The 66,731-nt window shown below is 32.5% G+C and overlaps 5 protein-coding genes and 1 long non-coding RNA gene across 7 annotated transcripts in view; 2 read left to right on the top strand and 4 right to left on the bottom strand.

Annotated features, from left to right (window-relative positions):
• Window positions 1-8,188: 8,188 nt before the first annotated feature.
• LOC148312051 (uncharacterized) lies at window positions 8,189-12,060 on the bottom strand. The gene is made up of 3 exons (XR_015839285.1): window positions 11,949-12,060; window positions 9,889-10,105; window positions 8,189-9,148 (listed from the first exon to the last, which is right to left on the bottom strand). It is a non-coding gene; the product is annotated as an uncharacterized LOC148312051 (long non-coding RNA).
• A 766-nt stretch (window positions 12,061-12,826) lies between these two features.
• On the top strand, window positions 12,827-27,285 carry LOC148312050 (uncharacterized). The gene is made up of 8 exons (XM_088277834.1): window positions 12,827-14,330; window positions 18,006-18,144; window positions 20,342-20,533; window positions 21,217-21,288; window positions 22,659-22,766; window positions 23,250-23,485; window positions 24,484-24,603; window positions 25,564-27,285. The coding sequence occupies exons 1-8, from the start codon at window positions 13,441-13,443 to the stop codon at window positions 25,790-25,792; spliced, it is 1,986 nt and encodes a 661-aa protein (XP_088133960.1). The 5' UTR covers window positions 12,827-13,440; the 3' UTR covers window positions 25,793-27,285.
• A 7,680-nt stretch (window positions 27,286-34,965) lies between these two features.
• LOC148312049 (kelch-like protein 15) lies at window positions 34,966-42,466 on the bottom strand. Of its 2 annotated transcripts, XM_088277836.1 has the most exons (4): window positions 42,061-42,454; window positions 37,065-38,406; window positions 35,429-35,733; window positions 34,966-35,144 (listed from the first exon to the last, which is right to left on the bottom strand). In XM_088277836.1, the coding sequence occupies exons 1-3, from the start codon at window positions 42,232-42,234 to the stop codon at window positions 35,447-35,449; spliced, it is 1,803 nt and encodes a 600-aa protein (XP_088133962.1). In that variant the 5' UTR covers window positions 42,235-42,454; the 3' UTR covers window positions 34,966-35,144; window positions 35,429-35,446. The 2 variants fall into 2 exon arrangements, with proteins under 2 accessions (XP_088133962.1, XP_088133961.1); XM_088277835.1 differs by having other exon boundaries at window positions 34,966-35,733; window positions 42,061-42,466.
• Window positions 42,467-43,123: 657 nt separating this feature from the next.
• On the top strand, window positions 43,124-46,918 carry LOC148312048 (ribosomal RNA processing protein 36 homolog). The gene is made up of 4 exons (XM_088277842.1): window positions 43,124-43,313; window positions 43,441-43,679; window positions 45,419-45,699; window positions 46,748-46,918. Exons 1-4 carry the CDS (start codon window positions 43,275-43,277, stop codon window positions 46,876-46,878), a joined length of 690 nt encoding a protein of 229 aa, XP_088133968.1. The 5' UTR covers window positions 43,124-43,274; the 3' UTR covers window positions 46,879-46,918.
• On the bottom strand, window positions 46,910-58,793 carry LOC148312047 (uncharacterized). Its single transcript, XM_088277840.1, has 7 exons — window positions 58,609-58,793; window positions 51,864-51,887; window positions 50,747-50,955; window positions 49,565-49,676; window positions 48,604-48,759; window positions 47,869-48,038; window positions 46,910-47,787 (listed from the first exon to the last, which is right to left on the bottom strand). The coding sequence occupies exons 1-7, from the start codon at window positions 58,658-58,660 to the stop codon at window positions 47,575-47,577; spliced, it is 936 nt and encodes a 311-aa protein (XP_088133966.1). The 5' UTR covers window positions 58,661-58,793; the 3' UTR covers window positions 46,910-47,574.
• Window positions 58,794-64,004: 5,211 nt separating this feature from the next.
• LOC148312046 (uncharacterized) overlaps window positions 64,005-66,731 on the bottom strand; it is an 11,911-nt gene continuing 9,184 nt past the window's right edge. The window contains exons 5-7 of the mRNA XM_088277841.1: window positions 66,023-66,178; window positions 65,296-65,465; window positions 64,005-64,646 (exon numbers count right to left, since the gene is read on the bottom strand). Of these exons, the coding sequence (XP_088133967.1) occupies window positions 64,434-64,646; window positions 65,296-65,465; window positions 66,023-66,178 (539 nt within the window). The 3' untranslated portion in view covers window positions 64,005-64,433. The remainder of the gene's footprint in view (window positions 64,647-65,295; window positions 65,466-66,022; window positions 66,179-66,731) is intronic.

Here is a 66,731-nt window from a genome sequence, read left to right as displayed (position 1 = left end):
AGCATTGATGTTTTATGGATTTTTTTTTTAAAAATCATTGCTTCACAGGCATTGTGAAAATATTTACGTATTAAAAATGTGTGCTTTCTATTTTCTTTTTTTTTCATTTAATCAGACTCGGCCACAAATTGCAACGCGTGGTTGGGTACATCTAGTTAGCCATAAAATTAAAATTCCCATGAGATTGATTTAAACGTACATATTTTATCGGGTACTGTAAAAAATATAATAAGTTGCAAAATATTGCAGTTTTTATTAATTGGAATTAAAGGTATTATGAATATGCGTACAACAAAAAAACTAAATATTGACAATTTGTGTCAAAAGTACAGTGATAGTATACGTTAGAGGGATTGTAATATGAATATATTTATATTAATTAGCATATTTATTAAAAGTAATATGTAAATAAAAATACTATTATTTAGGAAGTTAACTCTTATATTTTAACAAACTGTTTATTTTTATTTTAATTCAGTTATAAATAATGCATATTTTCCAAAAAAAATATATATATATTGATATAATAAGAGAATTATGAATCATTCTTTCAAATCCTTTCAATTGCAAAATAAAATAAATATTAATCATGTAATAAAATGATAAATATATTCCATTATGTAACGATGAGGTTTATTATAGATTCTTATATAATTTCATAGCTTAAATATAAAATAACATAAGCCAATAAAAGTGACATCAAAGCATTAAAAAATCGTAAAATTTTAAATATTAAATTCCTGCCTGAATTACTGAATACTGGCAGAATTATTAGGTATACCATAATCAAAATATGAGGATAATATGTTTAAAAGTCCTTAAGGTTTAGATGAAAAAAAATGTATTTAAAAATAGCAAATACCACTTTTTTTATAAACTTACTTAAAAATATTTAAAATTGGTTTTTTGTTCACTATACGAGTACTTTCTAAATGAGAATTGCTCTAAACTATTTAAGGGTATTGAAATTTATATCCTCAGCCCCAAAAATTCCATTATTTGAAAACATTTTGAAACAATTTGACGTTTAATTATCAGTTTGACGTTTCTATTTAATTTTTCATAAATTATGTAACGTCCAAATTAGTTCATGATTATATTTCGTATAATAATATGTATTGTAACCATTGCTTTATTATTTTATTGATATGTTAAAAAAAATTGGAGTGTTCGCTTTTTTGTAGATTTAAAAAAATACTTTTTAGCATTCTTGAGACGAAAATATGATTTTATTTTTCAAATTTTACCAAATTTTAAATGGCTACTAATTAAAAATAAATATTTGAATTGAAATCTACAAAAAAAACGATTGTATCCGTTTTTAAATATTTTATATTACTCCTAGACTACCTTCTCAAATTCTCTATCGTAATTTACTTAGTATGTTTTTTAGATGTAGAAATTAGTTAGCAATGAGATTTAATACATAGAACCATCCAATTGATCGGAAAATTAAGCTGATTCGCTAGTGCGTGGTTAAATTACGATATTACCGATGTACGCACTCGACTTGAATTCGAACATAACTTTAAGAGAAAACTTCAAGATAAATGGATGGTTTCTTACGATTTCCAGAAGTTATCTCAAGTTTGGAGACGACTTCACGAAACCACGGCATTGACGAAACGGTTTAGTTTTCCAAATAATTAATCACGTCTTTTAAAAGTTAAATATGTATTACTTTATTGGATACCTGACAAATTGAATCATAAAATCAGAAGTAAAAACTAATTTCATTCAAAAAAGTTTATTTTACAACCACGATGTCATTAAAAACTCATTTTTAATTTCCATCTATTGTTTTTTAAAACAAAAAAGATTCATTGAAACTTATACCCACGCGATAATTTGGATGGTTTTATAGGTATTTTTCAGTTAAAATAAAATTGTATATAATAATTTAAGAGTTATTCCACTTGTTGAAATTTGTATAAATATCTCAAATAAAATAAATCAAAACAGTTTTACTGTGTTTTATTTATACATATTTTGTAGAAACAAAAAAAAATGTAAATTCATTACCCATACAATATTAAAGAGCCTCTACACACATACAACATCTAAATATACACAATCTGTACTTCCAATTTTCAAAACCGACAAACTAGAAATGGTATCAGAATGATTTATTTTTAGTTAAAATAAACTGCGACATTTCTCAATATGTTTATTTTATAACAATATTTCATCATATTTAATGCTGCTTTCAAAATTTTCTTTTAATGCAGTTTAATTTGGAGAACATCTTCCATTTTCTTTTCTAAAAAAAGTAAAAGATGTTTAATCGTGAAAACTAAAATAATAAACATCTCTCAATATTTTGTATTTATAACATTTATATTTATAACAAACCCTGAATTTAACTTTAGAGTGATTCTCATTAAGATTTACATATAAACAAACATCTTAACGGAGAGAAAAAAAAAGTACTTGAGAAGGGAATTGTGGAAGTCGTATAAGCCTGAAATATCAAAATAATTTAAATGTCCAATGATGGCCATAAAAGTAAATGTTACACAGTGTCACTTGACCCAGACAATAGGTTGTAGTAAATCCTTAAAGTGGCGAAGCTTTCACGTTCCTTTCTCAAAAAACTTCTTCGTTTGTATTGAGATATCTAAAAATCTGTATAAAATACGTTATGTTCCCGAGGGAACTATCATTTTGGTTGTTACTGAATAACAATTATGATAGTTCTGCTTATTTATTAAATACGAAGAAAAAAACGATAACAACTTCCGCGTTCACCCTGTACTTCGATATCATATTAAATAACAACATACGAAAAATGTTGTAGCGAATTTATAATCATCGATTACTCTCCGTGCACTTGTGAAAGAGCGCATGTTTTATGATGTTATTTTTTTAGAGATATTATTAATATTTTCACACGTTTACGTATCAGTTACAACGCAGAGAGTGTTGCTAAAACAGTGAACATGTGCGAAATTTCAACTATCAAAAATACAGATTCTTCCGAAATAGAGCCCGGAATAGAAGGGGTAAAAAATGAAACGGAAGGACGACTATACGACTTGGAGTATACGATTCGTCCACTGATTTTCTTGGAAAAGGTGTTCGGAGTCAGCAGGAGTCGAAAACGGGAACCGAACTCTAGAAAACTATACTGCATCGTGGCCATTGTTGTGATCGTATCGACTACATTGTCAGCGTTGTACAAGAGGGGAAGGAAAATATACAAGTATTCGACCAAAGCCATGACGCTCACAGATATCCTCACTTTGGTCGCGCTTCTAACCACGAATGTCCTGAATATCTCATTGAGTGCCATGAATAAGTACGCCGCGTACGCGAAATTTTATAATAACAACGATTTGATCATAGAAACCTTCCATATGAATGCATCCAAACGATACAAACAAGGCAGGCAGATAGTGTATTCGATACTTTCAATCGTCTTCATCCCCCTGGCAGCGATTTGCCTCTACGACTTCTACGGCCTGGTACAACACTTGGGCAAGGACTGCGCCATCCTCTACATAATTAACTACTTCCTGATCCTAATGAACTCGTTAGTTTCTTTACAATTCATGCTGTCCTTATTACTACTCCGCTACGTATTTCTCACGATGAACGTCCAACTGAAAGCTTACTACGATTTGAAATACGAAAATATTTCAAATAAAAGCGCTTCGGAATATTACGACGCGGGTGGCTTTCAAGACTTTCTGTTTTACTTAAAGCTGGTGGCCGAAGAGGCTCTTTCGTCATTTAAAACTCACCCGATTAGTATTAATGACATGATGAAAGTATACTTGATAAACTGCGAACAGTGCGATCTATCCAACTCTTTTTATAAGGAACAGGTAAATTTTAGAAAAGACATCTAAACATGTTGAAATTATTCAATCATACGTGAAATACTAAGTTTTTGTTCTTGTGCTGTTACAGAACCTTTTAATAACTACAAGTAGCATGATGTCTCTGATAAAATCGATATACTTCACAGTCACATTTATCTTCGGGGATTTCGTAAGTATTTTATTATTTACATAGTTATCAAATATCTTCATTGATTCGACAATATTTTTGGTATATAAAATTTTTCAAAAACTATTTCGGGCGTTACCTATTAGCAATTAGAAATTCAGAAATTACTTGGCAATTCTACTTCGTAATTCAGAAAATTATCTCAAATAAAAAATAAATGTCTCTTTAAATACATACTTTTTCAGATCAACGATTACATAAACAACGTTTATATTAATCGTATAGCGGTAAATAATTTACCAAGTATTTAACAGCCGATATCTGCTCTGATATCAGTTATTAAAATAAAAATAAAAATAATTAATATTTAAAAAAACCACCTATGAATAAAAAATTAAAAAATAACAAAGCACATTGTAGTATTGTATACTGCAATGTGCTTATCATTTCAGCATTTGTCTGGAATACTGTATTATGTGGTACTTGAATACTGTATTTGTTATAGTACTTTTTTATTTGATGTATTGTACTTGAATACTGTACTTGCACTTTGGTATAGTACTTTTTATTTGATGTATTGTAATTGAATACTGTACTTATAATTGGTTAAAGTTCTTTTTATTTGATATATTGTACGTGAATACTGTACTTGTACTTTGTTATGGTGCTTTTTGTTTTATGTATTGTATGCGTACTCCATTTTGTGTAGAATTTAAAAAAGCTATGCTATTTTTTTTTTCGATCTGTCGCAGGAGCAGCACTCCTTACCAGTGGCGCGCATCCTATCCACTTGCCTGTTGGCCGCATTCGACACGGCGATACTTTTTGGGACCACAGCTTCCGTAGAGATGGTCAAAGACGAGGCGCAAACCACTGGCGTAGTTTTGGATACCATACTCTCCAAACAATCGCCAGGTATTGATTTTTTGTTCGTTTTTATGTGTATTGAAGATGTAAGGAAGAGAGGGAGAGGAAGATCCCACGGGATGGACTGTTCAAGTTAAGGCAGTAGCAGGCACCTCGGTAGTTGGAGCGCTACGTGCAGTGCAGTCAAGGGATAACTGGAGAAAAGTTATTGCTTCCACAAGGGTCACAACCCTCAGTAATGAGGAATAAGACGGAGAAAAAGAATATGTAAAGCGCATTTTTGTAATTGAAATGACTACTACTACTACCATCACACCGTTTTTCCGCAGGGGTAGGCAGAAAGAATGGAACGCCGCACTCTTCTGATGATGTTTTCATTAATTGCCCGCCTCCATGGTGTAATGGTTAACATGCTTAGGTACCGTGCTGGAGGTCCGGGGTTCGATTCCCAGGGGGGGGGAGTGGGTGAAAATAAATATTGGTGATTTTACACACTATTTATTTAAGATTACCCTGGACTGGTCACTAAAGCGCAGGAGTGATCACCATGCCTTCATGTAAGTAACAATCAAGATACGATGCAGTGCCCTATGCACCATTGGGTGCGGGTAAGGGTTAGAAGAAGAAATTTCGTTAATTGATTTGGCAGTCACTTTGTGGTTTTATCTATCCATGTTTAATTTGAGTTTTACTTGGTGAATACCACTATTTCTTAAAATCTATCGTGACACGTGTTTTGATGCATTCCGCATCATTTTCAAACACCGTCTCCTAGAGGGTGATTTAATGATTTCATATTGTTTTGAACACAGGATTGGTCACTTTTTGTGGCAACTTTAATTAAGATTTCGATAGAATACAGTAAACAGAACAGATTTGCATTTAAAGGATTTTTTGTGCAATATTGGAAATATAACTTTTTTTCGAGGACCTCCACATTTGTGTTTAGTTCATCAAGCTCGATGCAGACAAATGCTGTGCATCGATTTCCAAAACATCAAATTTTGGATAGGGATGTAATTATTATTTTATTTCATTCAATTTGTTTGATTATTTTTCAGAAGACCGCGAAATAATATCTCTGTGGGCTAATATCGCTTCCAGGAGATTTCCCGTCTTTACGGCCTGCAACTGTTTCAACATCGACTTCACCCTCATGTACAACATGGCGGCTACGGTGACCACCTACATTATTATATTGATGCAGTTGAAGGACTGAAGATGGCAATATTTACGCGTCCAAACGTGCATGTTACATATATAAATCTTATTGTGAAGATACAAATTGACACCAATGAGAGACAGTTCGCGGCATTAAGGCAATCTCGGGCGTTTAAATCACAGCGTGTTCGGCCGAGCTACTACTACTATGTGAGGACTAGACGTGGTTCACACTCTTTTTTTATAGAACATACATCGCTTACTCCTTTCAAGAACGTCATAAATAAAAAAAAATACAATTTTCAGTTGCGCATGTTTTCGGAATGCCCAGAAAATGTACTATATCCCAGCAAAAGCGGCATATTTTTAACTTAATATTTACCCGCTACAGGGCAGAAAGTGTTGTTTTTCCATTTTGAAGGAAATGTATTGTTAAATATTTTTTTTAAATATACTAATTTTTTTCAAATTGAGAAAAAACCTTCAGGTTTTATACCTAAAAAGATCTGTTGCACAGTAATAAGTTCAATAAGTGGCTTGATATTCATTTTTAGAACATTGTATTGTGTTTTTAAACTTTAAAAACGTTCTCCTGAAAATCAAGTTTTTTGATTTATGACGTTCTTGAAAGGAGTGAGCGACATGGGACTTCGACTTTTTTAATATATATATATATTTTTCAACTCCTTACCATTCAATAGCTCTTTTCTTTTCAATACCATTAATTTATTTCGAAGGAAAACTATTTTTTCAATACAAAAACGGTGTTTTCAGAAAGAAAAAAAAATACATCAAATGTTATTTGGGTTTAGAGAAAATCAAGTTGCAAATTTAAAATATCGTTTGGCATGCAATACAGCGAATTCGCAATTTTTTTCAAAAGTGACCTTTTAATGCTATGCGATTTCTTTATCCTTTTCTCCGTGATTGTGTATATTCAGAATATCCGAATTTTGTATGAATCGTTATGTTAAAGGGCAAAATGTAACACCGCGTACTTCGTCTTTACTACAAGACCGCAAATTTGTAAATAACTTTTTTCGCTCTCTCAGGAGAGCAAAATGTTCAGACATTTTGTTTTTTGTCACATTCGCGGTGTTGCATGCCGAACGACGATATATTGAACCTTAATACGAGACGAACTGTTTTTATCTCTATTTTTCTGATGTTCAATAAGGAAATTCGTACAAAAAGTTGTGAAATATTATAAACAAAAGAAATTGTTAGGCTGTTCTACAAAAACTATATTAGAATCCGAAGCCGGGATTATTTACCTTATATGTTAATAAATTTATAAAGTAATAAACATTTTTACCTTTTTGGCTGTTTTATTATATTCTGAGATTTCCTCATCTTGAATTTGACTATCTTTCATTTCGATATTGTATGGAACTGAAGTGAATTTGTTTTGAATCACTCTTTCGTTTTCTACAGCGATTTTAGGAAGGGTTTCCTCCAGGATTACTTCGTTTAGTAACTGTGATCTTGAACAAGGAAGCGAAAACAATTGAAAACAAGAGAGACAAAAAAGAAGAGGAAAAAAAAAGAAATTCATTGATTAAAAAATAACGTAATGTTTCACGTCAAACTATAATCTTTAATAAAATTTGTAATAGTGTTCAAATTTTGGAATATCTTATAAACTATGAAGTTAGAGTAGAATGCATAAAATATACATATTTTTAATTTTTTTCATTTATTTCTTTAATTAGCTTGTATAACACTGATATAAACTATTATTTACACATAATTAACATCATATATATTTACATCTTTTTATAGTACACAAAACATTTATTTTTAAATTATTTCAAACTCTTTTCATTCTTGATACATTCAGGCATACATCTCATCATACATTTTCAAACCCTTATACATTAAACAATTTTGTAACTCTAATATAAGTAAAAGGCAAAATAGAGGGTCGACGAGGTGTGGGAAGAGGATAGATATCCTGGTTCCGGAATATACGAGATTGGACGGGGATCAGGACTGTGGAGACGCTATTTAGAGCTGCCCAAGATAAAACAATTACTCTCAAATAATATTCGACTTCAGAGGGACCTGACATGACACGCACAGATGAATTTGTTAGTAAAAACTTTAAAAAAAAAATTAAATTGGTAAAAATATCTAAAGAGTGTTAAAAACTGAACCAGGGTGACATAAGTACAATATTAAAAGTGAGTAAAAATTTGTGAAAACTCACTCTCGTTTTCTTGTCAAATCATCATAAAAAGCTGGCGAAGAAGATGATTCATACATTCTGTTAGGCAAGGCGAACCTTTCCTTGACCAGCGAATGAAATTTCTCTTTAGTGTTAGTCGACTTATCATTCATCCGGGGAGACATCGCTGTGTAAGCGTTGATGTATTCATCCACTGAAAATATTCTATCTTGTTTCGAATCACGTGAACTGCTGTTCATTGCCCTGTCGTGGTCGTGTTGTTTTGCATGATGATGATCTTGATCGCTGTTTCGCTTCGAGTGGCGTTCACCCGTTTGCCTTCCATCGAGAGGACAGTGAGGGGATACGAACAAGTCTGATATTTTGGACTGATGGCAAGCTCTGGGCTTACTATGGGTGCTAGCGAATCTTTGAAAAATATGCACACGATCAGGGCAACTAGTATTTTTATCTGCGTCGGATAACGTTTTATTAGTAGTTTCATCTCTTTCAGCTTTGTGCTCGTGATTTCTATGTATTCTGCTAGAAGTTTCCATTCCTGGATGTTTCATTTTGTTCTTACCATCATGCGATTCTATATTTTGTGGAAAACCTTTTGGAGCAGTATGCTCCGTGTTAATTGTCTGGACTGGTTCAACTCTAGAGTTTTCATTTGCACTGTCATGAGCGTCATTCATATTTCCCAATATGTTTGGTGAATATTTATTATAAGTTTGAGAGTTTATATGTTTTGAAGAAGTCGTTTTGAAACGATCATCACTTATACAAACAAAGGTCTGCGCTGCAAGAAAATCATTTATGTAACTCTCTTTGGATTTTGGAAATATGGAAATCCTTTTAACTGGTTTACTTATCTTTATCCTATGGGAAGTCGAATTGCCTCGTTTGTTAAGTTTTTGACTTTTTGGGTTTGATGAACTACTAGTCTGTTTATTTGATGATTCGGGCAGCTTTCCGTTATTCTTATTAATGTTTTGAACTCTACAATATTAAATAAACAATATTTGGTATCATTAGTTACACGACTAAAAAATCCGAATGACAGGTACGTAAATCATACGAGTGAACATTCATTTAAGACAAATATATTGCATTTAAGATAAACTGGACTTTAAGTCCTTCGTTATTATAATTCATTATTAAGTAATAGGTTTTATAACTTTATTTATAACCTAATAAATTAATTTAATTTATGGCAAAAATCCTATTGAAATCTACCAAGATAAGAAAGATATTAATGATTAAACTTTCTGTATTTCAAATGGCGGGTAGACACTACAAAGACGTGACCTCATTGCGTGATCAAAAAAAAAATATTTTATAAAACTTGAGAAATATTTGTGTACTTATTATTTACAAAAATACTTCAATTTCATAACAATTATGTGAGCCTAAGCGGCTCATCATTAAAAATAGTTATCAAATTGTGGTAGAGTGGGTTCGAACCCAGAAACTCTGACTAACCACGGGACCACAACCCCCGACAAGTTTCCTTATCACGAAATTTGGGGTCTCTATGGCAGTGCCGCATATGATTAGCTCGCGTATGCAGCGAGAAGAAAATGGATTGCATTTTTAATACCGTTGCAAATATCAAGATGGCGTTCTTCGACAACTGTCGCCGCTTGAATGTCATTTTCCAGTAAGTGAATTAAGCTTACTGACTTGTGTAATATTACAAGCTATTGAATATTTTATTTGTCAAATTACAACTTAATTACCTTACCCCACCAGATGGATGTTGACTATTTCACATTCATTTTTGGGGTAACGGGCTAGGAGATTTTTCTCACCCTGTATCAAGTTGGCGTAGTACAGGGGACTGTTGAGATTATCATAAACAATAGCATCTATAAATTTGGTTTGTGAATCAGTCAACATTGTACAGACAGACTAAACTTCATGATATGATATTATTCAAACATAAATTTGGCAGATCTGAAAGAAAAAAAACAATTGAAAACATCCTGGAATAATGTTTCATGGGAAAGGTGTTTTTTACTAGTAAATATTTAGGCAATTCAGTTGGCTAAGCCGTGTACTCTGCATGCCTCCCGAGAGCCTAAATCAAGCTTCCTCTTTTACAACCACTTTCGACAATTCATCGGCAGTTATCGTTTGAACTTCGAGATGTGGACCTGACTTGGAGGGATGCAAGGGAGTTGGCGGCCGACAAAAAAGCCTGGAGACAGTTTGTGGACTCCACAGGGAGCGGATATGGTTTACGAAGAAGAAAGAAGAAATATTTCATATTCTACAGAGATGTTTATAGAGCTTAGGATCTGTCATTGGCTGATACAAGTGTTCACTTTATACGGCAATACTATATCATATTATGGACAATATTATCAAATAAAATACTCCAACTTAAATTTTTAAAAAAAAACATAAAATCAATAATAAATAATAAAAACAGGAATCGTTCATGTACTTCGAGTAGATCTAATATGTATTGTATAAATGCAAGATCACTGAAGGTTTTTTTTTTAAATATGAAAATAACTTCAAACTGCTTCAAACAATTACCGTATCGGATTATGCACATAACAATTTCATAAAGAATTTAATTTATGGATATGCAAATGAATCTACCAAAAGCATGTATTTTCTTACCACCAATTACCACATATTCTTGTATCATTTATCTTTTATGAATTTACTATCGTTTATAAAAGAAAAGAAATTGTTGATATGACTTATATCACCATTCCATAGATTTCCAGAATTCAATTGTATTAAATTCTGAATTTTCATTATTTTTTTTTTCTTATTTTTTTTTTTTACAAAAATGTTGATATGGAACTCATCGAGAGTTTTGTGAAAATTAGATTTGTCAACACCCACATTAAACCCCGCCCACTTCTTTCAACCTATATACTAGTATTCCCAACCTATTTTGACTAACAGCCTCCGCGGTTAGCGTGTTAAGCTACAGTGCTGGAGGTCCCGGTTCGATTCCCAGGAGAGGGGTGAAAATAAATATTAGTGATTTTTCACTCGAATATTTATTCAATATTACCCTGGACTGGTCCTTAAAGCGCATGAGTGATCACCTTGCCTTCATCTGTTAACGATCAATATAACACTGCGTAAATATGATGCAGTGCTCTATGAACCATTGTGTGCGGATAATGGTTAGAAGAAGAATTTTGATACTTAGTACATGTCAAACCAAACCTCAGCCTTTAGTGTATGTTGTTCTGAAATCCTTAGTGCATGTTGGTCCTCGGGTAGACCAAAAACGCATGTGATTAACATTTAGTATAATTGTGAATAGTGCTATGGTAATGACTTGTAGTATTGTTTGCATGTTGGTGTAGTGATTGTCCTGACGAAGAGACGGGTATGTCTCGAAACCGGTAGACAAAAATCTCGGTGAATGTTTATATATTAATATGACTAAAATTTGTGTAAAAAAAGGAAAAATGACTAACCACAATAGTATAATATCACCTAAATCAATTTTATGCTGAGAAATAATGCTTTTGGAAACAATTTTTTTATTCGTCCAAATCATTTATTTCACCATATTTTGATTTGTAATAGTATCAAAGTAGAAATACGAAATGTTTTAATATTTATAGGCAATCCTTGTGTTGATTTTTTTAACAAAATTGTCTAGGAAATTCTGGTAGCCGATTTTCTCAACAGTTTGAATAAAATAACAATAATATGACATTTACTATTTAGTCTTGCAATTACATTTTATGTTGTAATTTTGCGAAACTCGAATTATTACTTTAATAATATAAAAATCCTTAAAAATATAAATAAAGCATACCCCAGTGGTTGTTTACAAATTAATTTTCCTTCAAATTGAACAAATAATTTATGAAGTCGGATTACAGCTGTGGCGTTAATTTTGATTCAGGTAAATAAAGTGTTTTTTCAACTGTCAAGTACTATTTTAAATTCGGAATTAAATTTTCAATATTCTATTTAGGTACCTAACTATCTATGCGATTAAACACGGACATGATCATAGATTATATTATGGAAATGGTTGTTCTACGTGTATAAAAAATAACCAGTAAAATACAAAATTTATTTTTTAAATTTTTTGAATTATTATAACTTATTGCATAATAGGTAGGTAATTTTAGATATGTTTCATTATAGCATTATTTGATATTATGGCAAAACATTTGATTTTAATATAAAAACTAGCTAACTAACCATCACGCCGCTTCTCCGCATGGGTAGACACAGAGGATAGAACGCCACACCACTCTGTCTTTGCAAACAATGTTCGCCGTTTACTCATTCATGCATCACATGTCCGCCGATTATTCCGACTTGTATGTAATCTGACCACTTTCAAGTATTTGAAATATTTGATAATGCCAAGTTTTTCTCGGTCTTCCTTTGCTTCTATTACCAACCACATTCCCCTCATAAATTTGTTTAACTATTATTTTTTCACTCATTCGATTCACAAGTCCAAACCATCTCAACACACCTTTCTTAATTTGATCGATAATGCATGCTTACAATATAACTTACTGAAATCAGTTACACATATAAAAATGTACATTACTCATGTAGGTAGGTTAGTAGATAAACACGTACTACATATTACGTTGTTAAAATGTACAGAAAATTGTACAGAGCGATCTTTTTATGCTGCTTATTACCGCGAAATAACTACTAGGTACCAACATTGTAATCTTTTTTCCAATGTTGACAATAAAATAAATCTTGTATTATTTATGATTGTTGTGACGAATTCCCGCCGACATTTCCTGTCATAATCACATAGTCAGCGAAATAATTTGCGCTCGGCTTAGTATTGTCAATACAAAAACACTACATTATTTGACGTGTTCGCTCGAGGTTCATTTGACATTTCTGTTTCAATTTACAAGTGTGTTAATAATATACGTTTTCGGAGGCCCGACTGCTGTGATTATGCATACAAGTAGCTCATCTCCATATTTTGAGGAGATTAATATTGAATAAATAGAGGATACAAGGCATCTAGTGGCATCCGACCTGCCGTAAAGTGCGCCGGCATCAGAGTCGTGTGGGCGACCTCTCGGGACGGAGTCGCGGAGACAGCGAGTTATCAGTAAGATTGCGAGACTTCACGCTACAAGTAAAATGCCTTATTACAGAGATAAGATACGGGAAGATAGGTGGAACGACGAATTATTTATCTATTTTTATGTATTTGTGAACCTTTCATCGAATGGTGCTCCTCGCGATAAAATCACGAGACTGTGTACGAAAACGAGATAATAATCGCGAGTTACCGAGACTATCTGATACTGTCCATGCAAAGAAAGAGAAGCTACGTAGAGGCCATGGAAGAAGGATCCGTATACGACCTCCTGGAGGCGAGTAACCCCCTCGCCGGAGGAGCGTTCAATCCTAACGTGGAAGTGACTGCTAGTGTTAGCGTTCCAGGAACCGAGATTACCGAACGCACTGGAACCGCTGGAATCCTCACCAATCCGACGGAAAATGTGCATCGAATAAGTCCGAATTCTAGTGAAAACGATACGTCCAAAGATGGCGCTGACGCAGACGTAAACATCAAAAGTATTCGCATACAAATCCACGCAATCGAAGACGGCGGTAAAATGGACCGAAACAAAAGCGACAAAGATTTACATATACATCTGGAAGACGATACAAAACAAGAGATAAGAAATGACGGAAACAAACAAAATGTATCTAGCATGGACAAGGCTATCGACGACGTATTCAATAACTGCGCGGAGTACATGAGTAATGAAGAGGTCAGTGAAAAGAAAAGTCCCACATTCATAATTGGAATTCATGATGATTTGGAAGAAAAAGACGTTTACAATTTCACCGTTGATAAAGCTAACAGATCGTCGTTAGCGGGCAATGCCGACGCAATAGAAGTCCAAGAAACGAACAGCCTCGGGGGCAACTCGTCCAACAGCCGAGAGTCGAGAGACCGATTGTTCCGCAACGACTTCGACGGTAACGAGGATTACAGTGACGACCTGGTCTCCAGGGACACTCTGTACGACAGCGACGATGTGCTGGAGTATGAGGGAGATACCAATGTGGCCAAACGAGGATTGCGCCGTGAAAATAGTTTGATAATACCCAATAGTGCAGTGAGTGATGGCACGTGCAGCTCCATCCTTCCTATCCTCTACACAGGACGTAACAGCACCAGGAAGCCCAGGTACAGTTAGTAAAGTTTTGACACCATTTTAAGATTAATATATTGAACTTAATTTATAATTTAATAATTTCCACTTATTGTCGTTAAGCTTAAGGATACTGGGCTACGTTTACAATAATTTTAAGCCCATGCGATACAAAGTGATGATAGTTTTAACTAGATAGGGGTAGGATACAAAAGGTAAGGATCGGCCTAATCTCTTGTAATATAAATTATGTATTTAAATGTGTACTTTTTGTTAGAAGGTCGAATATTGACGGGATTTCTGAATACGGGTAATATTTTGGTTACATGCCTTCAAATGGTGGAACAAACTGAGGAAAAATGATTTAGGCGCATAGTTTAAAAAATCATTTAGTATTTTTTTTATCTACACATATTATGCTTTTAATTGAATTCTTATATCAATGAGGTACTTTATCGGGCTCCCTTTTACCCGCCAGAAAATTACTAATTATTTTAATTTTATTTAATATGGTTACTAAAGTTTTTTTTAATAATTTTAATTAATTTTTTTGACATTTCTACTTTTACAATCTTAAAATGAATAACGCAGTTCTCTCCAATAAAGAGACTTAGCTCTTGTGCTTGGAGAGGGACTTACACTTATTATTTATTGTTTATGTTTGTTGGTAAAATATTTTTTTTTATTATAATTATTTTTTGTGTTTAATTCAATATGCTTTGTCGATCGCTCATTTCTGTCTCTTTCATACTTGTGGCGTGCGGGTAGCCGTCGAATGAGACAGAAAATGCATACTAATACTGATAAAATTATTTTTTTGAATTCATCATCAATACACGCTTGGATCGAATTACTTTCTCCAAATAATTATCAGAGTAAATTATAAATTCTTTTTTTAGTTTTATAATTTTTATAAACGATTTCTCTTCAACTGTACATAAGAGTACGTAATATATGGAAAACAAATAAATATTTAATTTCATAAAAATTAAATGAAATAAATATTTTTAATGAAATATTTATGCGATGAAGATAATATTAATTTGTTTTTTTCGCTGTGTAAAGCGATTTTAGTTAGACGCGGGGGGGTGTTAATTTTTTTACTTGTATTATCAATTTTACATTGAGTCAGACATTTCTTGGGGGTTATCAGAGAAAGTGCATTATTTACGTCGAGCAGGTACATATACATTATATATACAATTTGTATTTATATATACATTATATATACAACGGAGTCCTGGTTCCAACTCTAATGTATGGAAGTGAAACATGGAGTTGGCAAAAAAAGATGAAAGTAGACTGAATGCAGTCGAAATGCGATCTCTCAGAAGAATGTGCGACAAAACGATGTATGATAGATGTGCGAATAGTGAAATAAGGAAGGAATGCAAAGCTGAGATAAGCATATCGATAAAATTAAGAAAGGTGTGTTGAGATGGTTTGGACATGTGGAACGAATGAGTGAGGAAAGAACGGTAAAACAAATTTATGAGGGGAATGTTAGTGGGAAAAGAAGCAGAGGAAGACCGAGAAAAACATGGCACGATCGGTATGCCAAATACTTGAAAGTGGTCAGGTTAGGAGTCGTAACAATCGGCGGGTATGTATGAGGAGATGCATGGACGTGGAAGAGGCGAAGAATGTTTGCAAGGACAGAGTGGTGTGGCGCTCTATTCTCTCTGCCTACCCCTGCGGGGAAGCGGCGTGATGGTTAGTTAGTTAGTTAGTTTTACAATTTGCATAAATGTCAATTTTGGGAGAAAATTAACTAACAAATAATGATGGGTCATGTCGTGGATAATAAACAGTTTAAAAAAAAACTTAATGAAATTACGACAAACTGCTGAGAAACGGATGTTTCTAAAGAATCTATTAACTGTCGACTCTTTATGTGGACGACTATGCAAGACTATTGAAAAAATAGGTCAACAAACCTACTTTGTAGAAAAAAGTGTCAAGCTGCTCACACACCACTTTATAGCTCTTACAATTACTTCAAATTAATACGATGTTACTGCCATTCGATTGTGGATACGCAAATTAATGCTCGAATTCATAAAACCTGTTAAAAATTAGCATTGTAAAGTCTATAAAAAATACATAGTATTAATGAATACTTTGGTTCTTATCTGGAATAAGTGAGCCTATACCAGTGGCTCTTAACCGGTGCTCCGCGGAGCCCTGGTGCTCCGCGAACTTGTTGCAAGTGCTCCGCGAAATTATGAAAAACACAATTTAATGTTGGCTCATTTACTGTGCGATTTGAATAGCTTTCCCTACAGAGGAAGAGCTACCGCTATGTTGAACAATATCACATTGGATATTGATCTGTTCCATGTGTCCGAAGGAGTTTTCCGAAGCGAGATTCTTCTACACATTTAACAAGAGTCTTCTTGCGTAATTTTTAATTTGTTTTTTTAATGTATACGCCTTAAATGTTTGTTTGTAATGTATATATTAATTATTGAATAAATTGAATTGAATTGAATTGAATTGAACCTCGGCTTAGCAATTTGAGTAGAAATGAGTAGAGTAACTTTATCAAATATTAGATCTGATATCGCTGAAATTCGTAAAAGCCAACAAGCTCTGGTGTCACATTAAATGATTTTCACCGCAAAAAGTTTAATTGGAGTATTTATGGTTTCATGCTTTTTTTTTCAAATAATGTAATTTTTAACTTGTCTGTAATAAAATAATCAGTTTTATTTTTAATAAAAGTTATCTTTGTATGTTTTGGTGTGCCGCGAATTTTCCTTATGATCAAAACTGCTCCCTGACTTCAAAATGTTTCAGAACTACTGGCCTAGCCATTTAAATAGAAGTAGAAACATGTATATAAATTTGTAACTTATATGTATAAAACTGTATATACTACATATGTTTGTTCTTAGTAGGTACCTATTAATACTTTCTTATATGTCCGCCTTTATAGTATAGTGGTTGCCGCGTTTTGCTACCATGTTGGAATGCTGTGTTTGTAAATACAGTAAAGCCTCGATGTAACGAACTAATGGGGTGTCCATTAAAGCCGAAAGTTTGTTATATAAAAATGGATTTAAAATAAATCAAAAAACTTTTTTTTTGATAATATGAATACTGTATTTAGATATAAATAAACAAGACAAAACACATAACAAAATTCTATTAATTGTCTTCGGACTCGTCGTGATGTTGCTGATATCGGTTATCCTGCTTTGAAAAATTAATCATGTTTTGTTTGCACATGAGAGACATAATCTGTAATTATCATGGCCACTAAAAATTGTTTATTTTATTTTTTTCTTTCGGCATTCATTTGTGGTAAGACATGATTTGAAATTCACATCATGTCTTACCACAAATGAAAAAAAAATGTTTTCTTTTCAAAATTGTTTACATGCGGCAATACTTGAATTTAAGCATGTTTAATCTTAACAGGACATTTTTTATTTTTTTTGCATTTGATCCAATTTTTGTCCGTTGTATCCGAAGTTCGTTATATAGAGGTCCGTTTTATCGAGGTTTTACTGTACCTAAAAGGTTAAACAAATATAAATTCTTCACTTTAATATAAAATATTACCCTTTGATTGGCAATTGAAGTTTAGGACTGATTTTGATTACCTTGCCTTTATGGTATATGTATAATTAACGATCAAGTTGACATTGCGTTTTGGATAAGTGCCAAAAGAGAAATGTGTAAATATTTTCTTTTTACTTTTGCAGAAGAACGCAGGAAAAGAGTGGATTTAGGGCGAGGAGGTCGAAGAGGGTGATTTTCAAAAAGGGAGAAACTAATATTCTGGTTCGACAGCACATCGCTGGTCGAATGGGAAGACTGTTAAAGGACATGGGAACATCCTTGGTAACTTATTTTAAAGTATTACGTGTAACATAAATATTTTATTTTAGAATTATAGAAGAAGAAAAAAACAAAAACCTTTCAATCATTTTTGCCAAAACTTAGCTTTTTAACCTTTCCCTTATGGTGCTAAAAACTTCTGCGTGCACCGCTGATGTATTTTGTACACCCTATGAAAATGTGGTTTAAAAACGACAAAAAAGGGAATATTTCTAAATGTTGCTTTTACTGACTATAGTTGAAGTGGAAATGTAACAATTTCGTAATGTTAGCTATGGTAATTATCTGAAAACAAGAAAAAAATACATTGCAAGTAGTCACAATAGCTAGCGTAGCGACACGACCGCCGCGTAAGACGATCTGCGCACTACTGACGTAGTAAACACGTCACGACTTGCGCGTGTAGTGACATGAGAAACGTTTTAGTATTGGTGATTTTATACCCGATTTATTAACAAATTATTTATTTCCGTCGCTGCAAATGAATAACTTTATATTATAATACATTCATGAAATACATAACTATATTACGGAGGAATACAAAAATTCTGAGCCCGTATCTACTATATTTTAAATTGATATTCTCATTTTTAAAGTCGAGTTGTAGTAAATACATATCACCGGCAAGGGAGGGCTAAACAAAATGGGGTGGTTGATTTTTAAATCCAATGTTTATGCTTCGATTCGGGCACAACCCTACTCAGAAAATACAGGTGTATGTGTATAGGACTTTTTATTATTCTGAAATTCGAATTTCGAATTAATAAGCGAGATTCAGGATTGCCATAGCACAAAATATCTATTTGAGTAGTTCCATCTCTGCTGAATAGACATGTTACCGAACAATGTCGCAATAAATGCAACATCCACATAATACAAAATTGCTCATTCAAGCAGGTTCAATACACTCGGCGTACAGTCACAGACATTAATCCCTTGCGCTTCTCTCGTAAATAATATCAAATGAAGGGATCAATATCTCATGTATTTATTTAATTATACACATATTAATAATTTTAAATGTACAATAATGTTTCCTCACTTGGTTTTCCCGTACCGAGTGCACATTTTACAAAATTTGTTTGATAAATTATTTATATACTTATTTGTATATTATTTGCATACATTTTAATAAAAGGATCTCTGTTGAATGAAAGCTTTCCCAATCCAACCGTAGATGACTCCATTGGAAATCCAGCCATAGATATCATGAAATTATATGATATATGTAGGAGTTCCAAAAATTTGAGTAGTGTGATTGTCAATCATGAGTGGAATGGTGAATGTTGTATGTGTGTAAAGTGATGTGAGTGCACTTAACCAGCCTATGTATGACAGGTCATAAGCCCTATAAATACTTAGACTTCCATATTCATGTTGAGATGTCAAAAAAAAAATTAAAAATTAAAAAAAAAAACAAAAATAAAAATAAAAATAAAAAAATAAAAATAAAAATAATAATTTGAGATGTCAAAAATGTAATTATTATATTTGTTAGTTTTCTGTCTATCATTTAAATTTGCTTTCGCTTTTTGACACATGGATTTCAAAAAATGGTAATATACTAGAGATATGATGATTTTAACTGAATGAAACAGAGATATCTTTTTTAGAATACCTTATTTTATATATACAATAATTTTTGTTACTAGATCAAATATGAATAGGATTTTTGAATACTAACTTATTAATCAGTACTGTTAGTGCTATCGTTCTGCATAAACTATATGAAAGATCACCAGCAAAGTGCATACAAGTCATAATATCTGATACTCACACACTCACAAATATGTATAGTCTTCACAAAGTGTATAGCGGACCACCGGCATTTTCAGAATTGCAACTTGGCAATGTTGGGAATTTCCGACCTGGTGACATTATAGAATGGGCATTACACCTACAGCCGCCATGATAAATTATAAATAAAAGTTACAAAAACACACGGTGACATGACGTATGACCGAGACAGATTGATTTTTTCAACTTTGATATGCAACCGAAAACCGTCAGTGAACGGATCGCCGTAAAATACATGGGTGACGGAAATTACTACAGATGATACCAAAAGACAGAGTGAAAACGAATTGTTTGCCTTATCCATTCTCGAAAACATTCGCTTAAGTATAGAAGCAATAATAATAAAAAGAAATCGAGAGACAAGGAGTGTGCATTTCAATATTAGTGTTGATTATTCTTGTAGATAGAATGTCGCTGGAGATGGCTCATCCTATTGCTCAGTATTGTCCACTTCATCCTGTGGCTATCCTTCGCACTCATGTTCTACCTCGCCTCCTACGCCAATGGTGATCTCTCATCCGACCCCCCGGAAATCCTGTGCATAGATAATGGAAAGACATTTACCGGGATTTTCACCTTCAGTGTTGAAACTCAGGTATTTAAAAAAGATTTAAATTTAAAAGCAATAATAAACTCATATATGATAGATGTTCGAACAGTGACATAAGGTAGAGAAAAATAATGAAATAAGGTTGTAAAAAGATGGTAAAGAAATTATGTAAGGCCAAGTGAGATAAGCAACATTTATCAAATTAAGAAAGGTGTGTAGAGATGGTTTGGATGTAGAATGAATGAGTGAAGAAATAATGGCAAAACAATATGAGATTATAAATCAACAATATGATGCAAAATGTATGAGACGAATTGGAAATAAAAGCACATCAAAACCAAGGAAAACTTGACATGATCAAGTACTTCAAATACTTGGGAGTGAATAGATCAGTAGTTGGAATAGTCAGCGGATGTGTATGAGCATGAATGTAGACGAGGCGAGGAGTGTTTGCAAAGACAGAGTGGTGTGGCAATCTGTCCTCTCTGCTTGCCTCTGCGAATAAGGGGCGTGATGGTTAAATAGTTAAATGATGCATATGGCAATGCGCCAGAGTAATGCAGTTCTCTTCGGGGTAAAATTTGTGCATGTGATATAATTTAGTATGGATGTCAATTTGGTCTTGTATAAAATACTGACCTTAAAGAAAGACTGTTTTTTGTTATTATTATTTTGATATCTTACCTGCGATTACCACATTAAAAAACTTATATTAATTTTGATTTCAGGTATCTATAGGTTATGGTGAAAAGTCACCAACTGAAGAATGTCCAGAAACAATATTTATAATGCTTATGGAGGTAAGGCTTTATTTAAACAAATTTTTAATATCATTGAAAAAAACACTGTTCTGTTCCATTATTCTCAAATAGGTGCTTCATCCAAATAAGCTTTGCAGTCATCAATTTAAGCTACAAGCCATCTATATTTGATTTGTTAAAGCTTTAACCTAGTTCTGGGTACTAGAAAAAAAGAGGGGTTCGCTTCCATGGTCGATGTCAGAGGGTGAAAAATTCATTTTGGCATTAGATATAGCTTAGTTCAGGGGTTCCCAAAGTGTGCGCCGTAGAAAGTAAAGAGGGACGCCGTGAGTCGATCCTCTATCATTATCCGATATATATATATAAATATATATGTATATATATATATATATATATATATATATATATATATATATATATATATATATATATATATACATATATATATATATATATATATATATATATATATATATATATATATATATATATATATATATATATATATATATATATATATATATATATATATATATATATATATATATATATATATATATATATATTTATATATATATATATATATATATATATATATATATATATATATATATATATATATATATATATATATATATATATATATATATATATATATATATATATATATATATATATATATATATATATATATATATTGTCACTATATCTATTCTAAATAGCCTACTAATGGAGGGCGCCGTGACAAAACATTAAGCTCGTAAGTGCGCCTTGGGCTAAAAAAGATTGGGAGCCCCTGGCTTAGTTGGATAAAGCACCTGACTGGAGATCACCGAGCCAGAATCCTAGCGCAGAAAATGCAGGGTTGTACAAAAAAATGTTAACACACACATAGTATTGACTTGTATCACTGTTTCCTTTGCAGCCATTGGTCATAGACCCAGTAAGCACAAATTTATCATGCAGTCAACGTATAGTTTAACGAATCGGAGGATCCTTATGAAACCATTGTTTTTTAAATATGTATCGACGGCGACTGAAATAGTGGTATGAAAATACCATATAAGTTGTAATATCTTTTAGACAACCTGTATATTGTCAGAGTGATTTCTCTCTCTATATTTTGTGTCTGAATCTTGGTTCACAAATTCCGTGTTGTACCCCCGACTTTAGAGATTTAATTGATATTTTAGCATAAAGAATTGTATTATCATATGAGAATATGGTAGTCTATGTATTTACAGGGCTTATGACCTGTTATTATGTAAGGTCATAAGCCTTGTGAATGCCTCAACTTCCATATTCACATACTTGCATTATTATACATTTATCAATTAAATTCTTTCTCTCTGTGAAAACTAATAATCGACGAATGGTCTTAATAAAACATTATTTTCTTTTAATTCTAGGTAATTACAGGATATGCGTTACTAGGAGCAATGGTCGGTATCGTGTATGCAAAAATAGTCCGACCAGAAAAGAACTTAGAAGGTGTCGGATTCAGCAATCGTGCTGTGGTGAGTATTTTTTAAAAATCTCCGATATACGTAAAAGTGATAATTATTACTCAAGATAACACTGCATCCATTGGGTTTGTGCACCATTGAGTCTGGATAACAGTTATAGAAAGGAAAGTGTACCAATACTTGTATCAATTAATGTAGTCGTAATCACAATATTTTCTTTATTTTCAATATTAAAATCAAACACTGATTTTTAGGGTCAACTAAGTTGTATATTTTATTTTTAAAAACATTTTTAAAAAGTGACAGTTGTTTCGCCTTGTTAAGGCATTATCAAACTACTGTCAACAATATTTTCTTTTTGTAAATATGTATTGTGATTTTGATGTTTTCCAAGCTGATATTCCGAGTTGCGCTAGTTGTGTCTGATTAAGTAAACTGACGGAAGATAACAGTCGCGATATTCATATTGCCAGACAACAGGTGTCTATGATCTAGTGATGATGAATAATGGAAGATCCCATCTGACTATGGCAGGTGTGCATGAGAGACGGGCATCTGTGCCTCGTGGTGCGTGTGTGGGACGTGCAGCAGAAGCACTCGGTGGGAACGCGCGTGTCAGCGTGGCTGATCCGCCACGGGGGCCCCACGAGTGCCAGCCTGCTGCTCACCCCCCAGAACCCCCTGGTGTTGTGGCCCACCACGCTGCAGCACACCATCGACGAGAACAGCCCGCTATACGACATGTCAGCCAAGGACTTGATAGACCAAAGGCTAGTGAATCTAATTAATTGTCAATTTTATTCATATCTCAGCATTGGTGAATGAGTTTCTTGAGATAAGAATATGGAAGTATGGATATTTAAAGGGGTTTATGTCTGCATCCATGGTCTAATGGTTAGCATATTAAGATACCATGCTGGAGATCCCTGGTTCAATTCCCAGGGGGGGGGGGGTGAAAATAAATATTTATGATTTTGCACTCTAACATTTATTTAATATTACCTTGGACTGGTCTCTGAAGCGCAGGAGTGATCACCTTGCCTTCATGTAAGTAACAATCAAGATAACCCTGCATCAATACGATTGGTTGCGGATAAGGGTTAGAATGAATGAAATTTTGGAAGTTGCTTGTCACCACACTTTACCTTACACTTTACCCGATTGTATTTCATGTGTACATGTAATAAATCGTAATTTATCAATATATAATATACGACTAGTTGTGATCGGTGGCCTGGAGGGAAAGAGAGGTCCCCCACACAATAGACCGATCAAATTAAGGCAGCAGCAGGCACCTCAGTGGTTAGAGCGCTACGTGCAGCGCAGTCAAGGGATAACTGGAGAAGAGTCATTCCTTCTGCAAGGGTCACAGCCCACAGCAATGAGGAATAAGACGGAGAAGAATATACAAAATATTGACTGAAGTTTAATTTCATATGGGATTCGTGGAGTTTTTTTATCTGGGTAGGCACCTAAGAAAACTGTATTTTATCTGATGAAAAAAAAATACTTGCCACAAACCACATCATTTAAGTCTCAATTTTCTAATAAAATGTGATGTTGCTGAAAGATAACCGAGAAATAAAAAAACCTTGAGTTATTTAATTAACGTATTTTTTTCAATTGATTTTTAATGATTAAATTGATGTTAATTATTTACTCGATTCTTAGTTGATTTACTGAGTTACTTTCCCATATAGCAGTAATGTCCTTAACTACTACCTGATGTTGTACATATCGTTGTTCTAATAAAAATATATATTTCTAGGTTTGAAGTTGTTTTCACATTAACTGGGTCGTCCAGGATTACTGGTCAGATGACTCAGAGCAGGACTTCATACTTGCCACAAGACATCCTTTGGGGACAACGATTTAAGAATGTTTTAAGGTAAATATGCATATTTGATTTTGTGATATTTTATCATTATTACTTTATTTAAGAATGAATTTCCCTAGACTTACCTTAAAAACCAAACAAATAGGTACTAATAGCAAAAAATTAAAATTTTATTAAATTTAAAAAAACATAATTAATGTACCAATCGTTTCATTAATGTGGTATTTTAACAATAACTACCAAAAGTCGACTGGTCGGCTTTTCTATGCCTACCGTAAATGACCAAACACAGATTCTTACATTTACGCAAATCACGATATTTATTTAAAAATGATATTTACTACGAACTAAAAATTAAATTAAATAAATTAGCATTTGTGAAAATGTTACATTTTTAAGAGAATATTTTTAATAAATACGAAACGTTTCTACAATGAATCACAATATGTCACTTTTTGCTCATAATTTCAACTGCCACTTGTTAAATCATAAATATTATTTTACGACCTTGAGTGAAGGCTATCTTACGTTGTGAGTATTCATTGAAAAAATCATAATAATCGAACAAATGGTACAGAAATTATGAATGTTTTTCTTAAAATATGCATTTTTTGCTAGTAGTACAAATTTGCATGGCATTTGAGGAAAGTCTTTATTTAAAAAAAAGTAAATAAAGTGTTAATGTCTATTTCGCTGCATACAAACGCGGTGGAAAATTCCACAAATTTTAATGTACTGTTAGAACTTTGATGTGTAACTTGAGCCCAGTACAAAAAAAAATATTTAGATGTGTATTTGGTCTACAATAATGAATGTATTGACATGATTCATTGTTTCCCTGACAGGTGACACTTATACGTTCATTATTGTAGACCAAATACAGATTTAATTTTTTTTTGTGCTGGGCTCAAGTAACACATCAAAGTTCAAGTAGCCCCGTTCTACGGTACAAATTTTAATTTTCCTCTACTTTAAATAATGTCCAAAAATAACTACTCTTACTTTTTTCAGTTATGACAAGCAATATGGTTCCTTCGTAGTTGATCGCAAGTCCCTTAATAAGTTGACTCCCGTGGACACTCCGCTGTGCAGCGCTCGACTACTGAAACAAATAACGGAGCAAGGACCTTCTTCCCCCATCTTCCTGTCTCCCCCATCATCTCCTCCCTCCACTCTCACCAGCCCCGGATGGAGCTTCAGGACGCAATTCAAACCAATCGTCGTGAAAAGAACACCTTGAATTTAAGATTTATTTGTGATTTAAGTTTTATTTAGTTTGTTAGCTATTTATGTTTTTTATTTATAAAGTGGAAATACACTCTGAAAATTTATCTGTAGAATTGGTAGGAGCGCCACTGTGGCCATATGTTTACTAAAATGATTTTGACCATATAAAAAAAATCGAATCTATGATCGTTTAATAATTAAGGGTAATCGTAGTGTGATGGTCAGCAAGCTTGGCTACTACCGTACTGGAGGTCCAAATAAATATAAGTGATGTAATTAAAATTAAACTTTGTTTTAAAATCACTATAATAATTTATAGTGATTTTAAAACAAAGTTACATTTTGATTATAAAATGAATAATCACAAAGCCTCAAATATAAATTATAAATATAAGTGATTTGTACCTGAAATGAAGGGCTGATCACTTTTCCTTCATGTGTTAACGATCAAGATAACATTGCATTTATGATACAGTGCCCTATGCACCATCGGGTGCGGATGAGGATTTGAAAAAGAATCATGAGCATATCCAAAATCTTATTTCATATCAATAAGTTCCATAAATGACATTTAAACGCAAAAGTGAAGCCAAATCATCCAATCGTACCAAATTTATGTATTTGGCAGACGTAAGGGTGTGGTATTTATTTTTCATTCTAGCACATCCAACATTTACCAATTTTCGTTCCATGCAGGTTGGCAACACTATCGGTGTTATCTCTCAAATAAATTTACATTACAACTGTTCCACAAAGTCTATGGTACAAACCAATCCTTTAATTTATAACCCAATCTCCAATTGATTTCGACTCTAGAATAATATTGTGTGAACCTGAATGAAATAGTTGAAATTGTTGTTGTAAAAAAAACCTTAGTATTTTAAATTATAAATGAATATTTAAACAGTGTCAATAAAAAATTCAATTAATATAAATAATAAAACACTTTTTTTGCAAACATTTTTATTTTTAAATGCAACAAAAATTATTAGTAGCAAATGCAAGTACATAGGAATACAGCTCTATTTATTTTAAGTACACTTTCGGTCTTAAGCTTCTTAAAAATACTAGTTATTTTAAGTATTTATTTTTAAATATAAAGCAAATGTTTTTTTTATGACAAAAGCAAATTAGCAATTTATAATACACAAAATATTAGTTGAAGTTTAATTTAATATAGGTTTTGTGGGAACAAAATTAATGTATGTATAACCAAATTCATCAAATTGTTAAAATTTTACTGACAGAAAAACAGTCAGACGTGTAAAACAAAACTGGTATGCCAAATTTGATATATTGTAACGCTGATGGCAACCCTGGTGTATGGTAACACCGTCACCCAGGAAAGTGGAGAATGAAAGGACGCCATGCTACCCACGATCTCTCTCAACTCTTGACTACTAGTCCTCACCGCAAGCGGGTATGTCAAGCAGAAGGATCCAAGCAACAGCCGTGCTTGTTACCAAATGATTGTATTCATAGTTAAAATAAACATCAGATTTCTCCAACTTAACTGTTTTATTATTAATGGAAAGATTCCATTCCCGTTTACAATATAAAATTTGACACCAACTTTGTCAAGCATAAATTTACAAGCTTATTGCCATTTAACCATTGCACCACTAATATAGAAGAGATATAATTTATATTTGAAGCAATAACTTTGTGATTTTCCATTTTATAATTAAAATGTAACATTGTTTTAAAATCACTATAAATATTTTATTATAACTTAATAATAATTTCTACCGGTTTCGAAGCTAACCGCTTCTTTATCAGTATTAATCAGTCTTGATAAAGAAGCGGTTAGCTTCGAAACTGGTAGACATTATAATTAAGTTATAATAAAATATTTATGGTGATTTTAATACAAAGTTACATCTTAATTATAAAGAAGAGATAATTTTTTCATAAAACACACTATTTGATTTTGACAATTTTTTTTATGAAATTAAGACTAAATTACATACAAAATAAAATTGGTAAAACTTAAAAGCATATTTTTTTTAAATTGTGATTTTTACATTTTATTGTGAAATCAGTAACTAATATATTATGAATACTTATTTATGTCATTTTTATGAGTAAAGTTATTGCCATTCAGTTTTAATGTAAAAAAATCACTTCAAAGACAAACTGGTGAATTGAACCGACAAATTGACTATGTGTTGCAATGGGTTAATATTGGGCAATAAATATGATGGAAGGAGATTTATTTTAAATATTACTAAATCATTATCAAGTAATACTGCTAGTCTAAATAAACATACACAAGTTTTTGCAAAGTTTGTTATAATAATATTTGTAATTACAAAGAATTAGTTGGTTAAATTACACGGGATCCGAAGCGGTGCCAAAAGACCCCAGTTGATATTAGTATTGAAATCCATCAGTGGCCATCCGATACGCGAGGCTGCAAATCAGATCAAACGAAAGCAGAGAAATGTAATCGTCTCCCTATCTCCTTGTGGCAATACCACATTTACGAGAGTGAAAGAAATAACATGTCGCTAGCAGACGAAACATATAAGTACGTAGAACTGGCATTACCGACTAGTTGTGCTTTTTATAAAAAACAATATTTTAAAACATTTAACGATTGAAAATTATAAAAATTAAAAAAAGGAATATTTTCTTTAATATTATTTTCGAGATTACAAAAAATATGGAGTAAGTTCTTATAACACTAAAGGTATCAAATTAAAATTCATATATGGGGGATATCAATCCCCTTGTTCGAGCCAGCTAAGTTAAAGTAAATAATTTGAGGTAGAGTATATAGTGGTGTCATGGAACAACAACTTACTGTCCAATATTGTTTAATATTTTTATTGAGACCAGATATTCAGATGTATTTGTTTTCTCAGTATGTATTTTGGATAATAAGTTATCATTCAATCCATATTCTCAGTAACTAACATATTGAGTGATATGATAACAAAAATAGTAATATTAATTTGTCTCCTAGACATGGTATTGTTACTGCCAAATTACAAATATTTAAAAGTTTAATACTAAGTATAAAAAAATTGAACCCAACATGGAAAAAACAGATAATCTTTGACATAATATTAAGTATCATTTAGTAATATTGCATTTCTATAATAATAAAACGAGTGCATAATATTATAGGGAAAACATTTTTTAAAAAAATACATTTAGGATAATTTTGTTTATATTATATGTATAAACAAAATATATAAGCAATACAAATATATTTTAACTAAGCACACACGAATACTTCCATGAGAAACCTTTGTAGGTAAATCATCTTATTTAGGAGAAAAACAGGCTTAAAGTAGTCGGAGCCAACTGCTTCAAGCTGTCGCAGTTGGGCAAGCTGCTACTATGTTTCTTGCTTAATAAGTAAGGAGTAAGAAGGATCCTAATTGCACACAATGTCGTATCTTAATAAAGATAATATTATATATATGAATATATTACGTGACATAAAAATAAATTAGGTTTATGCATTTCTGTGCAAAGACTAGTTACCGTAATATTCAATCAAAGGAAAAAAGCAAGCACCTTACACTATCTTAGGGGCACCTCACACATCTGGGGAACACCTGACACTATCTGGGGAGAAACTTACACTACTTAGGGATCAACCCCCACTATCTGGGGAGCACCTCTCACTATCTAGGGTTCACCTCACACTATCTTAGGGGCACCTCACTATTTTGGGAGTACCTCACATTATCTGAGGAACATCTGACACTATTTAGGGAGCACCTCACACTACCTGGGTATCACCTCAAACTATCTTGGGAGTGCCTCACACATCTGGGGAACACCTGACACTATCTGGGGAGCAACTTACACTACTTAGGAATCACCTCCCGCTGTCTAAGGAGCACCTCACTATCTAGGGATCACCTCACATTATCTGGGGAACATCTGACACTATCTCGGGAGCATCTCACACTATTCAGGGATCACTTCCCACTACCTGGAGAGCACCCCTTACACTGTCTAGAGTACACTTCACACTATTTACATCTAGCATATCGCTCACTCCTTTCAAGAACGTCATAAATCAAAAAACTTGATTTTTCAGGAGAACGTTTTTAAAGTTTAAAAATATAATACAATGTATTAAAAATAAATATCAAGCCACTTATTGAACTTTTTACTTTGCAACGGATCTTTTTAGGTAAAACCTGAAGGTCTTTTCTCCATTTTAAAAATATTTAGTATATTTAAAAAAATAATTAATAAATACCTTTTTTTCAAAAAGCAGAAACAACACTTTCTGCCCTGTAGCGGGTAAATATTAAGTTAAAAATATGCCTTATTTTTTGGGATATAGTACATTTTCTGGGCATTCCGAAAACATGCACAACTGAAAATTGACAATTTTTGATTTATGACGTTCTTGAAAGGAGTCAGCGATATATTATGTAAAATTAGGTCTTCAAAAACTACCACACTTTTCCCTACAACTGCAAATATCGTGAGGCTAAGGCCACATGTTTAAATATGCCATATAATATATATTCTATAACTAATATTATATAATTAACAGCATGTTTTATTGATGAGAATATCTTATAACGAATAATGGTGTTCACTCTAACACACTAAGGACGGGAAGGGTATTTCTACCTGTTCGGTCGATTGATGCTAAAGGACGGAAAGGGTATTTTTACCTTTTGCGCCGGCCTCATTTCAAAGTCATAAATGGAGGAATTACATGTTTAATGTTTTTTTTTTAATGTTATGTACCAACCTCTTTATTAAGGTCTTAAATATATTTATTTAATTATCAATTCCCGTCGCCAGCGGTCCGCAGGCGTAAAAAACACCCGTCCTTAGTGTGTTAATACAATGCGCAATATTGCTGGTGCACTTAATGCTACAGGCGTTATACTATTTGGAAGTAAGTACATATTATTATAAATGTTTAATATATCATCACTATAAAATACAACCTTTCAATTCCAAAAATCATAAATTTGATCTCGTATGGAATTTTTAGTTTGTGAAAATTAATCAATAACAGAACTAAATGTGTTCAAAATAAATCCACTCAAATAACTTATCATTAAATGAGAATAGTGTTGAGATTTATTTTTAATGGTGAAAAAATTGTACAGCTGTTAAAAGCATTCTATTGTATACATTGATGTTTTATATACTGATATTACTATTAAAAACAAAATTAAGACCAATAAAAGCGTTCTTAGAAGTGCCCGTGGATCAGCCCAAAGTGTATATTTACTTTTTGTGGTTTTAAACAAGAAAATTTTTACATAACTGGTGTTAACACATTAAACGCCAACACTAAAAATTGTCAATTTGCAATTTTTTTTATTTTTTAAATAATATAATGTATTTAGCTCATTTTTTTTTATTTGACGATGGGTTCCATAGTTAAAGCATTTTGAATATAGCTTTTGATTGAGGTCACCGGTACCACCCATGGCGTTTAACGTGTTAACTAACAATATTTTGACAAGAAAGGGTTGAAGAGGTTTAAGCTTTTAAGTACATATGGTATTAACCAGGGACAATATTTGAAGGTAATCATACAATTCCGATTAACCAGGGACAATATTTGAAGGTAATCATACAATTCCGATTAACCAGGGACAATATTTGAAGGTAATCATACAATTCCGATTAACCAGGTACAATATTTGAAGGTAATCATACAATTCCGATGAACCAGGGACAATATTTGAAGGTAATCATACAATTCAATTTTGTCCGCCTCCGTAGTGTAATGGTCAGCACGCTCGGCTACCATTCTGGAGGTCCCGGGTTCGAATCCCAAGGGGGGGCAAATAAATATAAGTGATTTTTTCACTGTAATATTTATTCAATATTACCCTGGACTGGTACCTGAAGCGGAGGGCTGATCACCTTTCCTTCATGTGTAAAACGATCAAGATAACACTGCATTTATATGAAGCAGTGCCCTATGCACCATTGGGGTGCGGATAAGGGTTTAAAAACAAAATCATACAATTCTACAAGTAATTTGGCAGGTGACTCCTCTCGTTAAATAAAGCAAGGCATATACTATCACATATTATTAGTTACAAAAATCTTATGTAATCAAAATGTTACGCCAGAGGCCAAACCTATTAAGATTAGGAATATGGAATTTTAACTTATTAAGGCACATGTGTATTCTATATGGGAAGACTGCATGTTCATTTATAATACCGTTTAAATGAAATGATGATGCAAGGAAAAATAATACAACGGATTAATTGATAATGAATTAATAAAACAGAAGATAACACAGCACAATTTTAAGTGTCTATTATCAATCATGGTCAAATCAGTGTGAATTTTTATTTTCATAAAAGAAAAAAAATGTTCATTATATTGGTTTTTTGATCTTACACATATATTTGAACTAAAAATATTGGGCTACATAATAATCCAATATGTTCCCCAACAATATTTCTTTAAATGTACAACATGTCACTATTGACAAAAAAAAAAAAAAAGTCCCTCCCCAAACACAAGAGCTCAATCTCTTTTTTGGTGGCTCAGTGCAACCAAAATTATAAGATTGTATGAAGTAGAAATGTATAGAAGTCGTTTTAATTTGTATAAAAAGCAAGTATATTAAATAAATAAAAAAAAAACTAATGCTAATGGTAGATTTTATAAAATTTCAAACAAATCTTCAAAAAATGAATATAACTCTACAATACAACACTTTCAAATAATAAACTAACAACCGGGTAAAAAAAATAGTACATAGTTTATAAAAAAAATTGTAGTGGTCACTCTTAAAATTAGTATGTATAAATATGACATTTTCTATTTGTTACAATACATATCATAATTTCTCAACAATTATCCTAATTCATACACAAAATTGTAAACGTCTATGGCTATCAGCGTTAGACCTAATCAAGACTTAAAGTGTAAAAAAAAGTGTAAGGTTTATGAGTGAGATTCATTTTGTAAGGTGGTATTTTGTGACTTCACAAAAACATTTAAAAAATAATCTTAGGATTACCTTGTAGCTGTATGAATAAGAATAACTTATATGTATGATTTGTCCGCCTCCGTAGTGTAATGGTCAGCACGCTCGGCTACCGTTCTGGAGGTCCCGGGTTCGATTCCCAAGGGGGGTAAAATAAATATAAGTGATTTTTTCACTGTAATATTTATTCAATATTACCATGGACTGGTACCTGAAGCGGAGGGCTGATCACCTTTCCTTCATGTGTAAACGATCAAGATAACACTGCGTTTATATAACACAGTGCCCTATGCACCATTGGGGTGCGGATAAGGGTTTTATTATTATTATATATGTATGATAATTGTAAATAATATACAATATGTTTACTGTCTTTTATTAACCCTTTTTCCCCAAAGAAGCATTGACGCCAGTTAGGTAAAGGTATTTTTAAAATTTATTTAAAGATTTGGCGTTATGTATTTATAGAACTCCTAAGAAGGTATATGTATTACCTTTATTTTGTAATACATAAAGGAAACAATATGAAATTTAAGCAAAATGGAGCCGTAAAATAAATTACACTTAAACATTTCTTTAAGTAATACATGCTGTAGTTATTAGGTGGTATGAGGTTTAAATTTTCAGACACAGAACGAGTTGAACACGGATGACAATAATATGACTATTCATTATTGATAATTTAAAAATTATCAGTGATTTATTTCAAGGCAATTCTAGTATTAAGTGATTAAGTATATATATATATATATATATATCCTTAGACGGATTAAGTGCCTTACATTTAAGATAAAAATTATCACCCAATTATTAATGGCGCTACAGCCATAATTATCTGTGTAAGATGTAAAACTTCTACTGTTCAATGTGCTACTATAATAAAATATAATAAAATTACTGACCTATTCAACTGAATTTAATGAATATTTCTAAATTTGAGTCTTCTATTATTTAAGGCTGTTAAGGGGCATCGCAACAAAGTATTTTCATACATAATTATTTTACCATAAATCTTTTATTTACAAATGATATATTTATATGATTTATTTTTATTTTTAACAGCATGGATCGAATTCATTAATACCACCTTTAAAAAAAAAAGTTTTTCAAAGTGGTACATTAAAAATGAATATGTTTACAGCTCTCGAAACTTTGAAAATAAAAAGATGGCTTTTAAATAATAGCATATTAATGAAATCGAATATTAGTTTTTTTTTTTAAATGTAATTTTTAATATATCTTTTGTATTTTATTTATTGTTTCGGCATTCACTTTGTGGTAAGATATGATGAAATTGTAAATAAAAACACTTGTATTTTACCACTTGAGTTATATTTATTTTAAAGACTAATTTCGGAAGCTACAGATGCCTCCATCTTCGGGTCTGAATATAAACTAGTTGAATATAGTTAATATAATTTATATTCAGACCCGAAGATGGAAGCATCTGTAGCTTTAAAAGAAATATGTACAACTCAAGTGGTAAAAAACAAGCGTTTTCATTTACAATTTATATCATTTGTATGTAAAGATTTCATGGTAAAACAAATCTCCCTTAGTTAAAAAAGATCAAATTTGTACAAAAAATTGCACATATTTCTGAGTAATATTGCCTGAAGGCAATCTTTTTATAGAAAAATAATTCTATGGAAATTATTCAATCACATCAATCAATTGTCCGCCTCTGTAGTGTAATGGTCAGCACGCTCGGCTACCGTTCTGGAGGTCTCGGGTTCGATTCCCGGGGGGGTCAAATAAATATTAGTAATTTTTTCACTGTTATATTAATTCAATATTACCCTGGACTGGTACCTGAAGCGGAGGGCTGATCACCTTTCCTTCGTGTGTAAACGATCAAGATAACACTGTGTTCATATGAAGCAGTGCCCTATGCACCATTGGGGTGCGGATAAGGGTTTTATTATTTATTATTAATTATTCAATCACATTTTTATTTACTTATGATATACGATTGCTTTTTACATAAGTAAATAGGCTATACTTTTTCTACTACCTAATAATTCCATCAATAATTTATCTAAAATGTCTATCATGATCTAAATCGGGTGTGATTTATACAAGGCATGATTTTGGTATTATTTTCAAGAAAAGATCAGAACCATATTATGCTTTTAACATTGGTAGACAAGTGCCTGAATGATCCCATATGAATATTCGTAGCAGTTAGTTTTTTTTTTAGAAATGGCTTTATACAATTTGGACTTGTACATACATTTTGTTTTTAATTTTTATGTACAAAGAAAGCGATTATATATACTTTTCATTAACAAAATGAATTACAACACTCCCAAATGGTGTTTGTTCTGTTAATTTAAGAAATGAAAATGAAAATTGTCAGTAGCGCAATGGTCAGCACGCTCGGCAACTGTACAGGAGGTCCCGGGTTCGATTCCTAGAGGGGGGTAAAAAAAAATATAAGTGATTTTTTCACTCTCATATTTATTCAATATTACCTTGGACTGGTACCTGAAGCGGAGTGCTGATCACCTTTCCTTCATGTGTTAACGATCAAGTTAACATTGTGTTTATATGACGCAGTGCCCTATGCACCATTGGGGACCTCCAGAACGGTAGCCGAGCATGCTGACCATTACATTACGGAGGCGGACAAATGGGCAAGGAAAATTTTCTAAGTCAAACTAAATTTTTTTTATTTTTAAATAGTGTTATTATCACCGAATGCTGTAATCCATATTAAGCGGACACACTCCCATCCGTACATGGCGGTTTCTCCGGAATACTGCTTTGCCGAAGGGCCATCTCGTGCAGGCAAGTCTTGCCAAATTGGCTGATGGACTCATCCTCGATGTCCAGGCTGGGGATGACCAGGCAAGTGGACGTGTTGTAAGAGTAGGCGGAGTCTGCATCCTTCTCGAAGAGAATTTCCGTGTTGGGTGTCTCGTCATCCAGATCGCATCTCTCGATGCGGTACGTCTGCTTTTCAAAGTGTTCCGGTTCGGTCAACAGGTACACAAACTTACCTGAAATTTTTTGTAAATCTTTATAAAAACCAATGCACTTTAGTATGTTTAACCTTCCCCTCCCGGTGATATGTATTTAAAACAACTCGACTTTAAATATGAGAAAGATATAATAGATACGGGCTCAGAATTGTTGTATTCCTCCGTAATATAATAACATAAAAAAATATTTATTAAATATTACCCTGGACTGGTACCTGAAGCGGAGGGCTGATCACCTTTCCTTCATGTGTAAACGATCAAGATAATACTGCGTTTATATGAAGCAGTGCCCTATGCACTATTGGGGTGTGGATAAGGGTTTTATATATTATAATATAAAGTTATTCATTTGCAGCGATGGAAATAATTTGTGAAAAAATTGGGGAAAAAATCACCGAAAAGGTTTCTCACTGTGTGCGTGCGTGTCATGATTTGCGTATATGCGGATGTCATAGCGTGTTTAGTTGCGCCAGTAGCTTACAGATCATTTTACGCAGCGGTCGTGTCGCTACGCTAGCTATTGCGGCTACTTGCGATGTATTTTTTTTCTCATTCAGATACTTACCAGAGCTAACATTATAAAAATTTTACATTTCAACTTCAGCTATTGTCGATAAAAGCAACATTTAGGAAAATCCCCATTTTTCCCGTTTTTATATCACATTTTCATATGGTGTACAAAATACATATCACCGTTGCACATGGAATTTTTTTAGCACCGTAAGGGAAAGGTTAAAAGACGCATTTCATAGTCCCTAACATTAAATCATATGAAGACAGTCTGTGACTAAATTTCATAAATTGAATATAATCACAATCCTCCAAATTATGTGATTTATTTTTAAATGGTTTTACTACACTATGAATACCAGCAGACGTAGAAAAAAATAAAGTTAGAAAAAATCTCAAAAATTTTCATGAAAGGGAAACATTTGCACACTTATTATGTACAAAAATAATTCAATTAATAATATTTTTGTAGGCTGTAAGCAGCCCGTTATTAAAAATAGGAATCTAGACGTGGTAGAGCTTGAATATAAAAACTCTCGACCACAGAATTGCATCTTCAAAATGTGAAATTTCCTATCAACTGATTGTTTAAGTAAATTAATTATCTTCAAATTAGTTTGTTATTGAATAATTATCGGAATAAAAAATTGGCAGCAAAAAAAATACATTATCCTGGATGTGCAACCTCTGCCCTCTCAAAAGGGGTTCCGTCTGGCAAAACTTACGAAACAACGCCATGTATTTTTACAAATTAGCTGACTTTGGCACCTTCTCAAAATGACAAATCTGCCTGCTACAACTAGTAAAACTAAAAGGAAATTTTTTACTGTTACACTTACCTATCAGGCACATGGATGTTATATTATATTCAGACTTCTTGCTCAAATGCTCGTTGGATCTCATGTGTTCAATCTCGCTGTCCGTTGTCCAATAACTGAGAGTGTTTTTCCAATTCTGCGTAAAGAACAAATTATTCTTGAAGGAGACGATCGTGTTGTGTCTCATGGATATCTGGAAGAGGTGCACCCAGTTGTTGTTTCGAAATACGTACAACATTTCGGCGGAGACATAGAGTTCGTCATTGTGGAAGGTGGCTACCGGGGTCTGGCAGCATTCGGGAAGGTCGGGCAGAGGTTCCCAAGTGTCCCTAGTCAAGTCGTACTTCAGCACCGAGGATAGGGACACCCTGAAAGAGTTTACTCCGCCGATGAGATATAAGCTGTCTCCGTGAATGATAGCCTCAGCGTGACGCCGAGCCGGCACAGGGAGCGCGTTTAAAATTTTCCACTTTTCTTCCAAAATATTATACATCAGAATATCAGTATTCCAAATATTCTTTCCCATGCTTGTTTCGCCGCACAAAACGATAATGTTGAAACCTTTCCACACGACGATATTGTGACCCCACCAACTTTTATTAGATATTTCTAGCCAGTTTTTGAGATCGTTAATTTTTGTGTCAAATTTCTTCAAATAGTTATCGTTCCGTTTTCTTATAACGCATGGCTGTTCTATGCTCTGTCTTTCTTTGACCGATAAAAGTAATCCGCAAAGTATTTCGTAAGTACGTTGGTTGCTCAAGTTTATAAAATTAGTTTTGAATTTGTTGGACGTGATAGTTTCCGGAAGAAAATCTTTTCTTCTAAGTTGCACTAAAAGATCGATAATGAACCGGATTTCTTCATCGGATTCCAGCAAACTGCTTTTACTAATATTTTCCAAGGACTCGATATCTAAACTGTTATAATTAAGGCAGCTGAGAATAAGTAAAATATGATTAGTCTCAATGTTTTTATTCTGTAACCATTCACAGCCGGCTTGGAATACATGATATTCATTTGTAACATTTAAGTAGAGGTGAGATAAGTACCAATGGAGGGTTGCGATATTGTCTATGCAGTGTATATTTTCTCTAATTTCATTGAAATTATAAAGACCGAAGCATCTAGCCTTGCATTCTAAATCGGTAAAGTGAAACATTTTTGCTATTTGCATAATTTTGGACCAATTTTCAAGATCGATCTTCTTGATCAATATTGCTAGAATTGTATCAACAAGATCTTGGAGTTGGAAGAACATGGCGGCTTCTATGTATTCCGTCACATTGTTCAAATCATCCACTTCGATGAGTTTCTCGTGCAGATAGTCTAGTATAAAGGTCATTGCTTTTGCCGATATTATCTGCAAATATAAAAAACATAAAATTGATACTTCTTTATTACCCAATAAAGTAAATTTTGAGGACCTATTGTATCTTCTAAGGCATTGTATCTTCTAAGGGGGCACCACGTCTCAGTGAGTGGTGGAGATGTCTAGGGAGTAGTAGAGACCTCAGGAGACAAAAGAGAGGGTTGAAAAGTGGGCAGTATTTATTTATTCTTTTCCCCTCTCTATGAGGGGACAATTTGGCAATTTTCTTCCCCCCGTTGATGATAAATTTTGGCAAGCGGGCGCTGTACCAAAAAAGGTTGAGAACCTGTGTCCTAAGGTAGGACTAATTGAACAATTAACTAAAATTTCAGAACAATCAACTCAATTTTTCAGAACCGTTTCAACCTTGGACATGTGCGATGCATTTAGGGGTCAAAAGTATTGTCATTAAAATTATTACAATCAATCTAAGTGACATTGAACAAAACAAAAATATTTCATTAGGCATTTTTCCCACTGATAACTGGTGTGGTATTCTTCAAACCCTTATCCGCACCCCAATGGTGCATAGGGCACTGCATCATATAAACGCAGTGTTATCTTGATCGTTAACACATGAAGGAAAGGTGATCAGCCCTCCGCTTCAGGTACCAGTCCAGGGTAATATTGAATAAATGTAAGAGTGAAAAATTCACTTATATTTATTTGACCCCCCTGGGAATCTAACCTGGGACCTCCAGCACGCTGACCATTACACTACGGAGGCGGAGTGGTATAATAAATGCAAACATTTTTTGGAACTTTAACATATGCACCATTGTTCTATCAACATATTGTTTGCGGGAAACGCGTATTTTACGTACTGTTGGTTAAAAGCGGGAGACGCTTATAAGCGTACATAACTACATAAAACATTAACTAGCTAATGACATGTCATAAGCCCTGTAAATACCCAGACTTCCATATTCATCTATTCTGAGCTGAAGCCTGTTTTAATCCATTTAGAATGGGTGACATCAATTGGTTGGCTTTTAACGTTGAGCTGTATGAACTTTCAAGCTTTAATAAAATTATATACATGGACTCTGTCAAAAGAAAGAGTAAAAAATAATTATGGATACTGGTGTAGTTGTTAGGGCAACAATTTTAAAAAATCTTAGATAATTAACATTTCCGGGAGTACAAAAATTGATGTCCGACTTTCTCTGGGGAGTAGGTTCTTTTTACATGAAAATATTTTTTTTTTCATTAAATCGATGTATTATGAAGATAGAAATTATGTTGAATCATTTTTTTTAAAACACCTCTTCGAAATATTTTTCAATTATGACAAAATTACACACAAATATCCACAGATGTCATTGCTATACAAGTTACATCATACTAACTGACTTCGAAGTTCATTAACGTCGATACTCCTTTAAGGAAAATTCGCACCGACGTCCATTTACGTCCATACTCTCGGAAAGGTTAAATAAATCTATTTATTTGAAGAGGTATGGCATGCTCAAACGACATTAAAATTTGCATACCAATTACACAAAACAACATGATTTGGTGTTGCCATTGTAAAAATTAGTCGTAGTTCCAATCTTTTCTAATTTTTTTTATTTTTTTATTTACATTTTAGGTACCTATTTTTATCTGAAAATGTTTTAATCACAAAAATGAATGGACAAAACAAGATTGGTATCATTCATTAAAAGGTCAAATGTCAGAAGACTATAAAGAACATAAAGCAATAAAACTTGTATTTAAATGTAAATAACAGAAAAAGTCCTTGGAATTTTAAATTCTTAGTATAAATGTACTGAGGGATTTTCCGTAAACATATTTTTATAATTAATAGTTTTGCAACCTGTCATGCATTTTTTGTTGTAAATTTTGATGGTTGAAGAATTATCTTTGTGTAATAAGTCCGTCAATGTGTAAATTATAGATACCTCAACAGAGACCTGAGAAGGCAATACGGAAGTCTGGGTTTTTAAATATGGTATTGGCTGGTGTGAGTGATCACTCTATACATTCACCATTATCCCTTTGATTGAACATCCATTACTTTGTTAATTTTGAACATCTACATATATATTCCATGTGAAAAAGAACGTTTTACATATAAATTTAAAATGCATTCTGTTGAAATTTATTTGATAGACCCGAAACATTAATTTAAGTATGAGAAATTGTGTTAACTAAGCGATTTTTACTTTTGTTCATATTAATACAGAATTATTAATTTCAAATTCATTGCGTAATTTAGTATTTAAAAAATATATATCATTTTAATAAATCGCTGAGCATAAATTTTATAAATTTGATCAGAAATATACTGTGCAATTTTAATAATTAAATTTTAAAATAATATTCTTTTCGCCATTTCAAATTACCAAGAATTTCAATTAGCTCACAAATTTTTCCTTAAAATGAGTCACAAAGAGAGCAATAAAAATGCAACCTTCACAAAAAATAATAAAATAATTATTTACGATACTGTAAGCATACTGCAAAAAGTGACCATGTAATTTAGAAAAAAGATGATCTGAATGTTTAAAAACTCAGTGAATTTTTTGAAAATGTTTTTCAAATTCCATTATGATCACGCTGAAATATTCTCTCATTTTAGAATTTTTTATGAACTTAAAACAACAGAAATAATAAAGTATTTAGTTACAGCAAATGGTTTCAAAAAATATTTGACTTGGTCAGTTTTCGCAGTTTAGGAGAATTGTAAAATACCTCAAGAGTGGCACACTAGCGTAACGGTCCCCATATTTTAAAAAAGAAGCAAAAATAACCCGGAAAACCTTAGAGGGATCTCTCTTCTGAACTCTGTCTGAAAAAGATTTTTCGCAGTGTACGGATGATGTTTAAAATGTGTGTTTAAGATAAAGTGCGTTACATCCCTTATTGCGAACGTGAACAAGACCAGAGCCCTGATTAAACAGATCAACAGATCTATTAATAGAGAAAGAAGAAGAGTTTTCGCAGTGTGGGTATGTTTAAAAATATATCTCTATAAGATAAAGTGTGTTACATCACCATATGGCGAATGTGGACAAGATATAGGGGATGCAAACCATACATTCTCGCAGTTTCCGCTCACAACAGAGAAGAACTTTCTAATCTAAAAAGCTTAACACGGGCAGGAATCCAACTCCCCACCCAAGTATCCACTTTTCATTCTGAATCTAATTCTAGAATTGCACTTATAATTTCTAAAACGATAAAGCTAAACGCACTTAAACTATGAAATTTTGTACGAATTGTTATGTTAATTTTCTATTATTATTTTTTTTGTAAATAAAAATAATACTTGACACTGGCAAAAACATCTTTTTGCTGGGTATTCACAATTTTTTTTTAAATATGTTAATAAAGTAAACAGTTTTCTTTATAAACAAAACATGATGAGGAATCGTTTAATTATTGCAACAATTTTTCATAATTTCAAATAACGAAATAAAAGTAAGTAGACAAAATATCAATTGGTTGTGACGCCAGCCTAATTTTAAAAATATGTGTATTTTGAGTTTTTCTGTAGCTGTCTGAAATTATGCAGTGCCAGTGAAAAATCTACCTTTCATGGAGATAGACAGACTTTTATTATTAGATGAGTACGAACGAGCTTTAATTATTTTGTTTACAATATGAAACTGAAATGGCGATGAAGTAAGCTTTATTTACCTCTATAACAACTTTTTCTTGAGTGTCCTCCGCGAATTTTCCACTGAACATTGCTTCGAAATACGCACATCTTTGACGAAGAATTTCCTTTTGAAGAAAAAATGATTTATTTTCCACTTTCAATACGACATCGAACGATGGAGAATATATCTGGCTATTTTCGCCTTCTGACATTTTCAAGAATAATGATATTTCACTATAATCGAGTATTTAACGAATGTTTGTAGGCTATGAATCTAATTTTGTTTTTTCCGCACACTAATCAGAATTGTTTACAACAAGCACCGGCACACACAATCCTCGGTTAGTAGACAATTTGAAATGTTTGCAATGTTGTCCGCTGTTTACATTTACGTTAATTTCATAATTTGTGACGTTTTGACAAGTCAAAGACAAAGAAAACAAATATGCGCATGGCACAAATTCCTATTTTTATTAGTAGCAACATTATTTGTATGTTTTTTTTTTAGAGGTTTACTAATTCAAATTTCTCGCAATAAATTGATGGTGTGCCATGTTGCGACATCTTGTTGAAACCACAGCTCTATCACATCAATGTCATTCAACTGAGATGAGAAGAAGTCGGTAATCATGGTTCTATAACGCTCTTCATTGATTAAATAAAAATATTGCAACTACCTGCCTCTTAATTTTTATCTTCTTTTTTTTATCTTAAAAGCTGCAAGATCAAGGGAGTTGAGGTTAGAATAGAGATCCATTAGCTAACAATTGCGGCTTAAACTATGCAAACTTTTTTTTTTCAGAAATTAGAGCATTTTTTATTGTATGTCGCCCTTCCGTCGATGGTTTACGACGAGTAAAAAATTTAATATGTTTGATTCCAAGTTCATCAACGATTTTAATTGTCGAAATTAATATAACTAGTGTGCCTTTATTATTTATCTTGATCAAAGTGATCTATAAACAAGATTAATAATAAATTATAGCTGGCAGTCAACATCCCAAAAGCGACAGGCGATCCTGAGGATCTATAAAAAGAAGAAGAAGAAGAATATAATGAACCCCTAAAGTACGACAAATGTGATCGCTCGCCACGCTCGACGAACGTTTTGCATGAACGCTACACGCCACTTGATCGTCCTGTCAGCTGTCATAATAGTGCGTAAGTAACACGAGTAACACGTTGTTTGCGAAATAACGCTCGTTATTTCGTTGTATGATTGAAATAAATGTATTAAAAATAGACTCCTCAAATGGCTGCGAACATTTCTGATAGCGAGGATACAGAAAGAGTAAGTAAATATTCATGTCTTGTCTCAATATCTCATTATAACCTAAAAAGAGATCAATTTTTGAAGTTCCTAAAAAAAACAATATTTCTCGTAATTGAATAAACAAAACAAAAAATTATGATTTCAGATTCAAATAAGAGAAGAATTGTCTTCTATGAGCTTTGAAGACCTTCAGAAACTCAAGGAAAAGTTAGGATCAAAAGTTTACAATGAGGCGGTATTTGGCGTTGTTCCGAAGAAAAGAACCAATAAAAATGCAGTTTTCAAACGAGAAAATAAAAATAGACCAAGAGAAACGAGCTCTAAAAAGCCTGTTCCTCTTATTGACACTAAAACCGTTGAACAAAAAGAAATCAGGGATCCAAGGTAAGGAAAGAATATCTGTTTTTGACTTAAAAATACATATTTTAGGATAAAAAGTTTCCGAATCAATATACTGCAGGTGTAAAATGCACTCATTTCAAATGAAAAAAGTACAGTACTTTCACCCTGGTAGTAAAGTAACTAATTTTGTCAAAAAGAAATAAAAAGAACTTATTGTTCTGTCACTTGCAAAGAGGTTTCAGATCGAAATCATTTTTTTGAGATATCAAATTTTACAGTTTAAAATATTGCATTAACTCCACATATTAACCAATGTACCTTGTGTCAACATTTTTTAAAATATCGCTCACTCCTTTCAAGAATGTCATAAATCAAAAAACTTGATTTTTCAGGAGCATGTTTTTAAAGTTTAAAAATATAATACAATGTTTTAAAAATAAAATATCAAGCCACTTATTGACCTTTTTACTCTACAACAGATCTTTTTAGGTAAACCTGTAGGTTTTTTCTCTATTTGAAAATATTTAGTATATTTAAATAACACCTTTTCTTCAAAATGCAAAAACAACCCTTTCTGCCCTGTAGTGGGTAAATATTAAGTTAAAAATATGCCGCTTTTGCTGGGATATAGTACATTTTCTGGGCACTTCGAAAATATGCATAACTGAAAATTGACGATTTTTGATTTATGACGCTCTTGAAAGGAGTGAGCGATATATGTACAGACCAATTGAAAATAAATATTTGTTGAATTCAATTTGCAATTGGCGGGAATGAAACCCACGGCGCCAGTTGCAGTCGCGTTTCTACCCAACTACGCCACGGCGCCTGCCCTAATTGTTTGATTGTTTTCTTTTATAAGTCTAGTTTTTTATAAGTTCCATAATCATGTCATAGACTTTGAGTCAGAATTCTATGGTTTAATCTCACTATATCTTTGATTGTGTTTTGATAAAAATCCTGGACCATTAATTTTCTCTCTCTGGTACTGCCCAAACGGTGGAGGAAAAACTGGCTGTAGTCACTTTGCTTCGCTGCCAGGAACATTGATCATGATTTCCTTTTTAAGGCTATTTGATCTTCTGGCTACATGCCAAAAGAATCATTGGATAAGATAACAGATAGCGGAGAATATCTCCTTGATGCCAAGCTTTTCTAGTAAGGAAAAAAATTGCAGCCTTTAGTACATCAAAAATAATATTAAAATTGTTTGTGAAATATCATGTTATCCTGATTATCACTCATAATATTTTGAGTATGTCCAAATGTTTGTATAAACAAATACTGGATTTATCTATGCCCGAAGAATTCTTATGACATTATATTTAACATTTTTAATTCATCTTTTACTTCGTAAATACCACTATTTCTTAAAATCTATATTGTGACACATTTTTCAATGCATTTCGTATCATTTTTAAATACCGTATATGAAGCTAAGTCTAAATTTTAGAGTTGAAGATACAGTGTTTGAAAATGATGCAGAATGCATCAAAACACTTGTCGCAATAGATTTCAAGAAATGGTAGTATTTACGAAGTAAAACTTAAATAAAAATTGGATAGATATTATCACAAAGTGTCGGCCATTTCAATTAATGAAATTATATTTTTGATTTTTCACGGAGACAAAGCAATTATGAGATGAAAGTGTATTTTCTAATCTATATCCTTTCCATCAATTGGAATACTCCACTTACTCATCTGAAGAGGGAGATACCGTACAACAATTTTATAAATTTCACACTATTTTTTTCATTCCTTTTTCCTCTTACTTTGCAGATTTGATTCTCTTTGCGGAACTTATAACCCTAAGGCCTTCAAGAGGAGTTATAACTTCTTGTCTGACATCAAACAAAACGAGTTGAAAGTGCTTACTAAAGAATTGGCTGACACTGATGACCCGGAACGACAAGAGCAGATAAAATATTTGATACAGCGACTTGAAAACCAAAGTAGAGAAGAAAAACGAAACAAAGAAAAGATTCAGAAAAAGAATGAGGAATATCAGGAAAAAATAAAGATGATGAAGGAAGGAAATAATCCTGGATATGTTAAAAAATGTAAGTTAAGACCTATCCCTTATCCCAATATATCCTAGATGAATCTGATTACTAACCAGTTACCACGTATCGCTCATTTGGTGCAACAATTACGTAATTACACTTTTTTTTAAAACATGTTAAATATGTCAAAATGTGCGGAAATACTATTTACATCGGGAAAAACATAGACAGAATTGATTTTGTGGTGAAATGCTTCATGATGGTGCGAGTGTCATTGTAGAATTGAGTAAAATGGCGCCATTTCTGTTGCTACAACGTCTGAATGGCATCTCCTGTTATATTTCTAAAAGTGTAATTATGCTATTGTTGCACCAAATCAGCAATATGTGTACGGCAGTGATTAAGTAAGTGGTCAGGACTTTTTGCTACCGCCATAATGTGTGATACTCTATTTTCACAATATATAAACTGTAATTTCTTTCACTTCAATTCAGTCTAGCGCTTAAAACTAAGCATTTGATATCTCGCGTTTATGATAGATAATACTGTATCAATTGCTTCAGTTCCTTATTTACCATTGCGACAAAATAATATTCTTTTATAACTTTTTTAAATCTGTAAATCAGCATTTAGAGAAGAGAGTATGTATCCACTTTGTTCACGAATGAGCATCTATGTAACTGAAACTTGTGTAACTGAGAAATTATGCTTGCTACAACTACAAAACTGGGCACCGAAATGTATACATATCTGAATGTTCTCTTTTATAATTGAAATGTAACTTTGTTTTAAAATCACTATAATAGTGATTTTAAAACAAAGTTACATTTTAATTATAAAATGGAAAATCACAAAGTTAGTGCTTCAAATATAAATTATATTAATGTTCTCTGTTGGAGCCAATTGGAACAGATTGGAAAAAAATGCACACTTTGGGTGTGTGAACATATCCACTAAAACTAATAGCCGATTGCTTTTTAATTATTGAATACATAGTTTAATATATACATACATATTTTACTTAATTTATTTTTATCTTGTAATATTTGTTACACTCAATTTTTAATAACTAGGTGGCTAATATGTATTTTATTTATTTTTACAGCTGACAAGAAAATCTTTAGTCTTGTGGAGCAGTATGAGGACTTGAAAAAGTCAGGAAAATTGGAAAAACACATTACCAAACACAGAAAGAAGAATGCTCAGAAAGTTAGAAAAAATATGAGTGTGATGTAAAAATAATTCATTTCAATAAAAAGACAAAAACTAACTTAAACTTTATTTTTATTTTTGGTGAATCTATTGTTTCTGTTAAGCATAGTGAAGTTATATAAAACTAGTTTGCCTTACCACAGAGATTTTATGAACGGATTTTATGTACCAGTTTTTATATACACCCAGGCTTAATTTTACTTTCTAATTTAGCACATCTTATAGTTACTGCTTAGCGTGGTCTACCACTGTTTGTATTCATTGTTTTTTAATCATTCTGAAAAAAGTGTGAGAACACAACTCATTTACTGTGAATGGTACAGTGAGAAAAATACTTATGTATTGCGAAATCGTAGATAAATGACAATTATTTTGACTACTGCAATTTCACTTTCTAAGATTTTTATTCTTGTAAGTAAAGATGTTTTTATTCAATTAAATGTAACAGTGGCAAATTAACAATAATAATTTGTTGACTTTATCCTCCATAGTTTTAACAGCACTTCCATCAAACGTCCAATTTATTTTACGTTTATGAAAGACTATATCGTCTTAGTGAGTTCATTTTTGTAAAATAAACTATTTTGTGAGTTTTATTTAGGTTATTTTAATTTTTTTTATGGTAATTTTTATAGATAATTGCCTTTTACAGTTCTGAATTTTAGTTTGCATGAACCGTTTTGTGCATACTTGGTGAGAGGTTAATATTCTTCTATAGTTTTAGCCAAAGATCTTCTTGGCTCCATCGATCACCTTGCCGGTGTAGCGGGAAGAGTTCAGTAAGAACTTGTTGACGACTGACATGGGCTGTAGGCTGTCGCTATCCTCACACTTGATTTTCCACGGAGATTCAATATAATACATGTGCAGAGATATCACTTCATATGTGTCACGCCAATCCTGGAGGCAGTGAGGTGCTGATGGGATTGTCGTCTGAAAATAACAGTTCTTGGTGAAACCCGCTAATATCGACACGCATGCTCGTGATATTTAATAGTATTAAATAAAAATTACCTCTATAGCTCTTGATGGTGGATGTTCAAACCAAAGTCTTCCATGTTCCTCGGTTTTTCCGATGATTTGCCATCCTACTCCAATGACACGACCTTCCTTTACCAACGGAAAATATGGGAAGAGATTGTGACAATCCAATTCTTCAGTCATGTTGTAATAATAGTGAGTTCCTTGAAAAGAAAGTAAAATTATAATTAATGAATTATAAGTAAAGCTAATAAATTAATTGATTTCAGTGCTGTCTTAACACATTGTTTGTGGGAAACGCATAAAAGTTTTTTTACATACTGTTGGTAGAGAGCGGGAGACGCTTTTAAGCGATTGATAAGCTTACTTTGGTAGAGCGCAAGAGACACCAAAAAACATTGTACGGATTGGAATTGGGTTTGTGGTTACTTGTGCTTAGTATATGACCCTAATTAGTATACTAATTAAGGTCGGGAGTGATTAAAAATCCGCCTGACTGTTCAGATATGTTAATTACGCAAATAATTCAATTTTTATAGAAGATTACCATTACGTAACGAAGTAGACAATGGTATGCGCGCATGTAAGGAGAATGGAACCATCCAGACTCCCCCACATCGCACTGTACGGCCAACCCCATGGTAGACGACTCCCGGGCAGACCGGAGAGATGGATCGATAGCTGGGAATCGACATCGCAAGAGGCTAATACCTCTTGAAAACAGGCCACAAGGCCTACACCAATAAGAAGAGAATATTTTATATTTACCCATGTTTGGGATGCAATTCTGTTTCTTGAAAAGAGTATGAGATGTCAGTTCACTTTCTGAACCAGGAATCATCATCAGACTGCTTCCACTCTGAACCGAAATGCGCTCAACGGTCTCATCAATTGGTCCTCTTCGACCTCCTGCATTGAGTGTTTCTGTAAATAGAAAAATAGTTATCCTAGCATAAAATATTTATCTCGTTGTTTACATATTATGGTTTTAATTTTTTAAATAATGTTTCACACTGTAATACAATGGTTCTGAACATTTTTAAAGTCAGGGAGCAATTTTAAGGAGATAAAACTTCATAAGGAAAATTTGCAGTACACTAAAACTAAAGATTAAAAAAACATACAATAATAACATTTATTAGAAATAAAACTGATTATTTTATTACAGACAAATTTAAAATTACATTAATAAAAAAAATACTTAAAAACAAATACTCCAATGAAACTTTTTGTGGCAACAAACTTTTTGATAGAGTTACTCTCATTTTTTCATCCAAATTGCTGAGCCTTACGCGTTTCTTTGTTTTAATATTGTTAATGTCGAGGAACCTAACTCACACAAATTTGAGGTTGAACATTGTTATAAATTTTCAGTGCCCTTCTGGAAAGAACTGGGTATTCGTCTTGAACAAAAAACCAAAATTCATTAAGAGTTATTTAGTATTAGTATGATCTGTTGATAGAGTAATTAATTATTCTTCTTGATATTTGCAACTCAAATCGTACAGTAAATGAGGCAACATTAAATTTCGGTTTTCATATTTTCGCGGAGCAATTTGGTATTCATATTTTTGCAACAAGCTCGTGGAGCACCGATTAAGAACCACTGGTTTGACACCTCATAAAAAATGATAAATTATGTTTTGTTAAAGCTGTCTTTAAGCAAAACTAATAAAGGTATCACAATAATTAGTTTGATCAACGAAAATATAAAAAAACAAGTTATTACCTTGGGAAACAACATAATGGCTAGTGGTCCAATAATCTTCACCTAAAATGGTTTTCATTGTCATCTTTGTTGACACGTCGTATGGTAGTCCATTTAGATCGTTAACAGGAATCTGTAGAAACATATTTTTAAATTGTTTTAATATTCTTAAACCATAACCTTGAATTTGGATTACACATTCAAATATGCATTGAATCTGAAATATTACTATTGCCACTCTTTTTCTTTCTGCTTTACTCTTGTCATAACTCATTTCTAGATCATATTTCCTATACCGTAGAACGAGGCTACTTGAACTTCGATGTGTTACTTGAGCCCAGTACAAAAAAAATATTTAGATGTAGATATTGATTGAAGTATCGTGACAATAAGTGTCACCTGTCAGGGAAACAATGAATCATGTCGATACATTCATTATTGTAGACCAAATACAGATTCAAACCTTTTTTTTGTACTGGGCTCAAGTAACACACCAAAGTTCGAGTATCCCCGTTTTACGGTACCTACTTTCTTTCTACTGCCATGTCACTATGAAATTTATAATTATTTTGTATTTGTCTTTTATTTTTTGTACCATCTTTATAAGATGGTTCACTGATTCTAAAATATTAAAAAGATGGAGCCTTGAACACTATTGGTAAGCATTTATTATTTTATAGTAATAGGCCTTCGTCTTCAAGGAACAAGTGCCCTGTACACCAATAAAAGTAATAAGTTTGTCAATACCTAATCTAAAAAAAAACTTTGTTTTCATCCAACAAAAATGGTAGGCATGAAATAAACATTCTAGAATTTTGCGAACATGGACTGCTTTCAGTTGGAAGTGATAGATGATATTTTATTATTGTTGTTATATGCATTTATATACAACATTGACACATTGCATAATAGCATTTCTCATATTATTTTAACCAGGGCTTTTTTTCCATGTAATGCGGTGGGATGGCATTGCAGCACCTTTTTTGAAGATATATTTTTTTTAATTTTCAAAATCAAATAGACGAAACAATATTTACGCTTATGTAATTAAAATATATTTATAATTCATCAAAATGATAAAATATGGTATTGTAATGAACTAACTTTTTTTAGTGAATAGCTTGACATGAAGTGAGTTCCGGGACCTCTTTTGTTTTAAAAAAAACCCTGGCCAATAAGATTGTCTAAAAAATATATATTTACAGCAATCTGTATTCCAGCGATGTATCCCATCTTGTCGTACAGGGGGCATACTCTGACATCATTCTGCAGACAACGCATGGACACCGCCATTCCGTGCTCCATCGGACGAGGAACATCATGGAACCCAGCGGCTTCAGCATCCTTCACATTACGAGGAATGTCGAAGAAGTTTTCTTGGTCCTTGAGCGCATTGGACCAGGCATGTTTCACTGGAAAATAGTACAGATATTATTATTTGATCCTAGCCCTTATATACTTTTAAAAGACATAAATGTGTCGCCTACTTTCAAAATCTGCCAGATCCAATTTTATAAGATTTTAAAATAAATACTCTATTGGAATGCTAATTGTGGGTTTTATTGCTTCTTGAAATCCCAGCTATTTAAATATTTATATACTTGAAATCCCTGCTGAAAAATACTTAAAAACAGCATTGTATTTCAAATTTCGCTATATTTGTGGAACTTGCCTTCTGACCCATATCGGCCAATCAGAGAGCGGGGATAGGTCAAAAATTAAAATTACGTCATTATCGTTAATGTGTCTCGTATATTTTTTTTAATAACTGAAAATTTTTCTAAAAAAATGGTAAAATTCTCTATTTCATAATATTTTATTTAAAGATAGACATATCTTTTAAACATAAATGTTGCCGGAGAATTTAGCATTTTTGTTGGATATGTAGGGAAGATGGTAGGGAAGGCAACGAAGGAGAGAATGGTATGAGGAGACTGGAACCATGAAGACTCCCCTACATTGCACTGTACGGCCAACCCCAAGGTGGACGACTCCCAAAAAGATGGATGGACATCGCAGGAGGCTAATCCCTCTTAAAAACAGGCCACAAGGCCTACACCAAGCAGAAGAAAGGAGTTAAAGTTACTTATTTATTTTTTTACAAAAATGTTAATAAAATTAGTATATAACCACTCACCGGTGAGTGGTTATATACTAATTTTATTAACATTTTTGTAAAAAAATAAATAAGTAAAAATGACTAACCACAAAGTAAATGCTTTAAATATTAATAATATTGAGAATAGTTAAAGTTACGCTGATTGCATACAACAAGGCGCAGTCTACCATTACATCAAAACCTGTATTCTAACTTTCTTACCTCTGAATCCATCCAGTCGAATACCTGCAACAAAAAAATAAAATACATTTAATTATGCCACAAAATAAACAGATAATGTTATTTATATAATAAATTAACAACAACAAAAAAAAAATTTTAAGGGACACTTGATTTGCTTACCAATATTCTTAGCCAACTCTTCCAATATATTTTAAAATATATGTATATTTTAAAAACTTAATCGATATAATATATATATATATATGTGTTGGTTTAGAGTTTCATAATATTATTATGTTTTAAAATTAACATAATCATTAAGTTCAATAGGTCAAGTCAATATTTCTACTGATTCCTGCTATCTGTGTATATTTTACATAAATAATTTTATAATGTTGGCATTTATATATGACAGAGATATTTTAGGTACGTGTTTATAATTATTTCTATGATAATACTTATATAGGGTTAACAGGGTGGCCATTGACACTCCATCTGTTTTTTTTTCTAACCTAGAGATGCTTTAAAAGTATTCTCAATCTTTTCAGATGAAGAGGATACAATATATTCAAAATTAATTATCTTAAACGATTTAGTTATACGATATTCCATAATGAAAAAAATTAGTTATTCAAAAATGGATTAAAAATATCACATAACTTATCCAGGTATTGGAATCGCAGTAAAATTATTTACATTTTGGAATGTAACAATTGAACGGAATTTAAACATTTTGTTGTATAAGACTAGACTTCTTTAAATACCACGTTTTCAAGATTGATGACTTAAATAAATTAGCAAAAAAATATAATTATTGATCCCAAAAACAGTGTGTTATATATACTAACTCAACAACCAAAAATATTTTGACAAAATCATTGTTACAACAACACAAAAATGTCATATTTAAAATGCTTTCTGATTTCGGATTAAATTTACATGAGAATTTAGTGATCCCAATAACTAGGAGAGGAGGCAATAACTCACTAGTTTACCCTTTATGTTTTTCCATGTGTTAGGTATATCATAAATCACTATTAAAAAACCCAGCTAAACAAGATGGATGATTTATCTGTTATTTCGCTTAAAATATCGCATAAAAACAAGAAACTTACGAAAGAAGATATTAAAAATACCCACCAATCTCATTACATTTATTGATTAACGTTTTATTATTATGGATAAGTACATTAAACTCGGGTTACGAACGTTTCTGGATAATTACAAAAATCGAACATGACATGAACAGTTCATTTGTTTTTACTTTGTTGTTACCAAAAATAAAAATCTGTTCACCGGTCATAAATATTTAAAATTTGTTATTTTCTGATTGCCCGAATCAAGGTAAAAATAAAGCTACATTGCTAATGTTACGTTTGTCGATCCCAGTGAATGCGAAATAAAAAAACGCTTTCATCATTGAAAATAAAACTGAATTTTCATGGCCAGACGCAGTCGTGGGTAGCAAACCGCAGAGAAGAAGCCTTCAAATTTACTGAGACAACAAAATTGATTTTTGAAGTGGAAAAATAATTGACAACATTAATACAAAAAGTGTTTTTTGACGCGAGACAATATTTTAGTGATTTAAAGCTCTTATTTTCATAGGATAAAAACAGGGGTATTGTTGACACCGACCCCCTTGGTTTCAAACTTTGAAAATAAGATATGGTTGAAAACGGACTGAAGATTGTTCTCAACTATTTTTAAAACATATATAATATGCCATATACATTAAGCCATTTCAAATCAATAAAAGATTTCTTGAATACTCACGATATTTTTTTCTATGCATATTTTCTTCCCCTATAAGTTGTCCGCCTCCGTAGTGTAATGGTGAGCATGCTCAGCTACCGTTCTGGAGGTCCCGGGTTCGATTCCCAGGGGGGTTTAATAAATATAAGTGATTTTTTCACTCTAATATTTATTCAATATTACACTATACTGGTACCTGAAGTGGAGGGCTGATCACCTTTCCTTCATGTGTAAACGATCGAGATAACACTGCGTTTATATGAAGCAGTGCCCTATGCACCATTGGGGTGCGGTAAGGGTTTTATTATTATTTATTATTATTATAAGTTATGAATGGATGTATAACTTTAAAATGGATAGAAATAGGACATAGAGTTTGTAGTGGAAAAGCGATAATTTTTGAAAATATTTTCCTGTGAATTAAATCGATTTTAAACATTATGTACTAAAAAAAAACAACATCCGTTACAGCTCTGGATTCACGTAACGAACGCGTGTGATTCTACATGTACAAGATGGCATCTCTAAATTGACAAGCAAACAATGGTGTAATTGAAATAACAAGGCAGCTCCACGTTTCTAGCATTAACGATAATGGCTCTTCAAAACATCCGTGGATGTTCTTCGATTTTTTTAAAATATATCATCCTTCCTCTGTTTAGCTAGATTGTTTTTTTTATTTGATTTTATTCATATTGTTTACATTGTGTAAACAATGTAATCAATATGAAAATACAAAACAAATTAAACAATTTTCATTATTTATCGATCGATATTTAAGTGCGCAGGTCAAAACAATTTTACAATTTATATATATATATATATATATATATATATATATATATATATATATATATATATATATATATATATATATATATATATATATATATATATATATATATATATATATATATATATATATATATATATATATATATATATATAAAACCCCTATCCGCACCCAAATGGCGCATAGGGCACTGTCATATAAACGCAGTGTTATCTTGATCGTTTATACATGAAGGAAAGGTGATCAGCCTTCCGCTTCAGGTACCAGTCCATGGTAATTTTGAATAAATATTACAGTTGCGGAACCTCCAGAACGGTAGCCGAGCGTGCTGACTATTACACTACGGAGGCGGACAAAATACATGTATATATATATATATATATATATATATATATATATATATATATATATATATATATATATATATATATATATATATATATATATATATATATTCTATAAACATAACAAGTATATTTATTTAGTTATTTAAGGCCCAGTAATCAATAGCCCGCAACTAAATATTCTTTAAACCCAGGTAACGTTTAACGTAATTGATTTTTTTTCTTCGTAAAGCACCGTATTTGTCTTGAAAAACTAAGTTTTTCTTCAAAATAAATATGTATATGGTTTTGAAAAGAAAAGAGTTACACTGAAACGTATGGAGTTAAAAAATTACAAAATATATTTTTCAATATATATTCTTTAGAGATATCTAATTCTAATTTGTATATGTATCTTTTCAATTGGGCGCAATTACACGTCCGGCCTCTCGTGCAGCCGATCGCCCTCTGAATCATCCAGTAAGCGAGTTCCGAAGTATTTTTTATGTCATGTAATCATGAACCGAGACGAATCTTAAGTTAGATTATATTTTTATGTAGGTACTCAAATTGTATGAATTAAAATTAAATTATTTCGGTCTATGATACCGTATTCGCTCATGTTACGAATTATTATTCAATTATTAACCACGTATAATAGTTTCAGAGCTGAAATTATTATTATTTTCGGTTAATTACCAGAGCATTCTGTTCTGCCGGATGTAAGGCTATTTTAATTTTATTTTGTACGATATTTTCAAATTGAATAAAACGATGCCTTATCACAATCAATCTCATTGTTCACACAGCGTACGGAGTAATGCATTAGGTATTAAGTAATGAAATAAAAACACGAAAAAAGAAAATGTAGATATTTCACTTGATAAAAAAAGTACCGAATCAAAAATCAACGGCAGTGTCAGGCTTGTCTTAATATTTATTTACGAACCAAACGACCATAGGCATAAACATTTTGTCTTTTCTTGAATGTTTTTCGCAGATACTTTGTGGCACATTTTATAAACTTTATAAAATTAAACAACTTTGTTTTAACCACTTTTTTATTATTAGTATACCTTAACCTACCGGTTTCGACAAGAACCTTGCCATCATCAGGGTTTATTAAATTCTAAAACATTAAAATACTCATAGTTAATTACATTCCCTTACCAAAAAAAATAAGTTTTGGGGAAGGGAGAAGTTTATGAACATTTTGTTTTCTTTGTAATCGATTAGATCTTTTGAACTTTATAAATAGTTTTATTGGAGGGTTTTTTCTCATTTGGATGCGTTTTTAAAAAACGTATTTCTAAGGCTACAAGATGTAACGCTTAAAGCACGTGTACTTATATTTAAAACGGTATTCTTGATTTAAGAAAATATTTTATAACATGCTGTTTTGAATATAAACAGGATATTCAGGTTTAATTCTTTATCCATCTGGAACCTTTATCGAACGGAATTTTTATGCCAATACCCAGGCCTTTTTTTCTTGTAACGCGGTGGAACGGCGTTCCGGCACCTTTTTTCACAAATATTTTTTTTTTTAATCATCAAATATATCGTAGTCATACAGGAGAAAGTGAATAAGTGCATTGTTTTACAATAACGTGATCATTGACTATTTGATATCTTACTAGCTTAATATTGCCCTGAAAATATCTCAAAGGATTTTAAACTTGGAAGTATAATATATTGACTTATGAAAAATGACTAACTGCATTGGTGTTTATCTTCTTCCCAAGCAAAAGTGACTTAAATGGCCCTCCTGAACATTTTACGTTTTGGTAGTTGGTCACTTTCTCCCGTACGACAACGATATATATTTTTTAATCATCAAAATGAATAATCATCAAGACGCAACAATTTTGTGTTTACGTAATTACAATCGTTATTTATTTAATTCGTCAAAATAATATAATATGGTACCTATTGTAAAGAATATTCAAATGATATTTGAATATAATTTTTAGTAAAAAGCTTGACGGAAGTGGGTAAAAGTGTGTTAAAAAAATCCTACCAATACCTACGTATATTTTTTATTCTAGTACGTTTGTTACCTCACCTCAACCACTCAATGGCACCTTTTTGTATATTATATCTTGTATTATATTTTTTTATATATTGATTTGGTGCCTACTTACCTAGCCAATGTTTACACATGGCTCACTCCTTTCAAGAACGTCATAAATCAAAAATTGTCAATTTTCAATTGGACATGTTTTCAGAATGCCCAGAAAATGTACTATATCCCAGCAAATGCGGTATATTTTAAACTTAATAATTACCCGCTACAGGGCAGAAAGTGTTAATTTTTGCATTTTGAAGAAAAGGGATGCTTTAATTAATTTTTAAATGTATTAAATATTTTTCAAATGTAGAAAAAACCTTCAGGTTTTACCTAGAAAGATCTGTTGCACAGTAAAAAGTTCAATAAGTGGCTTGATATTTATTTTTATTGCATTGTATTATATTTTTAAACTTCAAAAACATTCTCCTGAAAAATCAAGTTTTTTGATTTATGACGTTCTTGAAAGGAGTGAGCGACATGTAATGGATCTTTGTCAGACGGGAGGAATATCTAATTTAACATACTCAACCAAAAAAAGATTGTATTAGTTTTTTTTGTGTTTATAACAGCCGATATAATTAATATTTTGATTCATTATTTTCTTTTGGAAAATTCGCCTTCGAAAAAACGTTATTTTCGTAAGTTGGCAATGAATGACGTCATAGAAACGATGGAATTATTTTAATGTTGGTGTCATTGCTAAATTTTTAGCGGTTCTATTTGTTGATGTATTGTGATTTTTCATATTAATTTATTGGCACATCGTGATCCATTCTCAAATACATAAAATTATACTAAGTTCACACGTGTCTCTAAAACGATTAGGTAAAGTTATGACACGCCACTGAAAAAATATATTTTGTCACTTTAAAAACCATTGTTTAAAAAAATATAAATACAAATAATATTATTGAACGCAAGAGATAAATATATACAATATTTACAATAAAAATGATGCATCCAAAACCGATTTCTTAATATTGACACGAGAAAAGTGGCCAATAACTGTCAGCGCTCGGTAATTAAACGTTTACCCTACTTGCAAACACGACATTTTGAAATATCCATCAACTGACGAGAGAAAGTTGTTTGCATTTTCGAATGGATAAATATCACGATGTGTGATTATTGGCTTATAAATTAAGATGAAAAATCACAAGACTATCGGTAGCATTCTTATTGAAATCTGTAGGGAACGAAGGGAGATATTATTGAATAAAACGAAAAACGTGCGTTCGCATACGTCATCGAATTTCCGTCATCGAACGTTTTAGGACGTCATATGGTTTATTGTCTATGGTTTATAGAGCTGTAATAGTAGTAGTATGGATTGTTTGTTTACCACTACAATACCGTTTGTTATACAAATTTGATGGGAGGGGCGGTGGGAGGGTGGACCAAAGACATCAACAAATAGAGTCGCCAATAATTATGCAATGACACCAACATTAAAATAACTCCATCGTTTCTGTGACGTCAATTATTGCCAACTTACGAAAATAACGTTTTTTCAAAAGAAAATGATGAATGAAAATATTAATTATATCGGCTGTTATAAACACAAAACAAGTCTTATACAATCCTTTATATGTTGAGTTTGTTATATTAGATATTCCTCCCGTCTGACAAAGATCCATTACATGTGTAAACATTGGTTAGTTAAGTAGGCACCTAATCCATAGAATATTTCCCTGCATTGGTACCCAATGCGGAAGGCTAATCACCTTTCCTTGGTATATTTAATGATCAAGATAACACTGCTTCTATACGATGCAGTGCCCTATACACCATTGAGCGCGGACAAGGGTTCGAAGAATATTATTAATGTTTATTTGTCCTTACCGTTTGCGGCGCAGGCCAGCGCTAAGACTACAACACTGGCGAAAATATTCATGGTGGATGTATTTTTTTAAGAAACACTATAAAATAATAGATTAAGCATACAAATTAAATAAACCAGAAGATTTTTAAGACACACCACTAGACTGCGTGACCGTTGGTCACTGGAGCGCGATCAAACTACGAATGGCGAGTGACCATTTTCGCAAGTTGTTATTGAGAGAAGTCATCATAATCGCATTTTGGACATTGTCCCCATTTCCAGAGATAAATGTCAAGTAAAGTAGGTAGAAAAGGAAACAAGTAACTACCTTTGTATTCTATAGTGACCACACGATGAAATGTTTTTATGCTAAGTGCCACAGCCTTATTTTACTGTATTTATTTCAACAGGGACGTAGTGTGTTTTTAAAATATAGTTTTGCAATATTATTTTATTTGCATTTGATCAAGAATCAAATTTTAAAAGCGAGTTAACGACAAAATTAGAGAAAAAAGTCCATAATATTTTGAGTATGGTAAATTTCTGTGTCTGAGTAACAGCATTAGTGTTTCTGTCACTTGACATATCGCTCACTCCTTTCAACAACGTCATATTTCAAAAAACTTGATTTTTCAGGAGATCGTTTTTAAAGTTTAAAAATATAATACAGTGTATTAAAAATATATATCAAGCCACTTATTGAACTTTTTACTATGCAACAGATCTTTTTAGGTAAAACCTGAAGGTTTTTTTTCCATTTGAAAAATATTTAGTATATTTAAAAAAATTATTAATCAATACCTTTTCTACCAAAACAAAATACCAAAAATACCAAAACAACACTTTCTGCCCTGTAGCGGGTAAATATTAAGTTTATAATATGTCGCTTTTGCTGGGATGCAGTAAATTTCTTGGCATGTCGAAAACATGCACAGCTGAACATTGACAATTTTTGATATATGACGTTTTTGAAAGGAGTGAGCGATATGTATAATACAACCTATGACATGGTTATCAATCATGGGTACATTAATGAATATTACAAGATGTAAAAAAACAAAAAAACAAAAAAATCCCGGCAAACTGCTAATGAAGCAGTTTGTCATCGGATTCTTGAAGTAATCGTTCGATCAAAGTAAAGGGTCCGCCAAATAACTTTTTTTTTTGAAAATGCTATAAAAAAAAAACTACTGAATATTTTCTCAAATTTCTTTTTTTATTTATAAGTACAATCCTTCCGGTTAATAATGGAAAACAATTTCATTCAAATGGCTGCCTCGGCTGGCCATGCAGTAGCCTACACGATCGGTCCAATTTTTAAGCACATTATCGATTGTGTGCAGCTGTATTTCACCAATGGCTTCACGAATATTGTCCTTTAAAGCGTCAATTGTCTCTGGCTTGTCGGCGTAACATTTATCTTTGAGGGCACCCCACAAATAATAGTCCAACGGTGTCAAATCGCAGCTCCGAGGTGGCCAAACGACATCAGCTCTGCGGCTGATAATGCGATCTTCAAAAACAGGGCGCAAAACATCGAGTGTAGCTTCGGCTGTGTGGCACGTAGCGCCGTCCTGTTGAAACCAAATGTTGCCAATATCCTCCTCTTCAATTTTTGTGAACAAAAATCCGTTCAACATGGCCCGATAACGATCGCCATTGACTGTAACGGCCACTCCTTGCTCATTTTCAAAGAAAAATGGCCCAATTATGCCTCTGGACCAAAATCCGCACCAAACAGTGACTCGTTTTGGGTGTACCGGCTTTTCAATGTATGCGTGCGGGTTTTCTGTGCCCCAAATACGACAATTTTGCTTGTTTACATACCCGCCAAGATCAAAATGAGCTTCATCCGAAAAGATGATTTTTTTGGCAAAATCGGCATCTTCTGTAAGTCGATCGCAGGCCCACTCAGCGAAGCGAAAACGCATTGGATGGTCAGTTGGCTTCAACTCCTGAACCAATTGGACTTTGTATGGCGTCATACCAAGGTCTTTATGCAAAATTCGTCTCAATGATGTCTCCGAAATGTTCAATTGTTGAGAACGACGGTGAATTGATGTTGATGGCGCTTCACGCACACTTTCTGCCACAACATCGATATTCTCGGGTGTACGCACTGTTTTTGGCTTTTCACGCTTTGGTTTATCGATGAGGATGCCAGTTTCTTTCACTTTTTTCACAAGATAACGAACATACGGAGCTGACGGTGCTTCTCTTCTTCCAAAAACCGTACGCAATTTTCGCACACATTCTGCAACATTACCATGATTTTCAAAGTAATGTCGCAATATTTCCCAGCGTTGTTCAAGCGTATACACAACCATATTCGCTCAGCGGAAGGATAAAACTAATTATCTGTCAAATCAGACATGAGCTAAGTGTTACCATTCACGAAATAAGCACTAGTTGAAAAAAAAAACTTTAGATGGCGGACCCTATATAAACAACGAAAACAAAACACACCCAGCACCCACGCACACACACTTATTTTATATTATTAACTTTAACTAGGCAAATACAACTATTTATTTAAATATATAATGACTCTTGTTTCGATGTCTTTAACATCATTATGAAACACCGTATCGCTCACTCCTTTCAAGAACGTCATTAATCAAAAAACTTGATTTTTCAGGAGAACGTTTTTAAAGTTTAAAAATATAATAACTGTGCAGCAGATCTTTTTAGATAAAACCTGAAGGTTTTTTCTCCATTTGAAAAATATTTAGTTTATTTAAAAAAATAATTAAATAATACCTTTTCTTCGAAATGCAAAAACAACACTTTCTGCACTGTAGCGGGTAAATATTAAGTTAAAAATTTGCCTCTTTTGCTGGGGTATAGTACATTTTCTGGGCATTCCGAAAACACGCACAACTGAAAATTGACGATTTTTGATTTATGGCGTTCTTGAAAGGAGTGAGCGGTATGTGAAACTTACATTTGAGAGTTGTGCTCTTGAGACGTTAAAGATGTACTATTTCTTGATAATCATGTTGATTGCATCGAAACACGTGACATAATAGATTTAAATAGTGGTACATATGCACCAAGTTACAGTTATTTATAAAATAGATAGATATGACCACAGAGTAACTGCCAAATGAATGAGTTCAATTATCTATACTTGATTTGGCATTTTGAACACGTAAAATTTGGTAGTGTTAACACTATTGGAAAATTCACCCCTGGAATGGACCTTGAGACGACTGATCGTTTCTTTATATGACTTCATAGGTACCTACATATACCTGATCGGACTTAAAGGACTTGTATACCTATAATAATCCAATTCAATTCACGTTATAAATATGTATTCACTACTTACTAGGAAGTGTGACGAATATCAAGAAAAATAAACAACAAATATTTATAACATTTTCAGAGTGTCCAAAATACTTGTTCACAAATCTGTAGTGACTTGACAAGTATTTGGACATACTCAAAATGTTATAAATAAATGAACTGGTCAAATTATAAGCTAAAATAAAAATCGAAAACGACGTTTTCAAGCGTTTCTCAAGTATGTGAATATAATCCAGGATTCGGACCTTAATCGGAAAGAGTTTCAGCTTAATTAAAGCTTTCCTCATCCCACCATAGATGTCTCTAGTGACTCTCGCATACTGTGTTTCCAGTTTGATCAATATATGTTTCAAGTATTTGAGTAGTGTGGTTGTCAATCATGGGTAGAATTAGTGAATGTTACAAGTGTGTAAAGTGATCACTTAAACCAGCCTATGACGGTCGTAAGCCATGTAAATGCACATAATTCCATATTCTTCTTCATCTTTGTTGAAATGTCATAAATAATGTAGAAGATAAATAGTTGGATAAATGATAGGAACAGGAAAATACCAGCAATGTAGGGCACTCGGCGTTGCATGCTCGTACTAGTCAAGCTAATGCAGTGGTCCACAATTGAAGGTAAATTATTATTTTATGCTAATTTTATTAGAAGAATAAATGTTATGATAATTCAGTAGATTCTAAATCTTACTATTGAATAAATTTTGCACGTCTGACTGACGTTTGGAAAATGATATCAAAATTTTCAACGACGATTATAATTTTTAATTAATGTTTTGCTTAGTAAATACCACTATTTCCTAAAATCTGTGTTTGAAAATGATGCGGAATGCATCGAAACACGTGTCACAGTAGATTTTAAGAAATAGTGCTATTTACTAAGTAAAACATTGATTAAAAATGGATAGATTTTACCACAAAGTGACTGCCGAATCAATTAAGGCAATATTGTAACTTTCTTACTGTGTTTACAATTTTTGTAGATGTTACATTTTATTTGGATTTAGAATCTCAAGATTTTATTGATTTCTCAATACAGATTACGTAAACCAGCCAACGACAGGGTTTGTGACCTGTAATTTACTCATTTAAGTGATCACGTTCATGCAGTGTAACATTCAAAGAAAAATAAAGCAAATATTTCAGTTGGTCTATATTCTATATATTATATGTATTACTTTCGAAATTAACATGATATCTTTGTCAATCATGGATAGAACCGAGACATTCACACAGTGCAAAAAATTGATTACTTAAACCAGCCAATGACAGGTCGCAAGCCATTTTATTAACCAGACTCCCAAACTTAATCTCAATAACTTATTCTTATCTATGTTGAGATATCAATAATAAAATAAATAAGAAACTATTAACAATTTTTATAAATTCCAGATAAGGATTTGGAAAATAATGAAAGCTTTTGGTTTTGTTGGAGATTTTATTAGAACATTTCTTATCATTTCAAATTAAGGGCTTAACCAGTGGTCACCAACCTTTTTTTTAAAAAAAGGGCATGATAGTTTTTTTTAAACCTGGGAGGCGGATGAAATGATCATTCTTATTCTGATTAAAATATTAATTTATATTATATACGCTTATTTTATATATATATTTAAAATATTTTTAATGTACCATATGAATCTTGAATTTACATTTATAGCTAATTAATAAAGTTATAATAAAGCCCTTCGATAGTTATTTCTTTGTGAAGGTCGGAAATTTTTGGGGGGCCAGATGAAAATCTTTGCCGGGCCGAATGTTGGTGACCACTCTCATAAGCCATAATGACACATTCAATACAAAATATTTAAAACTGTATTGCTATAACTTCATTTTACCTAAAATAAAAATACAAAACTTGATAAAGAAAACTACATATACAGTAGAACCTCGATTATTCGCACTAATTAAGGATGAACATAGTCCGGATAAAGAAAAATCCGGATAGAGAAAAATCCGGATAAGCCAAAATCCGGATAATAGAAAAAATCATGATTGACGAGGAAAAACAAGTACACTCAGTAAAAAATCGTTTTTATTAATCAAGATTTACGAAAAGCTTCGATATCAAATTATTTTTTATTAAGAAAAGATCAATCGTTAATTTTTGGAACAAGCTATTTGTACTTTTTATGCTGCCAAATCGCGAATACTTTTAAGGCGGTATAATCTATTGATTATAGTATTAATTTTTTTAAACTCAGGTAACATTTAATCAAAAAAAAAATGTAATTTTGAAGCACAGGGCTGATCACCTTGCCTTGATACAATTAACTATTAAGATAACACTGCGTCCCTACGATGCAGTACCCTATCCACCATTAGGTACGGATAAGGGTTAAATAATAACAAATGTGTTCATCGGTCTTTGCGTGTTTTTGAAATTTTTTCCTACAAATATATTATTCAAAATCTTGTTCAGATATCCCGGGATTTCCGGGGTTCTATTGTATTTTGATTGATCCGGATTATCGAGGTTCTACTGTAATTATTCGAGTTTTGAAGTAAAAGAGGTAGTTTTTGGTGGATGGGATCAGCCGAAGAGCTTCTTGATCTCGTCCACGACCTTGCCGGTGTAACGGGTGGAGGTGAGGAGGAACTTGTTGACCACAGACATGGGCTGCAGGCTGTCTCCATCCTCGCAGCGGATCTTCCACGGCTCGTCCAGGTAGTAAATGTGCAGGGACGTCGCGCTGTAGATCTTCACCCAGTCTTCCAGACACGGCGGAGCTGATGGCACTGTGATCTGTGAGAAAAAGTAGTATTTAGCCAACTGACTGACCATAACGCAGGTGTAAACGAATAATATAGTTTTTTTGACATCTCAACAAAGATGAAAAACAATATGGAAGTCAGGGCAAATGTTGTTGACAACCACACTACTCAAAAATTTTGATGATTTCATGATTGATCATGGGTAGAATCGATTAATGTTAGACGTGTGTAATCTAACCACTTATCAAACCTATAGACGGTCGTAAGCCCTATAAACCCCCAGACTCCAGACTTTTATTCCATATTCATCTATATTGAGATGTCAAAAATAAATAATGTAAACTTAATACACTGAGAGATAAATGATTTTGCCGGCAGCGGAAACCATAGGTAAACAATATTACCCGCCACAACTTTTTCTTTTTTTCAGCCAACATTCTTACTTTATTCATCATCTTCAAATCCTCATCCGCACCCGATGGTGCATAGGGCACTGTGTCATACAAACGCAGTTTTATCTTGATCGTTGCCGATCGAAGACCTCCGCTTCAGGTTGGTATTCAATATTACCCTGGACTGAATAATGTTGTCCAGGGTATAATATTGAATAACTATTATATTGAAAAAATCACTTATATTTATTTGAAGTAACTAACTTTCTAATTTAAGCTATAAAATACCTCTACTCCTCTCGATGGGGCGCTCTCAAACCATTTCCTTCCTTTCTCAGCAGTGGTTCCAACCAAATGCCAGCCGATACCGATAGCCCTTCCTTCTTTTACCAAGACGAAATAAGGGAAGAGTTTGTGGCAATCCAGGCCTTCGGTCATGTTGTAATAGTAGTGGGTTCCTGCAAACACACATAAATATCATAAACGTGCCCTGGTTGGGTAGAGCAGCTATCTAGTTCACAAATCGCTCAATCCTTTCAAGAACGTCACAAATAAAAAAATCGACATTTTTCTGTTGTGCGTGTTTTCGGAATGCCCAGAAAATGTACTATATCCCAGCAAAAGCGGCATGTTTTTAACTTAATATTTACCCGCTACAGGGCAGAAAGTGTTGTTTTTGCATTTTGAAGAAAAGGTTTTGTTTGATTATTTTTTAAAAATATATTAAATATTTTTCAAATGGAGAAAAAACCTTCAGGTTTTACCTCAAAAGATCTGTTGCGCAGTAAAAAGTAAGTGGCCTGATATTTATTTTTATTACATTGCATTATATTTTTAAACTTAAAAAACGTTCTCCTACAAAATCAAGTTTTTTGATTTATGACGTTCTTGAAAGGTCAAATATGATTGACGTACGACGCCAATTGCGAAAATTATAACATCATCCGATAGGGTGATTAATTTTGCACCATCCTGTAAACACAATATCAACGTTGAAATAATTATAGAAGCTTACCCATATTAGGAATGCAATTCTGTTTCTTGAAGAGCGTTTGGGTTGACAGTTCGCTTTCTCCCAAAGGTATTTGCATCAAGACATTCCCGTTTTGTACCCAAATTCCCTCAATAGTCTCGCCAATAGGCCCTTGCCTTCCACCACTCTTTATGGTATCTAATTTAACAAAAAAAATATTCATATAAAAAATACGAAAAAAGCATTCCCTACTTTATATATTATATGGTTTATTCGTATGAAATCAACGACACACCAAATGTTTACATTTATACAAACCATTATTCTCATATATAATTCTTATACTGCGTTACTTACGATTTGGAATTAAAAAATAGATCACAAAAAAACACATAAAAATTAATAAATTATTGAAGTCCTTCTGCTAAAACCACTATTTTAAAATTCAGTTTTAAAAAAAAATTCAAATACATTTTTTTGTAAAGTTCTTTAAACTGAAAATATCGAAAGACGATGAGATTAGTTCTACAGTGAAATTTTATCTGGGGAAGTTTTTTTTTAAACTTAATTTTATAAATATACCATTCGTAAGTAAAAAGTAAAATCTTTGAAAATACTGGGATCGTAAAAAAATATTTGCCGTGGTATTTTCATAATTGCAACTTGGCGACTCTTTTTCATGAATCACTGGACCATAGATATAGGAACGATTGCCAACCTGGCGACATTATAAGAAAATTGAAAAGTTGGC

Source organism: Brachycentrus maculatus, unplaced genomic scaffold (genome assembly GCF_059751285.1).
Source record: "Brachycentrus maculatus isolate JH-2025_06_01 unplaced genomic scaffold, ASM5975128v1 h1tg000050l, whole genome shotgun sequence".
NCBI classification, from domain to species: Eukaryota; Metazoa; Arthropoda; class Insecta; order Trichoptera; family Brachycentridae; genus Brachycentrus; species Brachycentrus maculatus.
Note: the sequence above shows the minus strand (reverse complement) of the source record. Positions and strands in the feature narration are given on the sequence as shown.

What these genes read in the sequence shown, in the direction of transcription:
- LOC148312049 (XM_088277835.1), bottom strand. Translation starts at nt 42,234, where the DNA reads ATGTCAGAAGGCGAAAATAGCCAGATATATTCTCCATCGTTCGATGTC. An exon ending in AAGAAAAAGTTGTTATAGAG is followed by an intron (nt 38,407 to 42,060) that starts GTAAATAAAGCT and finishes TTATATTTGCAG; the next exon opens with ATAATATCGGCAAAAGCAAT. An exon ending in AACATCCATGTGCCTGATAG is followed by an intron (nt 35,734 to 37,064) that starts GTAAGTGTAACA and finishes AAAAAATTTCAG; the next exon opens with GTAAGTTTGTGTACCTGTTG.
- LOC148312050 (XM_088277834.1), top strand. Translation starts at nt 13,441, where the DNA reads ATGCAAAGAAAGAGAAGCTACGTAGAGGCCATGGAAGAAGGATCCGTA. An exon ending in TATTTATAATGCTTATGGAG is followed by an intron (nt 21,289 to 22,658) that starts GTAAGGCTTTAT and finishes TTTTAATTCTAG; the next exon opens with GTAATTACAGGATATGCGTT. An exon ending in GATTCAGCAATCGTGCTGTG is followed by an intron (nt 22,767 to 23,249) that starts GTGAGTATTTTT and finishes TGACTATGGCAG; the next exon opens with GTGTGCATGAGAGACGGGCA.
- LOC148312048 (XM_088277842.1), top strand. Translation starts at nt 43,275, where the DNA reads ATGGCTGCGAACATTTCTGATAGCGAGGATACAGAAAGA. An exon ending in ATAGCGAGGATACAGAAAGA is followed by an intron (nt 43,314 to 43,440) that starts GTAAGTAAATAT and finishes TTATGATTTCAG; the next exon opens with ATTCAAATAAGAGAAGAATT. An exon ending in TCCTGGATATGTTAAAAAAT is followed by an intron (nt 45,700 to 46,747) that starts GTAAGTTAAGAC and finishes TTATTTTTACAG; the next exon opens with CTGACAAGAAAATCTTTAGT.
- LOC148312047 (XM_088277840.1), bottom strand. Translation starts at nt 58,660, where the DNA reads ATGAATATTTTCGCCAGTGTTGTAGTCTTAGCGCTGGCCTGCGCCGCA. An exon ending in GCTGGCCTGCGCCGCAAACG is followed by an intron (nt 51,888 to 58,608) that starts GTAAGGACAAAT and finishes TTTTTGTTGCAG; the next exon opens with GTATTCGACTGGATGGATTC. An exon ending in CACCATCAAGAGCTATAGAG is followed by an intron (nt 47,788 to 47,868) that starts GTAATTTTTATT and finishes TGTTATTTTCAG; the next exon opens with ACGACAATCCCATCAGCACC.